Genomic DNA, 72089 nt, shown 5'->3' with positions numbered 1-72089 from the left:
AAAATAAATAAATTTGACACCGAGCCACATAATAAGAAATTACGGCAGATGACCAAAAGCTTGCTCAAAGAGGTAGGTTTAAGGAGTGTCTTAAAAGTAAGACTTGCATTTATATAGCGCCTTTCACGACCACCGGACATCTCAAAGTGCTTTACAGCCAACGAAGTACTTTTGGAGTGTAGTCACTGTTGTAATGTGAGATACACAGCAGCCAACCTGCTAGCTCCCAGAAACAGCAATATGACAATGACAGATAATCTGTTTTTTTGATTGAGGGATAAATACTGGTCAGGACATTAGGGATAATTCTTTGCTCTTCATTGAAATAGCACCATGGAATCTTTTGCATCCACCTGAGGGGGCAGAGGGGACCTCGGTTTAACATCTCATCTGAAAGACAGCACGTTTAACAGTGCAGCACTCCACTGGGAGCATCAGCCTAGACTTATGTGCTCAAGTTCCTGGGGTGGGATTTGAACCCACAGCCTTCTGACTCAGAGGCGAGTGTGCTACCTGTAAGTATGCACTCCCATGTTCCGCCACCAGGCAGCTCATCCCCTGAAGTCCCAAGGGATCCCAGCATGCCTTGGGAGCACTGTATATAAGCCGGCCCCTAAGGCCTGTTCCTCACTATGGAGTGTCTTATTAAAGACAGGTCACTGTTACTTTAACCTCCCTGTGTGCAGCCTCATCTGTGTTGGGAACACAATAACTGGCGACGAGAATACGAATCCAACGCAAAGATGCAGCAAACTGTGGGCATCCTGGAGAAGTTCTCGGAGGGTGAGGACTGGGAAGCCTATGTCGAACAGCTAGACCAGTACTTTGTAGCCATCGAGTTGGACGGAGAAGGAAGCGCTGCAAAAAGAAGAGCAGTCCTCCTCACAGTCTGCGGGGCACTGACCTATAGTCTCATGAAAAATCTTCTGGCTCCGGTGAAACCCACAGATAAGTCATATGAGGAGCTGTGTACACTGGTTCGGGAGCATCTTAACCCAAGGGAGAGCATGCTGATGGCGAGGTATCGGTTCTACATGTGCCAGCGATCTGAAGGTCAGGAAGTGGCGAGCTACGTCGCCGAGCTAAGGCGACTTGCAGGACAATGTGAGTTTGATGGCTACCTGGAGCAAATGCTCAGAGACTTTTTTTGTACTGGGCCTTGGCCACGAGACCATCCTACGAAAACTTTTGACTATAGAGACACCGACCTTCAGTAAGGCCATTGAGATAGCACAGGCGTTTATGTCCACCAGTGATAACACCAAACAAATCTCTCAGCACACAAGTGCTAGCAATGTTCATAAATTAACTGGAACTATGTTTGCGAGCAGAAATGTACAGGGCAGAACCCACGAGTCTGCAACTGCCAGCAGGCCTCAGGTGACCCAGATGACTCAGAGTCCCCAGAAAAGGAACAATGCAAGGCAATTCACACCTTGTTGGCGTTGTGAAGGATTCCATTCAGCCTATTCATGCCGGTTCAAAGGGTATGTTTGCAAGAGCTGTGGAACAATGGGGCACTTCCAACGAGCTTGCAAATGAGCTGCAAGTTCTGCAAAACCTGCTAACCACCACTTGGCAGAGGAAGATCGGTCCATGGTGGATTAAAGCAATTTCAAGCCTCAGAGAGAGGTGGCCGATGCTGAAGTACACTCGGTGCACACATTTTCGATGAAATGTCCACCTATAATGCTAAACGTAAAATTGAATGGCTTACCCGTAGCCATGGAACTGGACACTGGCGCTAGCCAATCCAGCATGAGTAAAAAGATGTTTGAGAGACTGTGGTGCAACAAGACGTTCAGACCAGCCCTGAACCCCATCCACACGAAACTGAGAATGTACATCAAAGAGCTTATCACTGTCCTGGGCAGCGTTATGGTCAAGGTCACCTATGAAGGCACCGTGTATGAACCACCACTCTGGATTGTCCCGGGTGGTGGCCCCAAACTGTGTGGAAGGAGCTAGCTGGGCAAAATCCGCTGGAACTGGGATGACATCTGAGAGCTATCACATGTCGATGAGGCCTCATGTACTCAGGTTCTCAACAAATGTCCTTCCCTTTTTGAGCCAGACATTGGAAACTTTTCCGGGGCGAAGGTGCAGATCCACTTGGTCCCAGAGGCATGACCCATTCACCACAAGGCGCGAGCGGTACCTCACATGATGAGGGAGAGAGTGGAAATCGAGCTGGACAGGCTGCAACGCGAGGGCATCATCTCCCCAGTGGAATTCAGCGACTGGGCCAGCCCACTCAAAAGTGATGGCACGGTCAGGATTTGCTGCGATTATAGAAACATAGAAACATAGAAAATAGGTGCAGGAGTAGGCCATTCGGCCCTTCTAGCCTGCACCGCCATTCAATGAGTTCATGGCTGAACATTCAACTTCAGTACCCCATTCCTGCTTTCTCGCCATACCCCTTGATCCTCCTAGTAGTAAGGACCTCATCTAACTCCTTTTTGAATATATTTAGTGAATTGGCCTCAACAACTTTCTGTGGTAGAGAATTCCACAGGTTCACCACTCTCTGGGTGAAGAAGTTCCTCCGCATCTCGGTCCTAAATGGCTTACCCCTTATCCTCAGACTGTGACCTCTGGTTCTGGACTTCCCCAACATTGGGAACATTCTTCCTGCATCTAACCTGTCTAACCCCGTCAGAATTTTAAATGTTTCTATGAGGTCCCCTCTCATTCTTCTGAACTCCAGTGAATACAAGCCCAGTTGATCCAGTCTTTCTTGATAGGTCAGTCCCGCCATCCCGGGAATCAGTCTGGTGAACCTTCGCTGCACTCCCTCAATAGCAAGAATGTCCTTCCTCAGGTTAGGAGACCAAAACTGTACACAATACTCCAGGTGTGGCCTCACCAATGCTCTGTACAACTGTAGCAACATCTCCCTGCCCCTGTACTCAAATCCCCTTGCTATGAAGGCCAACATGCCATTTGCTTTCTTAACCGCCTGCTGCACCTGCATGCCAACCTTCAATGACTGATGTACCATGACACCCAGGTCTCTTTGCACCTCCCCTTTTCCTAATCTGTCACCATTCAGATAATAGTCTGTCTCTCTGTTTTTACCACCAAAGTGGATAACCTCACATTTATCCACATTATACTTCATCTGCCATGCATTTGCCCACTCACCTAACCTATCCAAGTCGCTCTGCAGCCTCACAGCATCCTCCTCGCAGCTCACACTGCCACCCAACTTAGTGTCATCCGCAAATTTGGAGATACTACATTTAATCCCCTCATCTAAATCATTAATGTACAGTGTAAACAGCTGGGGCCCCAGCACAGAACCTTGCGGTACCCCACTAGTCACTGCCTGCCATTCTGAAAAGTACCCATTTACTCCTACTCTTTGCTTCCTGTCTGACAACCAGTTCTCAATCCATGTCAGTACACTACCCCCAATCCCATGTGCTCTAACTTTGTACATCAATCTCTTGTGTGGGACCTTGTCGAACGCCTTCTGAAAGTCCAAATATACCACATCAACTGGTTCTCCCTTATCCACTCTACTGGAAACATCCTCAAAAAATTCCAGAAGATTTGTCAAGCATGATTTCCCTTTCACAAATCCATGCTGACTTGGACCTATCATGTCACCTCTTTCTAATTATAAAGTAACTATTAATCGTTTCTCGCTACAGGACCAATACCCACTATCTAAGGCAGACGACCTATTTGCGACGCTGGCAGGAGGCAAGACGTTCACCAAGCTCGACCTGACTTCGGCCTACAATACGCAAGAGCTGGAGGAGTCTTCGAAGGGCCTCACCTGCATCAACACGAACAAGGGACTGTTCATTTACAACAGATGCCCGTTTGGAATTCGGTCGGCTGCAGCGATCTTCCAGAGAAACATGGAGAGCCTACTCAAGTCGGTACCACACACAGTGGTCATTCAGGATGACATATTGGTCACGGGTCAGGACAATGCTGAGCACCTATAAAACCTGGAGGAGGTCCTCCAGCGACTGGATCGCGTAGGCCTGCAGCTGAAGAGGTCAAATTGCATCTTCATGGCAACAGAAGTGGAGTTTTTGGGGAGAAAGATTGCGGCGGATGGCATTTGGCCCACAGACGCCAAGACAGAGGCTATCAGGAACGCACCCAGGCCACAGAACGTCACGGAGCTGCGGTCATTCCTGGGACTCCTCAACTATTTTGGTAACTTGCTACTGGGGTTAAGCACCCTTTTAGAGCCCCTACATGTATTATTGCCCAAAGGTGAGAACTGGGTATGGGGAAAAAACCAAGTAATTGCTTTTGAGAAAGCCAGAAACATTTTATGCTCCAACAAGCTGCTTGTATTGTATAACCTGTGTAAAAGACTTGTGCTAGCATGTGACGCGTCGTTGTACAGAGTCGGGTGTGTATCACAACAAGCTAACGTTGCGGGGAAGTCGCAACCTGTCGCCGATGCTTCCAGGAGCTTGTCTAAGGCCGAGAGAGCCTCCAGCATGATTGCGAAAGAGGCATTAGCGTGTGTGTTCGGGGTAAAGAAAATGCATCAGTACCTGTTTGGCCTCAAATTTCAGCTGGAAACCGATCACAGGCCCCTCACATCTCTGTTCGCTGAAAACAAGGGGATAAATACTAATGCCTCAGCTCGCATACAAAGATGGACACTCGTGCTATCAGCGTATAACTATACCATCCGCCACAGGCCAGGCACCGAGAACTGTGCAGATGCTCTCAGTCGGCTACCATTGCCCACCACGGGGGTGGAAATGGTGCAGTCTGCAAACTTGTTGATGGTGGCGCAGCCCGCAGATTTGTTGATAGTCATGAAGCATTTGAAAAGGTTAAATCACCTGTCACGGCCCGCCAGATTCGGACTTGGACCAGCCAAGATCCTCTGCTGTCCCTAGTAAAAAACTGTGTACTGCTTGGGAGCTGGGCCAGCATCCCCGTTGAAATGCAAGAGCCAACCAAGCTGTTCCAGCGGCGAAAGGGCGAGCTGTCCATTCAGGCAGACTGCCTATTGTTGGGTAACCGCGTAGTGCTACCAAAAAAGGGCAGGGAGATGTTCATCTCGGATCTCCACAGCACACACCCAGGTATAGTAATGATGAAAGCGATGGCCAGATCCCACGTGAGGTGGCCCGGTATCGACTGAGACTTCGAGTCCTGTGTACGGCAATGCAGCGTATGTGCTCAGTTGAGTAACGCGCCCAGAGAGGCACCACTAAGTTTGTGGTCCTGGCACTCCAGACCATGGTCGAGGATCCATGTCGACTATGCGGGCCCGTTTCTCGGTAAAATGTTCCTGGTGCTGGTGGTGGATGCTTTTTCAAAATGAATTGAATGTGAAATGATGTCGGGAAGCTCCACCACCGCCACCATTGAAAGCCTGAGGGCCATGTTTGCCACCCACGGCCTGCCTGACATACTGGTCAGTGACAACGGGCCATGTTTCACCAGTGCTGAATTTAAAGAATTCATGACCCGCAATGGGATCGAACATGTCACCTCGGCCCCGTTTAAACCAGCCTCCAATGGGCAGGCAGAGCGGGCAGTACAAACAATCAAACAGAGCCTTAAACGAGTCACAGAAGGCTCACTCCAAACCTACCTGTCTCGAGTACTGCTCAGCTACCGCACGACACCCCACTCACTCACAAGGGTGCCCCAGGCTGAGCTACTCATGAAAAGGACACTTAAAACCAGACTCTTGTTGGTTCACCCCAACCTGCATGATCAGGTAGAGAGCAGGCAGCAGCAACAAAATGTAAACGATGGTCGCACCACTCTGTCACAGGAAATTGATCTGAATGACCCTGTGTATGTGCTAAACTATGGACATGGTCCCAAGTGGATCGCGGGCATGGTGATAGCTAAAGAAGGGAATAGGGTGTTTGTAGTCAAATTAGACAATGGACAAATTTGCAGAAAGCACCTGGACCAAATGAGGCTGCGGTTCACAGACTGCCCTGAACAACCCACAGCAGACACCACCTTTTTCGAGCCCACAACACACACCCAAAGGATCAACGACACCACGTCGGACCAGGAAATTGAACCCATCACGCCCAACTGCCCAGCAAGGCCAGGCTCACCTAGCAGCCCTGCAGGGCCAACAACACGCCAGCCCAGCGAGGGCACAGCCAACACACCAGAACTGATATTTGTACCTAGGCGGTCCACCAGGGAAAGAAAGGCTCCCGACCGCCTCACCTTGTAAATAGTTTTCACTTTGACTTTGACGGGGACTGATGTTGTGTATCTGTAAAGCATGCACTTCCATGTTCCGCCACCAGGGAGCTCATCCCCTGAAGTCCCAAGGGATCCCAGCATCCCAAAAAGAGAGGTAGAGATATGGAGATGTTGAGGGAGGGAGTTTCAGAGCTTAGGGCACAGGCAGCTGAAGGCAAGGCCACCGATGGTTGAGTGATTATAATCAGGGATGTTCAAGGGGGCAGAATTTGAGAGCACAGACATCTCGGGGGTTTGTGAGGCTGAAGAAGATTACAGAGATTGGGAGGGGCAAGGCCATGGAGGGACTTGTAAACAAGAATGAGAATTTTGAAATCGAGGTGTTGCTTAACCGGGAGCTAATGTAGGCCAGCGAGCACAGACAACAATAAACAGGGGCCAGGAGGAAAAATCTGCAGCTCAATGTTTGCAAGCTTATATTTTAAAAGAAAAATATCAAGGTCTGAAGAACGTCCTTAGAAGGGTTGATTGGCTGAAGGCAAGGTTGGTTAGGGTTAGGTCCCAACATCTCAACACAGCTTTGCATATGACGTGGTCCCCAGAAGTTGGGAGAATGTTTCCGGCCTTGGACAGGGTTGGATGGGGTTTCTGCTCTGCTGCACTTACACTGGTGGAACTGATATATCTTTTATATCCACCTGAACCGGCAAACGGGATCCTGGTTGAACATCTCATCCAAAGCCAGGACCTCCAACAAGGCAGCACTCCATCAGCCTAGGTGATGAGATGCAGTCGGAGAGTGGGGCTTGAACCCACAACCTTTGACCCAGAGCCAAGAATGTTACCCCTGAACCAAGCCAATGCACAACCCTTTATAATTGTACATTGACAAAGATAAGACTATCAAAAACTATGAAGAGCTGGAAAAGAAACTTGCAAAATATTTGCTGAAATGAGCTGCAATTGCGATTTCTTGTCAAGCCTGTGGGACATTATCACTCACAATTTCCTGTCCCATTCGGCTGATTCGTAAAATTGAGTTCCTGATGCAGTGTCTCACCCAGCAGGTTGTCACGGGTGGAGGTGGTCATGGTAGCTGGGTGGGGCAAGGCCTTGCAGGGATTTGTAGATAAGGATGAGGGATTTGATTTTTAAAAATTCATTCTCGGGATATGGGCTAGCATTTATTGGCCACACCTAGTTGCCTTTGAGAAGCGGATTGTGAGCTGCCTTCTTGAGCTCCCAAAGGGAGGCAGTTCCATGATTTTGACCCAGCGACTGTCATGTATCTTACATTATTATATATAACTGTATCCTAACATGCTATACATGCTATACAGGTCATATCTTATTATACTGTAATAAGATATGACCTGTAACCACCAGCATACCTTACCACCAGGTGCACATGCAAGAGACAGGTATATAAGGACAGGTCTCAGGCAAGTGCAGCATTCCAGAGCTGTGAAATAAAGGTGCAGGTCCAGAGTGACCTTGACTTCACTACATGCCTCGTGTGAATCTGTACTGAGGGGACAGGACTTTACAGTGGCGACGAGTTACGGGATTACAGAATCCACAGAATGACGAACAACGGATCAGATGTAAAGTACAATGCGGGAGACAATTGGGAGGACTTTATAGAAAGGCTCCAGCAAAGCTTTGTAACCAAAGACTGGTTAGGCGACGATAAGGCAGACAAGAGAAGAGCCCATCTCTTGACCAGCTGTGGCTCGAAAACATACGCTTTAATGAAGGATCTGTTGGCACCCGAGAAACCAGCAAGCAAGTCATTTGAAGAATTGAGCACACTGGTAAGAGACCACCTGAAGCCAGCGAGCAGCCTACACATGGCCAGACACAGGTTCTACAACTACAGACGCTGTGTGGGCCAGAGCATACCCGACTTCGTGGCGGAACTTCGGAGGTTGGCTAGTTTATGTGAGTTCTCCACTGAACTGAGGAGAGAAATGCTGAGAGACTTTTTCATTGAAGTAATAGGCCACGCAGGCATATTCCGAAAGCTCATAGAGACCAAGAACCTGACTTTAGAGGCAGCAGTACTGGTTGCACAGACATTCTTGGTAGGGGAAGAAGAAATTAGGTTGATTTACAATGCAGGTACGACAACTAATGAAATATCGGAAGAAGAAGTTCACAGCACTAAAAAAGCTGCTACCCCGACACACAGACAAAACCGGGAGAACAGGCTCTCGACAGCAGGCAGAAGCCATCAAGGGCCACAGGAACGGCCGTTCACACCTCATCAACCCACAATGCGAGCAATCAACTACAAACTGAGAGAAGCTCAAGAGAGATCAGCCAGACGCAGTTCATTCTTTGGGAACACTTTGAACAATGGAACAGGTCTGTGCTGGAGGTGTGGGGGTGGGCACTCGTCAAGGGGATGTCGATTTCAGCAGGCTGTTTGCAGAAATTGTGAATATACAGGGCAGTTGGTCCGCATGTGCAAAGAAACGGCAGCTCGGCTGGTATACGAATCGGATGGGTCGGAAAACGGACCAGAAGACAGCGGGGACAGTACCCGGGACACCGATGTACAGCGGGTCAACACGATCAATGGCCGCTGCTCCTACAACAGAATGCCTCCTGTAATGATGAGGGTCCTACTCAACGGGATATCTGTCAACATGGAGCTGGATACGGGAGCGAGTCATCTCTCATGGGCGCTCAACAAGTTGAACAACTGTGGCCGTATAAAAGAGACAGACCAAAACTCACAAGGGTTGACACCAAACTAAGGACTTATACCAAAGAAATCGTACCAGTCCTCGGCAGCGCCATGCTCTCTGTCACACACAAAGGGACAGTGAACCGACTTCCCCTGTGGATTGTCCCCGGAGACCCCCCAGCACTGCTGGGGAGAAGCTGGCTGGCAAAACTAAACTGGAAATGGGATGATATCCATGCCATGTCATTAGAGGAACGGACCTCCTGCTCAACAGTTATAAAGCGATTTGAACATCTCTTTCAGCCAGATGTGGGCACTTTCAAAGGGGCCAAAGTCAAAATCTACATCACACAGGATGCTAGACCGGTCCATCACAAGGCCAGAGCTATACCCTATGTGATGAGGGAAAAGATTGAACACAAACTAGACAGGCTTCTGCGGGAAGGCATTATATCACCTGTGGAATTTAGCGACTGGGCAAGTCCCATCGTCCCAGTCATGAAGCCTGATGGATCCGTACGAATCTGTGGGGACTACAAATCTACCATAAACAGAGTCTCCCTACAGGACCAGTACCCGTTGCCCAGAACGGAGGACTTATTTGCCACATTGGCTGGAGGTAAACTTTTCTCAAAATTAGACCTCACATCTGCGTATATGACGCAAGAATTGACCAAGGAATCCAAGCTACTCACCACCATCAACACACATCGAGGCCTTTTCATGTACAATCGATGCCCATTCGGTATCAGGTCAGCAGCTGCCATATTCCAGCGCAACATGGAGAGTCTGCTCAAGTCCATCCCGGGGACGGTTGTGTTTCAAGACGACAAATTATCACGGGCAGGGACACCGACTCCCTTCTCCGTAATTTGGAGGAAGTACTAAAGCGGTTGGAATGGGTAGGCCTACGAGTCAAGAAATCCAAGTGCCTGTTTCTCGCACCCAAGTCGGGATGGTGTGTGACTTGGAGGGGAACTTAGAGGTGACGTTCCCGTGCACCTGCTGCCCTTGTCCTTCGAGAAGGCAGAGATCGCGGATTTGAGAGGTGCTGTCAATGAAGCCTTGCTAAGTTGTTGCAGTGCACCCTGTGGATAGTACACACTACAGCCATGGTGTGGTGGTGGTGGAGGGAATAATTGTTTAAGGTGGTGGATGAACTGTCGATCAACCAGACCGCTTTGTCCTGGATGGTGTTGTGCTTCTTGAGTGTTGTTGCGGCTGCACTCATGCAGGCAAGTGGGGAGTATTCCATCACACTCCAGACTTGTTCAAAGAAGTAGGTCAATAATAGATGTCTAAAAATATTTCGATTAAAAGTCTAAAATATAAGTTTTTAAAATTCTCCCAAGTTGTTTAAAAAGTTTTAAAGTTGATTAAAAGTTTAAAAATGTATTAAAAGTTGGTTAGGAGTTTGAGACATTGGATTGAACGCTGCCACCGCAGTCCCTTTGGCCGGTTGAACGCCGGCCCAGAGTCCCTTCGGCCGGTTCCATGTCCCCCCGAATCTGTCAACACAATGAACACCTGGTGTGCGACCATTGGGACAGGCGTGGGCAGGTGTGGAGACCTTTCGGCCCGGGATGGCCCGGGACCGGTGGTATGGAGTGGTTGGGATGGAGTGGTTTTCGGCAGTCAGGTGGTGAGGGGGTTGACTTATGAAGATAGGTTGAGTAAGTTGGGCCTACACACATTGGAGTTCAGAAGAATGAGAGGTGATCTTATCAAGACATATAAGATAATGAGGGGGCTCGACAAAGTGGATGCAGAGAGGATATTTCAACTCATCGGGGAAACTAGAACTAGGGGGCATAGTCTCAGAATAAGGGGCCGCCCATTTAGAACTGAGATGAGGAGGAATTTCTTAACTCAGAGGGTTGTAAATCTGTGGAATTCTCTGCCCCAGAGAGCTGCGGAGGCTTGGTCATTGAATAAATTTAAGGTGGAGATGGTCAGATTTTTGAGCGATAAAGAAATAAAGAGTTATGGGGAGCGGGCTGGACGTGGAGCTGAGTCCATGATCATATCAGCCATGATCTTATTAAATGGCGGAGCAGGCTCGAGTGGCCAAATGGCCGACTTCTGCTCCTATTTCTTATGTTCTTATGAGACACTCACCGCGGAATACCCAGCCTTTGACCTGCTGTCGTCGCCGTGGCATTCATGTGGCTGGTCCAGTTGAGTTTCTGGTTAATGGTGACCCCCAGGATTTTTATGATGGGGAATTTGGCGACGGTAATTTAAAAAAAAATTATTTTATTCATTCACGAGATGTGAGCATCGCTGGCAAGGCCAGCATTTATTGCCCATCCCTAATTGCCCTTGCGAAGGTGGCAGTGAGCCACCTTCTTGAACCGCTGCAGTATACTTCTTTGCAGCAGTTTGGTACAACTGAGTGTCTCGCTGGGCCATTTCACAGAGCAGTTAAGAGTCAACCACATTGCTGTGGGTATGGAGTCACATATAGGCCCAGACCGGGTATAGACGGCAGATTTAATTCCCTGAAGGACATGAGTGAGCCAGATAGGTTTTTATGACAATCCGGTAGTTTCATGGTCACCATGCTAGCTTTTTATTCCAGATTTATTTAATTAAATTCTCCTAGCTGCCGTGGTGGGATGTGAGCTCATGTCTGCAGATCATTAATCCAGGCCTCTGGATTACTTGTCCAATAACATAACAGTTATATATGTAAACTTGTACCTTGTACAGCCATCAGAGGGCTCATCCCCTGGAGTCCCAAGGGATCCCACAATCCCTTGGGAGCACAGGTACTTAAGGAGGTCTCACAGGCTTGAGAGGCACTCTGGAGACCTGCAATAAAAAACTAAGGTCACATTTTACTTTGAGCTCACAATATCCAGTCAGACTCTTTATTCATACATATCAACTGGCGACGAGATACAGATGATGAACCCAACGATGCAAAGAACAGTGGGCAAATTGGAGAAATTCTCGGAGGGAGATGATTGGGAAACCTTCATGGAGCGGCTCGATCAATACTTCATGGCCAACGAGCTTGAAGGAGAAGCGAACACTGCCAAATGAAGGGCGATTCTCCTCACCGTCTGCGGGGCATCAATGTATGGCCTCATGAAAAATCTGCTTGCGCCAGCGAAACCCACAGAGAAATCGTACGATGATTTGTGCACATGGTCTGGGAGCATTTGAACCCGAAGGAAAGCGTTCTAATGGCAAGGTACCGGTTCTACACCTACAAAAGGTCTGAAGGCCAGGAAGTGGAGAGTTATGTCGCCGAGCTAAGACGCCTTGCAGGACATTGCGAATTTGAAGGACATTTGGAGCACATGCTCAGAGACTTTTTCGTACTTGGCATTGGCCATGAAATGATACTTCGCAAACGTTTGACTGTAGAGACGCCAACCTTGAGTTAGGCCATAGTGATAGCCCAGGCGTTCATTGCCACCAGTGACAATATGAAGCAAATCTCTCAGCACACGAGCGCTGCTACAAGTACTGTGAACAAAGTGATGTTGTTTTCAAATCGCAATGTACAAAGCAGGCCCCACATGCCTGCAGCTGCACGTCCGCAGATGCTTAAAGTGTCCACCATCAAGGGTGATGAATGCTAGGCCATTAACACCTTGTTGGTGCTGCGTGGGTGATCATTGTTTCCATTCATGATGCTTCAAAGGGTACGTTTGCAAGGGCTGTGGAACAATGGGACACCTCCAACATATGTGCAGGCGAGCTGCAAATCCTGTTAATCCTGCAAACCACCATGTTGCAGAGGAGGACAGATCCACGGCGGATCACGACGAACCAGAGCCTCAGACTGAGGAGGCAGAGGTATATGGGGTGCACACATTTACCACAAAGTGTCCCCCGATAATGCTGAAGGTTGAATTAAATGGACTCCCGGTGTTAATGGAGCTGGACACGGGCACGAGTCAGTTCATTATGAGCAAAAAGACTTTCGAAAAATTGTGGTGCAGCAAGGCTTCAAGGCCAGTCTTGACTCCCATTCACACAACACTGAGAACTTACACAAAAGAACTGATTCCCGTAATCGGCAGTGCTGCTGTAAAGGTCTCCTATGGTGGAGCAATGCACAAGCTACCACTCTGGGTGGTACCGGGTGATGGTCCCATGCTGCTCGGCAGGAGCTGGCTGGGAAAGATACGCTGGAACTGGGACAACGTCCGAGCGCTCTCGTCCGCTGACAACACTTCATGTGCCCAGATCTTAAACAAGTTCCCTTCGCTGTTTGAGCCAGGCATCGGGAAGTTCCAAGGAACAAAAGTGCAGATCCACCTAATTCCGGGGGAGCGACCCATCCATCACAAGGCGAGAGCAGTCCTGTACATGATGAGAGAAAGGGTAGAGATTGAACTAGACCGGCTGCAAAGAGAGGGCATCATTTCGCCGATCGAATTCAACGAGTGGGCCAGTCCAATCGTTCCAGTCCTCAAGGGAGACGGCACCATCAGAATCTGTGGTGATTACAAAGTAACTATCAATCGTTTCTCCCTGCAGGATCAATACCCACTACCAAAGGCCGACGACTTTTTTGCTACGCTGGCGGGAGAAAAGACGTTCACGAAGCTGGACTTAACCTCAGCCTACATGACGCAGGAGCTGGAGGAATCATCGAAGGGCCTCACCTGCATCAACACGCACAAAGGTCTCTTCATTTATAACAGATGCCCATTTGGAATTCGATCAGCCACGGTGATATTCCAGAGAAACATGGAAAGCTTAATGAAGTCAGTCCCATGCACGGTGGTCTTCCAGGATGACATCTTGGTTACAGGTCGGGACACAGTCGAGCATCTGCAGAACCTGGAGGAGGTTCTTAGTCAACTCAACCGCGTGGGGCTCAGGTTAAAATGCTCGAAGTGCGTTTCCTGGCGCCTGAAGTAGCATTCCTGGGGAGAAGAATCGCGGAGGATGACATCAGGCCCAATGATTCGAAGACGGAGGCAATCAAGAACACACCGAGACCACAGAATGCGATGGAGCTGCGGTCGTTTCTAGGACTCCTGAACTACTTTGGTAACTTCTTACCGGGTCTCAGTTAGAACCACTGCAAGCCTTACTGCGTAAAGGAGACGAATGGGTATGGGGCAAAAGCCAAGAAAATGTCTTTGTAAAAGCTAGAAAATTGTTATGCTGAAACAAATTGCTTGTGTTGTATGATCCATGTAAGCGTTTGGTACTAGCATTGATGCATCATCGAATGGTGTCGGGTGTGTATTGCAACAAGCTAATGATATTGGGAAATTGCAACCGGTTGCTTATGCATCCAGGAGTCTGTCTAAGATGGAGAGAGCCTACAGCATGATTGAAAAAGGAGCATTAGCGTGTGTTTATGGGGTAAAGAAAATGCATCAATATCTGTTTGGGCTAAAATTTGAATTGGAAACTGACCATAAGCCACTAATATCCCTGTTTTCCGAGAGTAAGGGGATAAGTACTAATGCATCGGCCCGCATCCAGAGATGGGAGCTCACGTTGTCCGCATACCACTATGCCATCCACCACAGGCCAGGCACAGAAAACTGTGCTGATGCTCTCAGTAGGCTGCCACTGCCCACCACGGGGATGGAAATGACGCAGCCCGCAGATTTAGTCATGGTTATGGAAGCATTCGAGAGTAAGCAATCACCCGTCACAGCCCGACAGATTAGAACCTGGACGAGCCAGGACCCCTTCCTGTCCCTAGTAAAAAACTGTGTGCCTCACGGGAGCTGGTTCAGTGTCCCAGTGGAAATGCAGGAAGAGATAAAGCCGTACCAGCGGCGCAAAGATGAAATGTCTATACAGGCAGACTGCTTTCTGTGGGGCAATCGGGTAGTGGTCCCCAAGAAGGACACAGACACCTTCATCAGTGACCTCCATAGTACCCACCCAGGCATCGTAATGATGAAAGCGATAGCCAGATCCCACATGTGGTGGCCCGGTATTGATGTGGACTTAGAGTCCAGCGTGCACAGATGTAACACATGCTCGCAGTTAAGCAATGCACCCAGGGAGGTGCCACTAAGTTTGTGGTCTTGGCCCTCCAAACCATGGTCTAGGGTCCATGTCGACTATGCAGGCCCGGTCTTGGATAAAATGTTCCTTGTGGTTGTAGATGCGTACTCCAAATGGACTGAGTGTGAGATAATGTCGGTAAGCACGTCCGCTGCCACCACTGAAAGCCTGTGGGCCATGTTTGTCATGCATGGACTATCTGATGTCCTTGTGAGTGACAATGGGCCATGTTTTACCAGTGCCGAGTTCAAAGAATTTATGTCCCATAACGGGATCACACATGTCACACCTGCCCCGTTCAAACCAGCATCCAATGGTCAGGCATTGCAGTGCAAGCTAACAAGCAGGGCTTGAAGAGGGTAACTGAAGGCTAACTGCAGACTCGCCTATCCCGGGTCCTGCTTAGCTACTGCACGAGACCCCACTCACTCACTGGGATTCCATCGGCTGAACTGCTCATGAAAAGGACACTTAAGACAAGGCTCTCGTCAGTTCACCCTGATCTACATGAACAGGTAGAGAGCAGGCGGCTTCAACAAAGTACATACCATGATAGCACAAATGTGTCACGTGAGATTGAAATCAATGATCCTGTCTTTGTATTGAATTATGGACAAGGTCCCAAGTGGCTTCCCGGCACTATTGTGGACAAAGAGGGGAGTAGGGTGTTTCGGGTCAAATTTTCAAATTGACTCCTTTGCTGGAAACACTTGGACCAAATCAAATTCAGATTCATGGACTATCCTGAGCAACCCACTTTGGACCCCACCTTCTTTGACCCCCCAAATTACAGGCAACTGACACCGCGGTTGGCCACGAAGCGGAACCCATCATCCGCAGCAGCCCAGCAAGGCCAGCTGCACAGCAGCCCAGCAAGGGCCCAACAAATGATTCACCAAAACCAACATTTGCACCGAGACAATCAACCAGGGAAAAAAAAATCCCAGATTCACCTTGTAATTAGTTACACTGTTGAATTTGGGGGGAGTGTTGTTATATATGTAAACTTGTATATACCTTGTACAGCTACCAGAGGGCTCATCCCCTGGAGTCCCAAGGGATCCCACAATCCCTTGGGAGCACAGGTACTTAAGGAGGCCTCACAGGCTGGAGAGGTACTCTGGAGACCTGCAATAAAAGACTAAGGTCATACTTTACTTTGAGCTCACAGTATCCAGTCAGACTCTTTATTCATACATAACAATAACCACTATGTTACCGTACCTGTAATGCCATTGTATGTCAAGGAGAGATGGTTAACATTTCTCTTGTTAGAAGTGGTCATTGCCTGGCACTGGTGTAGTGGTGCGAATGTTACTTGCTACTTATTAACCCCAGCTTAAAGTTGTCCAGGTCGTGTTGCAAGGGCTGATTTATTCTCTGAGGAACTGCGAATGGAACTGAACACTGTTGATGCAATTGGGGGATGATGAGTCAGGGAGAATCAGAGTGATGGATAAGAAAGGTTTAGTTTGGGCCTTGGCCCTTCATCTAGGTTCTTTAATATTAGCAGATAGTGGAATGGCCAAAATACACATTGAGGAACATTTTACTGAAAGAAAGACTTGCATTTAGATAGCACCTTATCACAGCTCAGAAATGTGTCAAACAGCTTCATGTTACATTAATAACTTTAAAGTGCAGTGACTGTTATATAGGCAAATGTGAAAACCATTTTACAAACAGCCTTTATTAGCCAAGGCATAGAATACAAGAGCAGGGAGGTTATGCTTGACCTGTATACAACACTAGTTAGGACACAGCTGGAGTACTGCGTGCAGTTCTGGTCACCACATTACAGGTCCGATGTGATTGCACCAGAGAGGTTACAGAGGAAATTTACGAGGATGTTGCCAGGACTGGAAAATCTTAGTTATGAGGAAAAATTGGATAGGCTGGAGTTGTTTTCCTTGGAACAGAGAAGGCTGAGGGGAGCTTTAATTGAGGTGCATACAGTTATGAGGTGCCTAGATAGAGTGGATAGGAAGGACCTATTTCTCTCAGCAGAGGAGTCAATATCCAGGGGCATAGATATAAAGTAATTGGTAGGAGGTTTAGAGGGGAGATGAGGAAAGCATTTTTCACCCAGAGTGTGGGGATCTGGAACTCACTACCTGAAAGGGTGGTAGAGGCAGAAACCCTCGCCACTTTTAGGGGTAGATTTTGGCCGAGCCCATTTTTCAGCATGCTTATCCGAGTTGCGGCGCTTAAGTAGGTCCGGAGATGCTCCGAAAAAAAATGTTGCAACTTTGGCCGCTGTGTGGCCTCTTCACTGCAGTCGCACAGCATGGCCAGTCGACTTGGGAGGTGGAGCCTGTGTTCTGCGCTGGAAAATGTGCCGGGACGTCTGCACATGCGCAGCGGAGATTAGTGATGTCCGCACATGCGCAGCGGAGATTAGTGATGTCCGCACATGCGCAGCGGAGATTAGTGATGTCCGCACATGCGCAGTAGCGCTGCATGTTGGCAATCGGCCATTACAGATCGGGCACTGTTCTGAAAACAATAGCCAGCTCCTCCCATGAGGAAGGTTACTGAGGCACAGCACTGAACAGAGACAGATAAAGACTTTTAATAAGGGGAGGTTGGATGAAATGAGTTTTGTCTTTATCCAGCAATTCTTCTGCTGCCAAAAGACATCAAGGTAAGATACAAGCTTTTTATATTCCATTTAATGTTGCTATTCCTCATCTGGCAGAGCTTTTTTCTGACATTGGATGCCCAAAAATGTAGTTTTGTTGCCTTTCCCGGCACCAAGCAGTAAATAAGATGGATTTTAATGATAACATTTTGAAGGTTTGATACTGCTCCGATGTCGGCCAGTTCAATCGCTCCCGCCCCTAGCCCAGGCCGAGTGGCCTCCCGGTGAGTTCTCCCGCCCCTAGCCCAGGCCGAGAGGCCTCCCTGTTCGTTCTCCCGCCCCTAGCCCAGGCCGAGAGGCCTCCCGGTGAGTTCTGTGAGTTCTCCTGTGTACGTTCTGAGAGTCCCGGGCCGAGTGCTGAAGGTAGGACTTTAATTTTTTATTTCTTCTTATTTTAATTGTGCAAAGGAAGGATGGTTTTGCCAGTTGTTCCCTAAGGCTTGATTGGTCCAGGTCCTCTCCGCTTCCCGCCCCTATCCCAGGCTGAATGGCCTCCGATGTACCGACCTGCACCGATTTCTTTAACTCTCCGCAAGGGTTTTCTCAAGTGGCCACATCCACTGGCCTAAGTAGAAATGGAATAACTATTAGCTGGCCAAAGTTGCCTAAATGGGCAGAACTGGCGTAGGTAGCTGGTAACGCCGCCTTTTGAGAAAAAAAAAACTATCCAAAAAAAACGTAACTAAGTGCAAATTGATTGGGGAAACTGGGGATTTTTAACTTAGGCCAGAAAAAGCAGCCTGCTCCAAAAAAAACAGAGCAACTCCTGGCTAAAATTGAGCCCTTAAAAAGTACTTGGATGTGCACTTAAAGAGCCGTAACCTACAAAGCTACGGACCTAGTGCTGGAAGATGGGATTAGGCTGGACAGCTCTTTTTTGACCAGCGCGGACATGATGGGCCGTATGGCCTCCTTCTGTGTTGTGATTTTTCTATGATTCGAATCTACATGGTGTCCTGCAACAGTAATGAGATGGAGGACACATTAATCTGTTTTAGGTTGTATTGGCTGAAGGAAGAATGCTATTCCGGACATCATGAAAACTCCCGACTCTTCATGCCTTGGAACGTGAACTTCCACTGAACTGTTGGAAGAGCAGGTGGGGCCTCAGTTTGAAATATTTCATCCGAAAAATAGCATCTCACACAATGCAGGGCCTTCCTCAGTCGTGCACTGAAGACTCAGCCGGGATTACGTGCTCAGGTTCTGGGCATGAACCTACAACCTTCTGCCTCAGAGGTGAAAGCGCTGCACTTATACAGGTGCTAGTAACTAAGATAGCTGAACACAATAAGGACAATCGTGGTCACTCAGATGCCACCACTCAGCTTTCAGGTCCTGGATTATGGATCTCGGACTCGAAAACGAAATGTAACCTCATGAATTATTTCATGGAGTGCTGTGATTAAATGTGTGCTTGTTGCCAGTGTATCATTTAAAAAAATCTACTTCAGTATGACGGCCAAGTGTCTGGAAATGAACAATGGACTTTCTGTTATGCTTCCTCAGTTGATGAATATAAGTTTGAAGAGCAAGAGGATTTACTTTCCATTGTGGAACTGGCTGACCTCAATGCCCACATGGTCAATGAAGCCCTTTTGTAAACGGCTGGGTCTTATGAATCAAGACTGCAGCAAAACAAGAGGATAACACAACAAAGGGACATCTGTTCCAAAGGGAGAATATAATAGCATTCAAGAATACAGGGGAGGTAGACTTCTTCAATCTTGGCACATTGCTGCTGTCACTGACTCAAGCTTCGGAAACAGAACGGGCACAGTACCGTAGGGAGAAGCACCAAGTTGTTAAGTGCCTCCTCAAAGTACAGCTTGCTATTCTGGCCGAAAACTGACCCAAAAATGAAAAGGAGTTTGAAGCTGAATGCTTCAATGACATCATGGCCATTTGAATGTTATCAGAAGAACTCCATGGATTTCACCATGTGGAAAAGGAAGACCATTACTGGGGGTGATCCAAGTGTGTCGGCTGTCACTAGTTTGAAGATTGCCTGATGTTCATGTAAACTTTGAATTGTCCACATTTTGCAAACGGAGCCCTCACCTAATGGTAGCGGGGAAGGAACAATGGAAAGTATAGAATTACAGCACAGAAACAGGCCATTTGGTCCAACTGGTCCATGCCGGAAGCCTCCTCCTACCTTACTTTATCTAACTATAACCTCTATTCCTTTCTCCCTCATGTGTTTAGCTAGCTCCCTGTTACACACAGCTATGCTATTTACCTCAACCACTCCTTGTGGTCATCTTCCTTGAGCATAGTGGTTTCACGACATGTGCTTTGTATACCTGGCCTTACTCCCAGGCATTCGAAAGAGTATTAGGCTATAGTTTGAAGCAAATGTTGGCAACAGGAAATCTGTCCTGATGATCACTTGCCGTATCAGTGTGAGCCAAACATGCCTTGGGTAATTGAAAAACAAATTAAGAAAATAATGTTCGCTTAAAGTTTGTAAAAGACAAACACAGGCTCAATCATTTCTAACTTTAGCCTTTTGGACCATCTGTTTCTACGCTCAAGCCAGACATTTTCTTTTGAAGCTAGCTCTGAAATGGGGTAAGTTTTTTGATTTTGAACAGGTTTGGCTTGATGACAGATAATCCCTTTAATTTAATTCAGGAATCTCATCTGATCTTCCACCTCTAGGAATTTTTACTGCAAATGCAGCAGAAAACATTTTCTGAGGAAATCACAACATCTAAAAAAAATTCTCCTCAACTAATTAAACTCGCTACATCTAAATGCACTTCCAGTGCTCAGTTGGTGCCGACATTGGTCCGAGATTCTGCTGCTCTTGATTGGCTACCCTCAGTACTGTATCAGTTGAAGACTGGGTTGGGATCCTTCAGTTGCAGTGCTCATATCCAGTCATTGGCCCATTGATTCAATTAGTGATTTTAATCTAAGACACAAGTTGGCAGCGAAAGCTTCCCATGACCTTTCATTGGAGCACTTTTTGTTATTGCAATCCCGAAATATGAAGGAAAATCTGGGGGTGTGCACTTTTGTATTGAAAGAAAAAATCTGCCAGAAACACAAACAACATCAACTACCTCACCTTCACAAAAAGCTCAAATCTCTGGTAATGTCAGCGACAGGGGAGAAGTTCCTTGGTTTTTCAAGCAGCTTCCTTGATTGTACTGACCTGGCAGATCACAGAATCATAGAATGGCTACTGCATAGAAGGAGGCCATTCAGCCTATCGAGCCTGGGCAATGATCTTGGAACACCCAACTGTGGAAAGGCATTCTACTGGCTGGGCCTGCAGATATTTAGTGTGGAAGCAAGTCATCCTCGACTCCGGGGGACTGTCTCAGAGAGAGATGCAGATCCACCCCTCACTATTCCATGGCCTTGTGTCATTGGTGCTGCAACTCACAATGGCGCCATCCTGCGGGCTTTACTGAAAAGTCAACGCTAGTCTTCCTGTTCTGCAGACGTGGCCTCATGCCAGGGGGCAGTTATATGGGCAGGGCTGGGCTGCCTTCTGGCACAAGTCAAGTGATCATTCTACATGCTGGAGCCCAGACAATGGGTGCCAGCAGGCTATTCAACCACAGGGAAAGATGGCATCACAACCAAGTCTGATGATGTGCACACAAAGGTACTTTCCAGAAGGGGGCACTTCATAGTGAGCAGAAATGGGTACCACGGTTAATTTTCCCTTCCCTTTCATCCAGGGATACAACTAGGAACATACTCATCACATTTTGCCATTCCAGCGGAGTTCAGCTAACTCAGCACAGACTGGAGACCCACTCTATCGTTTTTCTGGTCCAAGAGGTTCAGATCGACACTGGTTAATACACTTACCAACTGAACCTTCCGGGGGTTCCAGTATTGAATTATTCAACAGTAATTTGCATTGCTCTGCTGGATTCTGTGATAATAAACAACAACAACTTGCATTTATATAGCGCCTTTAACATAGTGAAATGTACCAAGGTGCTTCACAGGAGTATTATGGGATTAAAAATTTGACACCGAGTCACATAAGTAGAAATTAGCGCAGGTGACCAAAAGCTTGGTCAAATAAGTAGGTTTTAAGGAGCATCTTGAAGGAGGAAAGTGAGGTAGAGAGGCGGAGAGATTTAAGCAAGGAATTCCAGAGCTTGGGGCCTGGGCAACATAAGGCATGGCCACTGATGGTTGAGCGATTATAATCAGGGATACTCAAGAGGGCAGAATTAGAGGAGCGCAGATGAAAGAGATAATGGATGACTGAGTTTCAGATAGTATCCTTTCTCCTGTGAAAACTGGATACAAACTAGGCTCAGGTGGATGGGGCAAAACTCTTCTTGGCCTGTTGGCTGTCAGAATCCTATATGCAATGTGTTGGGCACTGCCTCAACCCAGTTCCTAGAGAATTGGGCCTACCACAAAAAAAAGCGACCTTTAATTCGACATCAATTGCCAATATCAGTCAGGAGGTTGGGATTGCTGGTGTGGCCAGTCAAAGTGTGAAATATGCACTAGGGTAGTAGGAGTTGTGTGGATGTTGTTGGAGTTAAGGCATGTTGTTGGGACAAGGCACAGGGAGCACCTAATCCATTCAATACCCGACTTTGATGTGCCTGATAAAAATATTAGTGTCAAAAATGGCAAAAGCATTCCATTCCCCAGTGCTGACATCGGTCACCTTGATAGCCACAAATAGAAACTAATTGAAAATATCCAACGCGCAAATTGATTTGTGGAAATTGCAATCGCAAAGCTCACATCAAAAACGCTGTGGGTTGAAGAAGCTTGAGGAAAATGCTACAAAAGGACTAAACTTGTCTTTCTACAGTATCGCAGGACATCCCGATGACCTACTATTGAAGGGCAATTAGCAAACATGGCAGCAACTCTGCTTTTGGTAAGGTTGGTTGAGGGAGGAATGTTGGCCAGGACACTGGGAGATCATGCTGCTCTTCTTCAAAGCATGTCAGGGGATCTTTAGTATTCTGCATAGGCAGACATTGTCAAGGTTTAACATCTTATTCAAAGCATGGCACTTGCTCAGTACTGCACTGGAGTGTCAGCACAAATTGTGTGCTCAAATTCTTGAATCCACAACCTTCTGATTTAGAGGGCAGAGTGCTACCAGTTATAGCATTCACTTCATCTGTTGTCCTTGGCTGAACTGCTGCTCCACATTTCTCTGTGGCTTCTTGCAAGGAATACCTGGCTATTGGGTGTTCACCCAGCTTGGGTTTGATGTCGTCTCCTTTCCTTGCCCTCCAGAAATTAGTAGGCACAGCAATTCCAGCTTCCCTTCCTGAGAGAAGGTGGAATAATTTTAGTTATATTAAATCGGCCCGTGTTCCAGCTCCTGATTGCTATCTAACAGGCTCTTGAAATATGGGGGAGTCAAGGGTTATGGGGAACGGCGGGAAAGTGGAGTTGAGGTCAAGATCAGATCAGCCATGATCTTATTGAATGGTGGAGCAAGCTTGAGGGGGTGTATGGCCTACTCTTGCTCCTATTTCTTATGTTCTTATGTTCTCTTACTGGAATTGCTTGCGTGCAGATTGTCAAGTGAGTGCAAGATAGTTTTGCACTGTGACTCAGCTCAACTGCTGCTGAAACCCTCATCCATGCCTTTGTTACCTCTAGACTTGACTATTCCAAAGTTCCCCTGGCTGGCCTCGCACCCAAAGGACTGCTGCACGTGACCTAACTTGCACCAAGTTCCGTTCACCCATCATCTCTATGCTCGCTGACCTACATTGGCTCCCGGTTCGGTAATTCCTCAATTTTAAAATTCTCATTCATGTCCTCCATGGCCTCACCCCCTCCCTATCCCTGTAAGCTCCTCCAGCCCTACAACCCTCCGAGACCTCTGCACTCCTCAAATTCTGGTCTCCTGCACATCCCCTATTTCAATCGCTCCCCCATTGGCGACTGTGCCTCCAGTTGCCTCGGTCCTAAGCTCTGGAATTACCTCCTAAAGCTCTCTGCCTCTCTATCCTCCTTTAAAAAGCTCCTTAAATCCTACCTTATCTGTACTAATATCTCCTTATGTGGCTTGGTGTAAAATTCTGTTTGATAACGCTCCCATGAAGTGCCATAGGGTGTTTTACAAGGTCAAAGGTGCTATATAAATGCAAGTTGTTGATGTAATGTCTTCCAGAGGCGAATAACTGATGACACATCCGGTTAAGACTTGATGGAAGAACTCTGGTGTGACCACTGCTGTACCTTGACATCCTCAGGAAAGAATGAAGGAAAAATTGAAGAAAAGGAAAGAAATCTCCCTCATGTAATATGCTCGTTTGGCGATTGGCTCTTGACAAAAACGTGAGCGAGTGACACCGTGAGGTTCTATGGAGCGGCCTCCTCTGTTTCGGATGCTCCCAAAAGTTTGTCACCATCCTCCGCCTGCTCCACGACGACATGCAGGCCGTGATCCTTACCAATGGATCCATTACAGACCCAATCCATGTCTGGACCGGGGTCAACCAGGGCTGCATCATCACCCAACCCTCTACTCAATCTTCCTCGCTCTCAAGCTCCACCTCACAATCAACAAGCTCCCCGCTGGAGTGGAACTAAACTACAGAACCAGTGGGAATCTGTTCAACCTTCGCTGTCTTCAGGCCAGGTCTAAGACCACCCTATTCTCTGTCGTTGAGCTACAGTACGCGGACGATGCCTGCATTTGCGCACATACAGAGGCTGAACTCCAAGTCATAGTCAACATACTTAATGAGGCTTACGAAAGCATGGGCCTTACGCTAAACATTGCTAAGACAAAAGTCCTCCACCAGCCTGTCCTCACCACACAGCACTGCTCCCCCAGTCATCAAGATCCACGGCGCAGCCCTGGACAACGTGGACCATTTCCCATACCTCGGGAGCCTCTTATCAACAAGAGTAGACAATGACGACGAGATTCAACACCGCCTCCAGTGTGCCAGTGCAGCCTTTGGCCGTCTGAGGGAAAGAGTATTTGAAGACCAGGCCCTCAAATCTGCCACCAAGCTCATGGTCTACAGGGCTGTAGTAATACCTGCCCTCCTGTACGGCTCAGAGACATGGACCATGTACAGTAGACACCTCAAGTCACTGGAGAAATACCACCAACGATGTCTCCGCAAGATCCTGCAAATCCCCTGGGAGGACAGACATACCAACATTAGCGTCCTCGACCAGGCCAACATCCCCAGCATTGAAGCACTGACCACACTTGACCAGCTCCGCTGGGCAGGCCACATTGTTCGCATGCCAGATAAGGGACTCCCAAAGCAAACGCTCTACTCGGAACTCCTTCACGACAAATGAACCAAAGGTGGGCAGAGGAACCGCTACAAGGACACACTCAAAGCCTCCCTGATAAAGTGCAACATCCCCACTGACACCTGGGAGTCCCTGGCCAAAGACTGTCCTAAGTGGAGGAAGTGCATCCGGGAGGGCGCTGAGCACCTCGAGTCTCATCGCTGAGTATATGCAGAAACCAAGCGCAGACAGCGGAAAGAGCGTGCAGCAAACCAGTCCCACCCACCCCTTCCCTTATCTGTCCAGGGGCTGTGGTTCTTGTATTGGACTGTTCAGCCACCTAAGGAGTGGAAGCAAGTCTTCCTCGATTCTGAGCGACTGCCTATGATGATGATTTGCGATTTGCTGAGACAGCGGCCTCTCTGTTTTTCTGGTAAGTCTGGATGTTGTAATTCCTGGCACTGATGGACTTTTCCTTTAGTACCAGATCGGCGGCACCCTCAATGACAGATTGCCACCTGCGTAATGATGTGAAGATATTTCTGCAATTGTTTCTGTCATCAAGCTTATCAATCCATCTTTAAACCTGACGGACCATCAGTCTCTCGAAGCTTTCGAGCCTGCAGGAAAAACATTCAGAATCTTCCTTTTATTTCCATTTTAACCCCATGTGGGTCAGTCCTAGGGAAGGATATGAATTTATATCTGCCAGATTTAGAGGATATACTCCCCGGAAGGTCACAGGTTCAGAATCATTAAAGTGAGCTGTTTAACAGAGGAAAGCTTACATTGGGTGTAAGGGTATTAAGGGACATGAGGACGGGCCAAATGAATGGACAAAAAAAATCAGGAGTGGCAGGACTGTAAATTCCTGAAATGTGCTCCCCATGGGCACCTCTCCCCACTGGGAGCTCCAGATCATGGAATCACCTCCATGGAAAATAGGCGGGGATTAAAAAGATAGCCTGGCCATGGCTAGCAAAATGGTAGAACAGGGCAAATGGCCGACTCATAGTCCTGTAACAGATATAAAACCACAACATTCCAAGCCAAAATATTCTTCCAATTGCCTTTTAGTACTCCCCTGACGTCTCGGTTACCTAGTGTGACACTGGACTAAGGAAGGTTCCAGGGTTGTTCTGTGCTAAATTAGCAGATCTTAGTGTGGTGGTAGAGATACTAAAATAGGCCCCAGTGACCTCGAACTCGGGGTCGGTGTAATCGATCATGCTTCCCACTTCCGATTGCTGTCCGTTACCCCTAATGGAATACGTATGCCCTAGAACTCACTGCCTGAACGGGTGGTAGAGGCAGAAACCCTCACCACATTTAAAAAGTACTTGGATGTGCTCTTGAAGTGCCGTAACCTACAAGGTTACGGACCAAGAGCTGGAAAGTGGGATTAGGCTGGGTAGCTCTTTGTCGACCGGTGCAGACACGATGGGCCGAATGGCCTCCTTCTGTGCTGTAAATCTCTAGGATTCTATGCATATGTTGAGCGAAGGTAGGATCAGGTTTGGCTGTGATGCACTCCCTTGTCAAATAGCCAGGTAATACTCACTGTCTCTGCTCGTACATGAAGAGTAGCCATTTGGACACGGCACTAAAGGGCGCCCAATTGACATGCGTCCAAACCCCAACAAGAGTCAACACCTTCAGGAGAGAAGGGATGGAAACTGAGGGGGGTGAATATGGGCAGTATCTTCCCATTCGCTCATGATAGAATGACATAGATGGTGGGCCCCGCAATCAACTTTCAATACAAGTTTAACAAAACCCTGAACATTTCAATGAAGCATCGAACAATCCAGGATCCAGGATAATCGAAAATCCACTTGGCCTTTTACACCTTGCTCCAGAAAGGATTCTATATGCAAATCATCATCAGCATCAATAAGCATCATAATTACTGTCACGATAATTGAAAATCAATTAAATAAAACTGGATGGGCCACTATGTAAATAATGCATCAATCAGCTAAAATAAAATTACACAGGACTATGTAAATGATGGCTTACCAACAGGATGTAGACATTTAGAATTATATCTTTAATTGTTTGAGAAATGCTACACTTCATTAAATCGAATGGATTTGCACAATGAACGCAGTATTTAAGTTTGATGTCGAAATTGTAAGGCAGCGTATTAATAAGTTAATCAGAGGAAGAACTCGTCTGATCTCAACAAGGGGGCTGAGTCGGGGATCAATATGTTTGATTACTTGCCCATTCTTGCAAGCTGTGGAAAGACCCTGCCAACCAAAACAACAGGTGGCATCTGTCGCTGAGACAAGGAAGAAAGAAAAGAAAGACTTGCATTTATATAGCGCCTTTCACGATCACCAGACGTCTCAAAGCGCTTTACAGCCAATGAATTACTTTTGGAGTGTAGTCACTGTTGTAATGTGGGAAACGTGACAGCCAACTTGCGCACAGCAAGCTCCCACAAGCAGCAATGTGATAATGACCAGATCATTACTTTTTGTTATGTTGATTGAGGGATAAATATAGGCCAGGGAGACCGGGGATAACTCCCCTGCTCTTCTTCGAAATAGTGTCATGGGATCTTTTACAACCACCTGAGAGGGCAGACGGGGCCTCGGTTTAACATCTCATTCAAAAGACGGCACCTCTGACACTCCCTCAGCACTGCACTGGGAGTGTCAGCCTAGATTTATGTCCTCAAGTTCCCAGAGTGGGACTTGAACCCACAACCTTCTGACCCAGAAGTGAGTGTGCTATCCACTGAGCCACAGCTGACACACTGAAGAGTTAAAATCAGGCCCCCGTTTCCCAGTTGTAGAGGTGAACCTAGTGTCAACACTTGTTTCAACTGAAGGGTATAGCTAGCTCCTCGGAAGGTGTAACGGGTAAATGTACCAGCTGGAGTGTACTGAGCCAGTGAAACCAGGAAAGTCCCAGGTTTGATCTCTAGCCTGTGCTCAGCTAACTGATCTCAGTTGGGATACCAATGTGGGCCGTACGATTAGCATCAGCGCTGTTGGGCTAGAAAGATTAGAAGGGTTGGTGGAAGGAGAGAGTGGCGATTAATCATGGTTCCCTCCTCAATTGGAAAGCGGAGAGGTCAAGGAACATTTCTAATCCGTATGGCTCAGCAGCAAACCAGATAGAGTCTTAGATCATTACGGCCCAGAAGGAGGCCATTCGGCCCATCGAGTCCATGCCGGCTCTCTACAGAGCAATCCAGCCAGTCCCATTCCCCCACTCTATCCCCATAGCCCTGCGTTTATTTCCCTCAAGTGCCTATCCAATTTCCTTTTGAAATCATCGATTGTCTCCGCTTCCAACACCCTTGTCGGCAGTGAGTTCCAGGTCATTACCGCTCACGCGTAAAGAAGTTCTTCCTGTATCTCTTGCCCAAAACCTTAAATCTGTGTCCCCTAGTCTTTGTACTATCAGCTAATGGGGAACAGCTTTTCTTTGTCTACCTTATCCAAACCTGTCATAATCTTGTCATCATCATCATCATCATAGGCAGTCCCTCGGAATCAAGGAAGACTTGCTTCCACTCTTAACATAGGTTCTTAGGTGGCTGTACAGTCCAATACGAGAGCCACAGTCTCTGTCGCAGTCGTTGAGGGAAAGGGTGGGTGGTATTGGTTTGCCGCACGCTCTTTCCGCTGCCTGCGCTTGATTTCTGCACGCTCGAGACTTGAGGTGCATAATCCTGTTATATGTAACAGTACATAATCTTGTACCCCTCTATCAAATGTTACGCCTATTGTAGCTATAAAGCTATTGGAGCTACCTCATGGTGTTGGAGAAAAATATCAGCACATCTTAATGTTGTACATCGTAATTGGCTGGCTCGTAAAGCCACTTGAGTAAAGCGAAGTTGGTTCAAGAGACACCCAGTCAACGACACCTCCCATAACCAAGCAAAGGTTTACAGGAGCTCCGGGTCTTTGGCTCGCTGGACAAAACACAAGAGCTCCTTTTCTTGCTGTTTATCAAGAAGCTGGTGATGTAATTCAGATGACATCGAGTAGGAATGAGGCAAATGTAACACTTAGCTGGAGCCCAATGAGGCTCACAATTAATAAAGTCGTTTCATATGGCATTGTTGCCATAGAGCTGCGCTAATTGTGACCAGGACTTTAGTTTAAAGAAGAAAATACGCTGGCAATAAGCGACAGCGAAACAGTCGGATGGTTTTCTGCCCTTCCTCTCTCGTTAGGACGTTTTACTATTTTTAAGGCACTATTTAAATCTAAGTTGTTGTTGTTGTTGATCATTAAAAAAAAGACTTACATTAATATAGCGCCTTTACCAACCACTGGACATCCCAAAGCACTTTACAGCCAATGAAGTCAATTTGGAGTGTAGTCACTGTTGTAATGTAAGAAACGCGCAGCCAATTTGCGCACAGCAAGCTCCCACAAACAGCAATGTCCAGATTATCTGTTTTTGTTATGTTGATTGAGGGATAAATATTGGCCAGAACACCGGTGATAACTTCCCTGCTCTTCTTCAAAATAGTGCCAGAGGATATTTTACGTCGAGCTGAGAGAGCAGACGGGGCGTCGGTTTAACGTCTCATCCGAAAGATGGCACCTCCGCCAGTGCAGCCCTCCCTCAGCACTGCACTGGCGTGTCAGCCTGGATTTAGATTGAAGAGTGTGGAAAGAATTGTGCTCTGGGCAGGGAAGGATATCTTTATTAGTCACTATTACAATCCTAAAAGAACCAAAGACTCATACTTTTTTATATAAATATATTTTATTTTAAATCAGCTGAACTTCAACTCCACAAAATGTGTAACAGTCGGTTGATGAAAGGAGTGGAGACAAACCTTGTAAAACTAATTTCTCCTTGCAAAGTCTAATTGAATATAAGTGTGAAGATTGGGCACCTGGGTGCAGTCCTGGAGCTCAGCCAGGACTAACTGAACCATACCCGAGTGAGGCAGCACCTTTAGACGTGACAAGGAACAAAGATTTACTGCTCCCCATAGCTGACTTCCTTTAGTTCGATGAGCGCAAACACTTCATAGGATCCAAGTGCAGAGAAACAAGGTCATTCGTATACAGGGATGTGTACACATCTACCTGTAGCTCATGTGTCAGCTGTGGCTCAGTGGGTAACACACTCACCTCTGAGTCAAAAGATTGTGGGTTCAAGTCCCACTCCAGAGACTTGAGTGCATAAATCTAGGCTGAGGGAGTGTTGCACTGTTGGAGGTGCCGTCTTTCAGATGAGATGTTTGCTCTCTCAGGTGGATGTAAAAGATCCCATGGCACTATTTCGAAGAAGAGCAGGGGAGTTCTCCCCTGAAGTCCTGACTTATATTTATCCCTCAATCAACATCACTACAAACAGATGATCTGGTCATTATCACATTGTTGTTTGTGGGAGCTTGCTGTGTGCAAATTGGGTGCCATGTTTCCCACATTACAACAGCGACTACACTCCAAAAGTACTTCATTGGCTGTAAAGTACTTTGAGACGTCCAGTGGTCGTGAAAGGTGCTATAAAAATCCAAGTCTCTCTCTCTCATGTCAAGTCAACTGGGGAGGCACTTTGGGTACAACAGTTGACCTCCTCAGCTTGTGTTCCTGTTCCTGATTGGTATTGAGTGACCCTCCACCCGCTGTAATATGCACATTTGGATATAGAATGACGACAGGATATACTTGGCTGTGATTCACTGACAAGACTTAAAAATTAAGAAAGGTTGTTTGGCGGGGAGAGGGATGGGGCACCTATGGAACTACACGCCAGCAAGAATTAGCACCTTTAAATTGAGGAAGTGAAAGGGCAAAATATGCCATGGGCCTCATAAAAAAAAAACAAATGGCTCAGAAAACAACAGCCATTTTGATTTACAGTCTTGGGAAAATAACATTGAATGTTTTCAATTGGAACTTCCTTTGGGAAATAAGAATATCGATGGTCTGAAGCATTTTTATTAACGCATGCTGTGTAAAGATTCGATTATGGACAGACTGGAACAAAGGCCCAGGCAGGTCAAGTAAGAAATCCCGCCGCTTTAAAAAATGTGTTTTCGTGCTCAGGTTGATTAGAAAGGAAATGCAGACATGTCCACCTGTCCTTCAGCTCCTGACAACCTGTCATTGGCTCAGGGCCAGCTCAATGATGGAACTTTTAAGCTTGTACAGAAGACAGAGGAGCTTTCGGGCCAGTTGCCAGCACATTCACCCAGTCATGAGGTTTGGGCTTTAAATAAAAGAGAACATGTCAGCCCCGTTGCGCCACTTTATTCCCCGCAGCTAAATCCATGTCCTGTGTCTGCTATTTCCTGTGTCGCCTGCTGCTGTAGACATTACATAAGCCAAAAAACGATAGAGACTGGTGAATCAAGGTGGGAGCTGGTATCAGTTCACTTCGAATCAGTGGCTTATTTCAGTTGTGTATTTCAGTTGTGTATTTCAGTTGTGTATTTCAGTTGTGTATTTCAGTTGTGTAGTGCCTGTGCATTTTAGTCGGGCACAATTCTGGTTTTCCACGATTTCCCTTCCCCCTTCTGAAGGCAATACTTCTGGATTTCACAGATTCTGCTTGATTTCAGATACTTCACCCTGGTGAAGGAAGAAAGAATGATTTGTATTTATATAGCGCCTTTCACGGCCACCGGACATCTCAAATCGCTTTACAGCCAGTACTTTGTAGTCACTGTTGTAATGTGGGAAACGCGGCAGCCAATTTGCGCACAGCAAGCTCCCACCAACAGCAATGCGATAATGACCAGATAACCTCTTTTTTTGTTATGTTGATTGAGGGATACATATTGGCCCCAGGACACCAGGGATAACTCCCCTGCTCTTCTTCGAAATAGTGCCATGGGATCTTTTATGGCCACCTGAGAGAGCAAACAGGGCCTCGGTTTAACGGCTCATCCAAAAGACGGCACCTCCGACAGTGCAGCACTCCCTCAGCACTGCAGTGTCAGCCTAGATTTTTTTTTGTGCTCAAGTCCCTGGAGTGAGGATTTGAACCCACAGCCTTCTGACCCAGAAGCAAGAGCGCTGCCCACTGAGCCACGCTCACGCTAGAGGCTTGGCTTTGCAACACAAAGACTGCACCAAACGTGGGCGAGTTGATCGATTCCGCAGCCGCGAGAGTCAATGGACGGTGAGAAGGAGCAGCAACTCCAGCTGGTTTTCATTTCCTAGTCCAGAGGCACTGACGCCAATTATAGCACCTCTGGCTGAGAAGCTGCTCGCTCAGCACAGACTAGGGATCGAATCTGGGCCTACCTCCAGAGACTTGAGCGCAGGATCTAAGCTGGCACATCAGTGCAGTATTGAATGAGTGCTACATTGTCGGAGCTGCCAACGTTGGATCACACATTAACATCGAGGCCCCATCTGCCCTCGCAGGTGGCCCTAAAAGATCCCATGGCCAATATTTCAAAGAAGAGCAGAGGAGTTCTCCTCGGTTTCCTGGCCAATAGTTATCCAACACCACAAAAACAGATTTTCTGGTCTTTATCTCATTGCTGTTTGTGGGACCTTGCTGTGCTCAAATTGACTGCCAGGTTTCTCTGCATTACAACACTTCAAAAGTACTTAAGTGGCTGTCAAGCGCTTGGAGACAACCTGTGGTTGTGAAAAGCACTATATAAATGCAAATTCGATCTTTCTTTACCTGGGTTTCATGGCTCAGTACCTCATTGGGCAATGCAGGCCAGACTAGCCAGCTTTCACAGAATCTGGACAGCCAGACATAAGAACAAAAGAAATAGGAGCAGGAGTCGACCATTCAGCCCCTCAAGCCTGCTCCGCCATTCAATAAGATCATGGCTGATCTGATCTAGGCCTCAACTGCACTTCCCTGCCCGCTCCTCATAGCCTTCGCCTCCCTTATTGTTCAAAAATCTGTCTATCTCCACCTTAAATATATTCAATGACCCAGCCTCCACAGCTCTCTGGGGCAGAGAATTCCAAATATTCATGACCCTCTAAGAGAAGAAATTCCTCCTCATCTCAGTCTTAAATGGACGACTCCTTATTCTGAAACTATGCCCCCTAGTTCTAGATTCCTCCATGAGGGGAAGCATCCTCTCTGCATTTACCTTGTCAATCCCTCTCATAATCTTATACGTTTCAATAAGATCACCTCTCATACTTCTAAACTTCAATGAGTATAGGCCCACCTTTTCTTCGTAAGACCTCTTGCTCGGGACTGTTATCAAGTCACCAGTGGGAAATGCAAGTGTAAACAGTGGGTGAGTTCATGACCGGGCTCCACTGCAAGGCTTCTTACAGTTAAATAGCCTGCCATTGCTCAATGTCTCGGCTCAGCCACGAGGATTGGTGACTCGGACAAGGTTATTAGAGGGCAACTGGAGGCCTGAGAACCACACATCAGCACAGGTCAACCCCAAGAGAAGAGGAAGTAAGATAATTAGATGGGGAGAGGACTGAACATTCTGGATTCACTGTGTGTCGTGGGTAGAAAGAGAACACAAGGTCATGTACAATATTCATATAGATTAGAGCCCTCGGGATACCAGCTGATCCACACTAATTGGTGGCAAGGTCCTTTCTCCACTGGTAGCACCAAAGCACCAGAGGAAAATTCTCATTAGTAGACAAGATTGTATTTCCCCAGCTGATTGCTCACCTTGGATGGGTATTTGCAATATTAGGTAGTGGGCCTGATGCCATTGTGCAGTTCTCTACACTGAAATAGGTTTTTTCTCAGAAAGAGTAACAGAATAAAAGAAAAGAAAGAAAGGCTTACATTTACATAGCGCCTTTCACGACCACCGGACGTCTCAAAGCGCTTTACAGCCAATGACGTACTTTTGGAGTGTAGTCACTGTTGTAATGTGGGAAACGCGGCAGCCAATTTGCGCACAGCAAGCTCCCACCAACAGCAATGTGATAATGACCAGATCATCGTTTTTGTTATGTTGATTGAGGGATATATATTGGCCAGGACACCGGGGAAAACTCCCCTGCTCGTTTTTGAAACAATGCCATGGAATCTTTTACGTCCACCAGAGAGAACAGACGGGGCCTCGGTTTAGCGTCTGATCCGAAGGACGGCACCTCCGACAGTGCAGCGCTCCCTCAGCACTGCACTGGAATGTCGGTCGAGATTTATGTGCTCAAGTTCCTGGAATGGGATATTTAGACTTAGCGTTACAATTATAGCATCTTGCTGTTTAGCTGGCAATACTGTGGCAACTTTAGACTCCAATTAAATAAGTTTTCTGTTTTTCCTGCAGATTCCCTTCTGACTTTCGCTGCTTACACGTTTTCCCCTGAAGGTGGTGAGTAACGCTGGGCAACGGTTCCACGGGTGACGTTGAAACTCTGGTCTTTTATTCTAATGGTTATATATAATGTGCAAGCCTGGGCAGCCTGTGCCTGACTGGATGGGGATTATCACAGCTGAACCTGACTTTCTCCACACACATCCACTTTATCCAGTAGTGGTTGCTGAACACTGTTCTGAGTGGCACTCTTAAATAGGAGTTAGGCCACAAGTTTACATATTCAAGGTGCCTCAGGACATAAGAACATAACAAATAGGAGCAGGAGTAGGCCACACGGACCCTCGAGCCTGCTCCGCCATTCAATATCATGGCTGATCTGATCTTGGCCTCAACTCCACTTTCCTGCCTATTCCCCATAACCCTTGACTCCTCTGTAGTTCAAAAATCTGCCTCCACCTTTAACATATTCAATGACCCAGCCTCCACAGCCCTCTGGGCTGGAGAATTCCAAAGATTCACGACCCTCCGAGAGAATGAATTCCTCCTCATCTCCGTCTTAAATGGGCGACCCATTATTCTGAAATTATGCCCCCTAGTTCTAGATTCCCTCACAAGGGGAAACATCCTCTCAGCATGTACCCCGTCAAGCCCCCACAGGGCACCTAAAAGAAAAGGCCCCACGAATTTGGCAATGGGACCAACACCTGCACAGATTGAGCGCAGGCCAACCCGCTGCTGAATTGATGCACTTTGCACCTGTTTTACACCCAGAAAGCGAATGCAACACACACCAATTTCTACCCCAGTTGTGTTGTAGGAGACGCACAGCAGCTGATGGACAAGCAAGGATTGCTGTGCAAGGCGCAATACCAATACAGATACTTAATTCAGGTTACCGCTGAATTGATTTCAAGGTCCAGCGAAGGGCCTGTCACATTATAAAGAGAAGATCGAAAAAAACACACAAAGCGCAGTCAACCTTTGACTTGCCTGGGACAGCAGAGCTGGTGAGATGGATGCCAATTCACAGAGGAACAATTACAGAGCGACAGAATTTTATTTATTCCCTGTTACTGGCTGCGAGAGGTATTACTCACTGTTTCCTCAAAGTGTCTCTGTGTGACATAAATATTGCAAGAGTTTATAAATAAGGTTACATGGTCAACCAGCAGACCTGAGCAATAACAGCCACAGCTGTCGGAGTTGGAGATCAGGTGAAGTCTGAAAGAAAAAAAGAGAAAGAAAAACAGCATGAATTAAATACTTATATATTGTATCTTATGACCCTCAGAAACCGCGCAAGGTACTCCATGAAGGACTATTTTGATGTAGAATAATGCTGTGGCTCAGTGGGTAGCACTCCTCCCTCTAAGCCAGACAGTTGTGGATTCAAATCCCACTACAGGGACTGTAATACAAAAATCTAAGCTGACACTCCCAGTGCAGTTCTGAGGGAGCGCTGCACTGCTGTAGGTGCCATTTTTCGGATGAGACGTTAAACCGAGGCCCTGTCTGCTCTCGCAGGTGGATGTGAAAAACCCCATGGCACTATTTTGAAGAAGAGCTGGGGAGTTCTCCCTGGTGTCCTGGCCAATATTTATCCCTCAATCAATGTAACAAATAACAGCTTATCACATTGCTCTTTGTGGGAGCTTGCTGCGTGCAAGTTGGCTGCTGTGTTTCCCACATTACAACAGTGACTCATCATCATAGGCAGTCCCTCGGAATCGAGGAAGACTTGCTTCCACTCTTAAAATGAGTCCTTAGGTGGCTGAACAGTCCAATAGGAGAGTCACAGGTGGGACAGATAGTCGTTGAGGGTAAGGGAGGGTGGGACAAATTTGCCACATGCTCTTTCCATTGCCTGCGCTTGATTTCTGCATGCTCTTGCCGTTGAGACTCGATGTGCTCAGCGCCCTCCCAGATGCATTTCCTCCACTTAGGGCGGCCTTTGGCCAGGGACTCCCAGGTGTCGGTGGGGATGTTGCACTTTTTCTGGGAGGCTTTGAGGATGTCCTCTGCCCACCTTTGTCTTGCTTGCCATGAAGGAGTTCCGAATAGAGCGCTTGCTTTGGGAGTCTCGTGTCTGGCATGCGGACAAAGTGGCCTGCCCAGCGGAGCTGATCAAGTGTGGTCAGTGCTTCAATGCTGGGGACGTTGGCCTGGTCGAAGACGGTGATGTTGGTGCCTCTGTCTCCCAGGGGGTTTGCAGGATCTTGCGGAGACATCGTTGGTGGTATTTCTCCAGTGACTTGTGGTATCTACTGTACATGGTCCATGTCTCTGAGCCATACAGGAGGGTGGGTATTACTACAGTCCTGCAGATCGTGAGCTTGATGGCAGATTTGAGAGCCTGGTCTTTGAACACTCTTTTTCTCAGGCAGCCGAAGGCTGCACTGGCGCACTGGGGGTGTTGAATCTCGTCATCAATGTGTGCTCTTGTTGATAAAAGGCTCCCGAGGTATGGGAAATGGTCCACGTTGTCCAGGGTCATGCCGTGGATCTTGATGACTGGGGGGCATTGTTGTGCGACGAGGGCAGGCTGGTGGAGGACCTTTGTCTTACGGATGTTTAGCGTAAGGCCCATGCTTTCGTATGGTTCAGTAAATACGTCGACTATGTCCTGGAGTTCAGTCTCTGTGTGTGCACAGATTCAGGCATTGTCCGCCTACTGTAGCTCGACGATAGAGGTTGGGGTGGTCTTGGACCTGGCCTGGAGATGGCGAAGGTTGAACAGTTTCCCACTGGTTCTTTAGTTTAGTTCCACTCCAGCGGGGAGCTTGTTGACTGTGAGGTGGAGCATGGCAGCAATGAAAATTGAGAAGAGGTTTGGGGCGATGACGCAGCTCTATTTGACCCCGGTCCGGATGTGGATTGGGTCTGTATTGGATCCATTGGTAAGGATCATGGCCTGCATGTCGTTGTGGAGCAGGCGGAGGATGTTGACAAACTTTTGGGGGCATCCTAAACGGAGAAGGACGCTCCATAGACCCTCGCGGTTGACAGTGTTAAAGACCTTTGTAAGATCGAAGAAGGCCATGTATAAGGGCTGGCGCTGCTCCCTGCATTTTTCCTGCAGCTGTTGCACTGCAAAAATCATGTCCGTTGTGCCCCATAGGGGACGAAATCCCCACTGTGACTCCGGGAGGAGCTCCTCGGCCACAGGGAGAAGACGGTTGAGGAGGACTCTAGCGACAACTTTCCCAGTGGCTGATAACAGGGAGATTCCTCTGTAGTTGCCACAGTCGGACTTCTCCCCTTTTTTAAAGATGCTCACGACCACTGCATCTCTGAAATCTCCTAACATGCTCTCCTCCTTCCAAATGAGAGATATGAAGTCATGTATTCGCGCCAACAGTGCCTCTCCGCCATACTTCAGTGCCTCAGCAGGGATTCCATCTGCTCCTGTAGCCTTGTTGTTCTTAAGCTGTCTTATGGTTTTTCTACCTCATGCAATGTTGGGGTTTTACTGAGGTGGTGGCGGGTAGCATACTACGGGATGGAGTTGAGTCAAGGACAGAGTCCCGATTGAGGAGATCTTTGAAGTGCCTACACTTCCAAAAAGTGCTTAATTGGCTGCAAAGTGCTTTGAGATGTCTGGTGGTTGTGAAAGGCGCTATAGAAATGCTTTCATGGGTGCACCTTTGGTCATGCTTGTTCTAATTATCTTCTCGAATTCCAAATGAGTGATCCCACATCTTTCCCTTTGCTAAAGTTGCTTCCAATAAGCTTAGCTGCCTCCTCTTTGTCAAATTGACACTACCCTAATTCTACTTCCATATCCGGACAGGCACATCGAATACATATCTTGCATTCCTCCACAGGATACACAAAAAGCTCGTTGTTTGATCGATGAACCTTCCTTCACCTCTTGCTTCTAACCAGTTCTACCATCACAAACATTCTTGTCTCTCTATTTTATTGATAGTTCAATGGGCACTGCTCCTGTTCCTCTGAGTGCTCTTGTTCCTTCAAAACTCCAAATACGCGGCTGTTATGTCTGTAATGTACTTATGAATGACTCCACGAGGCAATGTGTTGTACTCAAACTGTAGTGACCTTGGTCCTTTATTCGTAACTCCAGAGTGAGGCACAAGCATGGGGAGCAGCCTTTTATAATGGGCCCTGCACACCTATGCAGGTGACCCTCAGGTCTCCCACCGCAGTGCCCTCTGGTAGACAGCCTCTGCCACAGGGGCAGGAAACCCCGGTCTCCACCAGTTGCACCCTCTAGTGGTGCCAGCATAGTATATACACAGTGTAAACCTTATTGATAGTACATCAGGTAACAAGTTACTACACAGAGAGTATATCTATAGTCTGCATATATAACAACGGCAATATCTGCTCGTCCTCCTCTCTGCATCCTCGTGTACTGAACTCAATGCTTATCACCCTGTCTCCAACCTTAGTTCCTTTTTCCTCAGTACCTCAGAGCCGTAGAACGCCTTATTTCACTCAGCCTTCCCTTTCACTTATACCCAACAGATTTTTAAAACTCGGGCCTGTGGCATTTGACCCCTATTTGCTGATTTACCTCATCTCGAAGCTCCCTCACCCCCACCACTTATTTCAGTCTTGGTAGAGTTCTGCACCATGGGCTGTGGTCCTTAACTGGACGTCCTCAATTAAAAAAGAAACAATCTCAGTATGTATTTGTGCAGTAAACTATGTCCAGGTGTAGGACATGCTAGTATTGGCTTGTTGAAGGCCTCTGCCAAAGGGTTTGGCAGGGCTCCACATTACTTTAATAACAAAGATCTCTATATTCCTGCTCGGTAAACAAACCCCACTCGCTATTTGACGGCTCTTTCTCTCACATGCTGCACTGCGACGGACTGCACAGCCATTTTATCTCCAATGTCCTGTTCTCCAGCTCTGGGGCCGCCTCTTGTATAATTCCTCCTGGGTAACTTAATTATGTTCAAATGTTTATTGGCTCTACACTTAAAGGGGCAGGGCCTTCCTGAAAAGTAGCATTTGGCAATTTTTGGTTGTCTTTTTGTCATTAAATGATAAGGAGACACTGTGCTGCCCCAGTGTCATCAAACAAACAACAAATCTGGCAAAATCCCCCCCTTTTTAGAGGGGCACGACTGATAAAAAAAAATGTAAGCGAAAAAAACAAAGGAAACATATGAACTTAAATAATAATATGGTTTACGCAATCCACCGCAGCCTCAAGTGTAGCGTCGGACTCTGAGTGCTCTCTCTCCAGGGCCACCCAGGCGCGGAAAAGGCTGCGACAGAGAAGCAGGCAGCCAGAGCGACCACCCTCATCAGCCGTGTCCAACCTGGACCTGTTTGCGATTACTATTCGCAGATACGCAGCACACCGATGCTGAAGAGCTTCTTCGCACATTAAACAGTAAAGGGTTAGACGTGAAAACGCTCCTTAAAACTACCCTTTTTGACCAAGCTTTTGGTCACCTGCCCTAATTTTTCCTTATTTGGCATGGTGTCTATTTTTCTGTCTCATAATACTCCTGTGAAGCGCCTTGGGACGTTTCACTACGTTAAAGGCGCTATATATATATACAAGTTGTTGTTGTTGTTGATGAAGTTGCGCTCTATATATATATATATACACAAGTTGTTGTTGTTGTTGAAGTTGCGCTCTATATATATATATATATATATATACACAAGTTGTTGTTGTTGTTGAAGTTAAACTGTGCACAATTGGCAAATGTAAAAAAAGGTCTCAAAGCCGTGCATTTACCAAGGGTAATCGAATGCCAACTGTGCACTATGACACAGGTTGAGAAAGAAATAACTCCATAGCCTGAGAATTGTTGCAATTGAGTTGTCTGTACCTATCTGTGTTCTATCTAAATGTTTGCAGATGACACTAAGTTGGGTGGCAGTGTGAGCTGTGAGGAGGATGCTAAGAGACTGCAGGGTGACTTGGATAGGTTAGGTGAGTGGGCAAATGCATGGCAGATGCAGTATAATATGGATAAGTGTGAGGTTATCCAATTTGGTGACAAAAACAGGAAGGCAGATTATTATCTGAATGGTGAAGCATTAATAAAAGGGGAGGTACAACGAGACCTGGGTGTCATGGTACATCAGTCATTGAAAGTTGGCATGCAGGTACAGCAGGCAGTTAAGAAAGCAAATGGCATGTTGGCCTTCATAGAGGAACAGGGAGGTCTTGCTGCAGTTGTACAGGGTCTTGGTGAGACCACACCTTGAGTATTGTGTACAGTTTTGGTCCCCTAATCTGAGGAAGGACATTCTTGCTATTGAGGGAGTGCAGCGAAGGTTCACCAGACTGATTCCCGGGATGGCAGGACTGACATATGAAGAAAGACTGGATCAACTAGGCTTATATTCACTGGAATTTAGAAGGATGAGAGGGGATCTCATAGAAACATATAAAATTCTGACTGGATTGGACAGGTTAGATGCAGGAAGAATGTTCCCGATGTTGGGGAAGTCCAGAATCAGGGGTCACAGTCTAAGGATAAGGGATAAGCCATATAGGACCAAGATGAGGAGAAACTTTTTCACCCAGAGAATTGTGAACCTATGGAATTCTCTACCACAGAATGTTGTTGAGGCCAGTTCGTTGGATATATTCAAAAGAGAGTTAGATGTGGCCCTTACGGCTAAAGGGATCAGGGGGTATCGAGAGAAGGCAGGAGTAGGGAACTGAAGTTGCATGATCAGCCATGATCATATTGAATGGTGGTGCAGGCTCGAAGGGCCGAATGGCCTGCTCCTGCACCTATTTTTTATGTTTCTATGTTTCTATGTTTCTCTGCGATCGATTAGCTTTACCCGTCTCCATGATGTGTTCATTTTCCACAGGTCCAGGTTGGTCACGGCCTATGGGAGTGGTCGCTCTGGCTGCCTGCCTCTCTTTCGCGGCCTTGTCCATGCCCGGTTGGCCCCAGAGAGGGAGCACGTGGTGTCTGCCTGTGTTAGCCGTGGCTCAGTGGGTAGAAAACTCGCCTCTGAATCAAAAGGTTGTGGATTGAAGTCCCACTCCAGGGACTGGAGCACAAAAATCCAGGTCGACACTCCAATGCAGTGCTGAGGGAGCACACCACTATCAGAGGTGCCACCTTTCGGATGAGATGTTAAACCGAGGCCCCGTCAGCTCTCTCAGGTGGATGCAAAAGATCCCATGGCACTATTTCGAAGCAGAGCAGGGGAGTTATACCCAGTGTCCTGGCCAATATTTATCCCTCAATCAACATAATAAAAACAGATGATCTGATCATTATGACATTGCTGTTTGTGGAAGCTTGCTGTGCGCAAATCGGTTACCGCGTTTCCCACATTACAACAGTGACTACACTCCAAAAGTACTTCGTTGCCTGTGTCATGTATTCAACTATCATTGTAACCCATGTATAAGCTGACCTAAGTTGTACACCTTGAGAACATTGACCACAAGGGATGCACTTGTGGGAGACACTTCTAACCTGGACTTTCAGGTACAAAAGGGGAAGCTCCACCCACCTTCATCACTTGAGGTCTTGGTAATAAAGATAACTGGTCACAGAGTGACCTTCTCTCAAGTATGGGCCTTGTGTGCATTTATACTGTATAGTAAGGACATATCATTGGCGACGAGAAACTGGGATTTAAACAACGCGAGCATGGCCACTAGCAGCACAGAAGAGAGGTACTGTGTTGATGATGATTAGGGCGACTTTATTGAGAGACTACAGCAAAGTTTTGTCACTAAGGAATGGTTGGGACAGGATTCGGCCGACAAACGCAGGGCTCATCTCCTGACGGTTTGTGGATCCAGAACGTATTCCCTGATGAAGGACCTTCTAGCGCCAGAGAAGCCGGCGGACAAGACGTTCGAAGAACTCAGTAAGTTGATCAGGGAACACCTTAAACCGGAAAGCAGCATGCACATGGCGAGAAACCGGTTTTACACGCACCGGCGGCGAGAAGGGCAAAGCGTTCCAGACTTCGTGGCAGATCTCAGGCGACTGGAGAGACTATGTAAGTTCACAGCTGCATGCAGAGCAGAGATGCTGCGAGACTTTTTTATTGAGGGCATCGGGCACCCTGGGGTTTTCAGGAAACTGATTGAGACCAAAGACTTGACCTTGGAAGCGGCGGCTCTGATAGCCCAGACATTTATCTCAGGGGAGGAAGAGACCAGAATGATGTATGACAAAAATCTTGGCTCAAGTGCGGCAAACGACCAGGGAGTCAACATTGTTAACGCGGCACACAGTTCTCTAGGCAGACAAGGGCAATCGGACATGCCCCAGCATGTAGTCGAACCCAGAGGGGGAATTCAACAGAGACAATGGCTAGCTGAACGGCGATTTATGCCATCACAATGGACATTGCGGCCAGTAATGGGGCCATCACCACCTGTTAATGGTGCTCTTAAGGACAGTTACAGAGACAGTCAGAGACGATCGACTGGTAATGGACCTTTTGTTTCCAACAACGGGGCCTCCAGCTCATGCTGGAGGTGTGGAGGCAAACACTCAGCCAGAGCTTGCAGGTATCAGCAATATACCTGCAGAAACTGCAACGTCAGCGGTCACTTGGCGAGTATGTGCAGGAAGCCTGCAGCCAGGTTGATGTACGAGGAGGACGGGCCCGATGTAAACCCTACGAGACCAAATTAATATTGGGGGAAATCGCTGGAAGCTGAAGTTCAGCGAGTTCATGTGGAGCACATATACAGTTCATACACCAGCCACCGATAATGATGAAAGTGCTCCTCAATGGCATCCCAGTATTAATGGAGCTAGACACGGGGGCCAGCCAGTCCCTGATGAGTATCAAACAGTTCGAAAGGTTGTGGGTGTCCAAGGCCAGGAGGCCAAAATTATCGCTGATTGACGCACAGCTATGGACATATACAAAGGAGATCATTCCGGTGCTAGGCAGCACCACGGTAGTCGTGACCCACAAAGATTCGGAGAATAGGTTGCCACTCTGGATTGTCCCGGGGGACGGTCCCACACTACTGGGGAGGAGTTGGCTTGCTGTCATGAACTGGAAATGGGGCGATGTCAATGCAATTTCTTCTGTGGAGCGAGTATCATGCTCACAGGTCCTGGACAAATTTGACTCATTATTTCAACCCGGCATCGACACTTTCATGGGGGCAAAGGTAGTGATTCACATAAACCCGGATGCCAGACCAGTACACCACAAGGCCAGAGCGGTGCCGTACGTGATGCGGGAAAAGATAGAATGCGAATTGGACCGCCTGCTGAGGGAAGGCATCATCTCGCCAGTCGAATTCAGTGACTGGGCGAGCCCGATCATGCCGGTGCTCAAGGCGGATGGGTCGGTCAGGATATGTGGCGGTTACAAGGCCACCATCAATCGGGTGTCACTCCAAGACCAGTACCCGCTACCGCGAGCGGAGCACCTCTTTGCGATGCTATCCGGTGGCAAACTTTTTTCAAAATTGGACCTAACCTCAGCTTACATGACCCAGGAGCTGGCGAGTGAGTCGAAGAAGCTGACCACCATCACGACACACAAGGGGTTGTTTGAGTATAACAGATGTCTGTTCGGGATTCGTTCGGCCGCCGCGATCTTTCAGCGAAATATGGAAAGCCTCCTCAAGTCGATTTCAAGACGACATCCTCATCACGGATCGCGATACTGAAGAACACCTCCACAACTTGGAGGAGGTGCTACGCAGACTGGACCGGGTAGGGCTGCGACTGAAAAAGGCGAAGTGCGTCGTCTTAGCTCCAGAGGTACAATTCCTGGGGAGGTGGGTAGCAGCAGACGGGATCAGACCCACTGCGTCCAAAACGGAAGTGATCCAGAGCGCACCCAGACCCCGTAACACAACGGAGCTGCGTTCGTTCCTGGGGCTCCTGAACTATTTTGGTAACTTTCTTCCCAAATTGAGCACACTATTAGAGTCGCTACACGTGCTCCTATGCAAAGGTCGCGATTGGGTCTGGGGGGACAGCCAGGAAAGGGCTTTTGATAGAGCATGCAACTTGTCATGCTCCAACAAACTGTTAACATTATATGACCCGTGTAAGAAACTAGTTTTAACATGCGATGCATTGTCCTATTGTGTTGGGTGTGTGTTGCAGCATGTGAATGCTGATGGTCAGTTACAGCCGGTAGCTTATGCCTCCAGAAGTCTGTTCCAGGCAGAAAGGGGCTACGGGATGGTAGAAAAGGAAGCGCTAGTATGTGTATATGCAGTAAAAAAAATGCACCAGTACCTGTTTGGCAGGAAATTTGAGCTGGAGACAGATCACAAACCCCTAACGTCCCTTTTGGCCGACAACAAGGCCGTAAATGCGAATGCATCGGCCCACATACAGAGGTGGGCACTTACGTTAGCTGCCTATGACTACACAATTCGGCACAGACCGGGCACTGAAAACTGCGCCGATGCACTCAGCAGGCTCCCACTAGCCATCACTGAGGGGGTAACTGAGCATGATGCTGAGATGGTCATGGCTGTTGAAGCGTTCGAAAGCAAAAGCTCACCTGTGGCAGCCCGTCAGATTAAAGTCTGGACAAATAAAGACCCGCTACTGTCTTTAGTTAAGAAATGTGTCCTGATTGGGGACTGGGCAGCCACGTACGGGGCATGCCCTGAGGAATTTAAACCGTTTCATAGACACAAGGATGAACTCTTGATTCAGGTCGATTGCCTACTGTGGGGAAACTGAGTAATCATGCCCCAGAGGGGCAGAGAGGTGTTTATCAGAGAACTTCACAATGAGCACCTGAGCATTGTCATGATGAAAGCAATTGCCAGGTCACACGTTTGGTGGCCAGGGATAGATGCAGACCTGGAACTTTGCGTTCGCAGGTGCAACATGTGTGCTCAGCTGGGCAAAGCACCCAGCGAAGCCCCCCTGAGCCCCTGGTTCTGGCCCGCCAAGCCATGGTCACGCATCCATGTGGACTACGCAGGTCCTTTCGTGGGAAAAATGTTTTTGGTTATCGTAGACGCCTACTCCAAATGAATTGAGTGTGACATTTTAAATTCAAGCACATCCTCTGCCACAGTAGAAAGTCTATGGGCAATGTTCGCCGCCCATGGTCTACCGGATGTCTTGGTCAGCGACAATGGCCCATGCTTCACAAGCACTGAATTCCAGGACTTCATGGCAGGCAATGGAATCAACCATGTCAGAACGGCACCATTCAAGCCGGCCTCAAACAGCCAGGCGGAATGGGCAGTGCAGATCATCAAACAGGGGATGCTCAGAATCCAAGGAGGTTCCCTACAAAGCTGCTTATCACGCCTCCTGTTGGCCAATAGATCCCGACCACATTCGCTCACAGGGGTTCCACCCGCAGAGCTGCTAATGAAAAGGACGCTCAAAACCAGGTTATCCCTTCTACACCCTACTATGAAAGAAAGAAATTGTTGAGAGCAGGCGTCAGTCACAATGTGACTACCATGACAGGAATGCGAGGGCGCGATGTATTGATGTCAATGACCCTGTTTTTGTCCTTAATTACGCTCAGGGCCCAAATGGCTCGCAGGCACTGTGATTGCCAAAGAAGGGAATAGGGTTCTGGTAGTTAAACTTACCAATGGACAAATCTGCCGCAAACATGTGGATCAAACTAAAAGGAGGTTCAGAAACCCCATAGAAGAAGCAGAGGAAGAACACGACGTAGAGTTTACTCCACCACAGGTGACCGAACACCGGAACCAAGTGGAGGAGAGCCCAGTCACTGTGGGCAGTCTGGACAGGCCTGAGGCACTGCAAACAGCAGACACTCAGGCCAGCGCCCAACAACCGGAGCCCCAACTCAGGCGCTCTACAAGGGAGTGTAAACCACCAGAGAGACTTAACCTGTGATCCCAATAAGACTTTGGGGGGAGGTGATGTCATGTATTCAACTATCATTGTAACCCATATGTAAGCTGACCTAAGTTGTGTACCTTGAGAACATTGACCACAAGGGGTGAACTTGTGGGAGACACTCCTAACCATCAGCCTGTAAAGCGCTTTGAGACGTCTGGTGGTCGTGAAAGGTGCTATATAAATGCAATTCTTTCTTTCTTTCAAAATAAATTGATGAAAGTGTGAGCTGTTACTCAACACACAGTAAATTGATGGAATCATAACCTTGTTGTGCAGTTTGGCTCAGTCCAGAGACATTTTGCACTATTTCCCTCAGGCAATTAATGGGTGGGATCGAGTCCATGATCAAATCATAGACAGATACAGCACAGAAGGAGGCCATTCATCCCATTGTACCTGTGCCAGCTCTTTGAAAGAGCTGTCCAATTAGTGCTCCTACTCGTTCCCTTAGCTCGATAAATTTTCCCCCAAATGTTTATCCAGTTCCCTTTTGAAAGTTACTATTGAATCTGCTTCCACCGCCCTTTCAGGCAGCGCAATCGTCGGCTGTAAAGCACTTTGAGACGTCCGGTGGTTGTGAAAGGTGCTATATAAACCCAAGTCTTTCTTTCTGTTTTTAGAATGGAAAAACTGCACATGCGTGGACATTTGAATGGGCCTCACAGCTTATTGAAGAGGCCGTATACCCAACAAAACACTCGAGGGAACATTGGGCACAACTTTGCTTTGAAGCTACGCACCTCCCCACCCCCCCCCACCCCACGCGCCCCGCACCCCACCCCACTAGTTTAGTGAGCTAGATTTGACATTTCAAGGCGCAGTATGTTAACGGCCGTTTCTGAGAATGGCTATGGAGCAGACGCGCCCCTCACCCCGATCCTCTTTTGGCATTTGGCCCTCAACAAACATCAGTTCTGTAAAGTCCTGTCCCCTCAGTACAGATTCACACGAGGCATGTAGTGAAGTCAAGGTCACTCTGGACCTGCACCTTTATTTCACAGCTCTGGAATGCTGCACTTGCCTGAGACCTGTCCTTATATACCTGTCTCTTGCAAGTGCACCCCTGGTGGTAAGGTATGCTGCTGGTTACAGGTCATATCTTATTACAGTCATGTATAGCATGTTAGGATACAGTTATATATAATAATGTAAGATACATGACAAGTTCGAAAAGCTCCGTCTCGCTCGCTGGGATTTGCTGCGCACGTATTTCACGTTGTGAAAATGCTAACTGTTGGGGCCTGAAAGGATGAGTTTCTAAAACCCGATCACAAGGTGCTCAAAAATGATAATCCCTGTCTTTACAGCATGTATGAACAAAAAGCCTTGCCTGAAGATCAGAGTTAGGAGGATTATATTGGATTTACTCTGTCCTAATACAGACGCTTTACCTTCCTTTCTTTTCTGGCTTTTTGTACTAAATTACTCATATAATGGCACACAAATTTCTCACCACTCCGACCTGTAGGCTCTGCCAGCAAGAGATTAGATCTATCGTGAAATGAAAATGGATAGGCCTGTCATTTTGATGGATGAGACAGAATTGAAGGAGTTTTTCCACTCATATACGTGTATATATATATATATATATATCGCTTTAAAAAAAGCTCTTCCAAATAGCCTGGGGATAGCATCTACTGGGTTTTTAAACTCAAGAAGAGCAAAAAAAAGGCAAGTACAGCAACTTCATTGTTCCATTTGTGGTTATTGGAAGCTCTAATTCCGTGATCACTCATTTTTAGCTCGAGTACAGTGAGTGGCTGTTAATAAGTCCCCTAGCTGCAAGGTTGGTTTTTATTATAATTACAATGATAATTAAGTGATCTACCAGGAGCACTGTTCCAGTTCCGTTGTGGCTACAGAGAAGGCGGGTGGGGGGGTGGGGAATGTGAAGGAGGCAGAATGGAGGAGTTTGAAATCTGTTGATGCTGAAAGCATACATCCCCCTGATGGTTTAGTGGGTCGATGCTCCGTGTAGTATGATACTGAGCCCCACAAACTGGAAGGGCTTGAGCGCCTTGAAAGCCCTGATCTGCCCAGTTGGCCTCCCACATTCTACCCTTCATCAACTTGAGGTGATCCAAAACTCAGCAGCCCGTGTCCTAACTCGCACCAAGTCCCGCTCACCGATCACCCATGTGCTCGCTGACCTGCATTGGTTCCCGGTTAAGCAACCGCCTCGATTTCGACATTCTCATCCCTGTTTACGAATCCCCTCCCTATCTCTGTAATCTCCTTCTCCCACAACCTCCCGAGATGTCTGCACTCCTCTAATTCTGCCCTCTTGAGCATCCCTGATTATAATCACTCAACTATTGGTGGCCTTGCCTCTGTTGCCTGGACCCCAAGCTCTGGAACTCCCTGCCTAGACTCCACCTCTCTTTCCTCCATTAAGACGCTCCTTAAAATCTACTTCTCCTTATGTGGCTCGGTGTCAATTTATTTGTCTCATAACACTCCTGTGAAGCGCCTTGGGATGTTTTACTACGTTAAAGGCGCTGTATAAATACAAGTTGTTGTTGTTGTTGTCGAAGTTCACTAATCACAGCTATGGTGTCGATTGGGCCGCAAGAAATGGCTTCAGCATCTTAGGCAGAGAGTCTTCCTGTTCATGAATGCTGGTTTATGATCCTGTCCAGGTTGTGTGTGTGTGTGAATATTGGCTCAACCGCAACAACTTTTATATATATATATATATTTCTATATTTAACATAGTAAAACGTCCCAAGGTAATTCACAGGAGCGTTATAAGACAAAACAGATAAATTTGACACCAAGCCACACAAGGAGAAATTACAGCAGATGACCAAAAGCTTGGTCAAAGAGGTACAAATGGGGTTGGCTTCGCATCGTGCTTGGTCAAACAGTCTGTTGACACCCAGTGTTGAAAGCTCACACTCGAAGAAGGACTACTTGAGTAAAGTGTCAGCAGAGCAGTGGGGACCTGGTGAATCATAACCCAGTATGCGCCAGAGCCTAGAGCGGGTCAAGACACCAAGCAATTCCTATCACATTCTTTGTAATAACTGGCTAATTAATTGACCATTTGCGCATTTATGGGTGTGTGTCACTTTCCTCGTAGCTGAACATTTGTATTTCAACTTGCATGAGAGAGTTGAGCAAAGGGAGATAATAGACTATCAAATGCTAATTGGAAAATGGGTGAATTAGCTTTCTGTCTCACAATCCTGAATTTCCTTATCTTATGTATGAGCTACAAGCCTCTACGGAAATATTTAAATCACAAAAATGCACTTTTCATCACTGAAATATCACAGTAGGACACGCACAGTAAAGCATGCGCGAAATGTCAATTTATCAAACAACCTTTAGCTCCTCCGTCGTCTGACTGCCTTAACCCTTTCTCTTACCATTGGTTCAGGGGCAGTGCTCAGCTCACTGCACAGTGTCCGCCTGGGCCTCACAAAGCAGGAAAGGTCCAGGCTTGGCGGCCTGCTCGTGCTGATTCCACTGGCCTCATTTAAAATGATGACCTCATTGACTCTTGGGTTCCCATCCAGCTCCTTGTAACATGCATCGGTGTGGATATTGGATGATACAGTAAAATAACCTGTCAACATGCACTGTCTGGACTCACCCCTGGGAGGACAGACACACCAACATCAGCATCCACAATCAGGCCAACATTCCCAGCATCGAAGCACTGACCACACTCGACCAACTCCATTCGCATGCCCGACACAAGACTCCCAAAGCAAGAGCTCTACTCGGAACTCCTTCATTGCAAGCGAGCCCCAGATGGGCAGAGAAAACGTTTCAAGCACACCTCCTTGATAAAATGCAACATTCCCACCGACACCTGGGAGTTCCTGGCCAAAGACCGCCCTAAGTGGAGGAAGAGCATCTGGGAGGGCGCTGAGCACCTCGAGTCTCGTCGTCGAGAACATGCAGAAACTAAGCGCAGGCAGCGGAAGGAGCCACCCTTTCCTTCAACCACTGTCTGTCCCACCTGTGACAGAGACTATAATTCCTGTATTGGACGGTTCAGTCACCTAAGAACTCACTTTTAGAGTGGAAGAAAGTCTTTCTCGATTTCGAGGGACTGCCTCTGGATGATGATGATGTGATGGATGATCACATAGAGAAGGTCCTGAACGTAATCAGCGCCAAAGGAATGTACTTGGGCCCTCCTCAACTTGGAACGAATGCAAATTAATAGGACCATTGATTTAAACTTTATACTGGCCCTTGAGGTTCAAAGGGGCTCCACTCCAGAGACTTGAACACATAAATCCAGGCTGACACTCCAGTGCAGTGCTGAGGGAGTGCTGCACTGTCAGAGGTGCCGTCTTTCGGATGAGACGTTAAACCGAGGCCCCGTTTGCCCTCTCAGGTGGACGTAAAAGATCCCGTGGCACTATTTCGAAGAAGAGCAGGGGAGTTATCCCCGGTGACCTGAGGCCAATATTTATCCCTCAATCAACATAACAAAAACAGATTATCTGGTCATTATCACATTGCTATTTGTGGGAGCTTGCTGTGCGCAAATTGGCTGCCGCTTTTCCTGCATTACAACAGTGACTACACTCCAAAAGTACTCCTTTGGCTGTAAAACACTTTGAGACATCCGGTAGTTGTGAAAGACGATATATAAATGCAAGTCTTTCTTTCTTTCCAGAGAAACAGTTGGGACACTTCTGCATTATGTTGTTGTTAACTTATAATTGACAAACAATACACATAAGAAATATAATCCTGAATCTGGCATTTATTCGAAATATATTCCACTATTGGTTATCTGTGTGTGATATGTGTGTGTGAGTGTGTATGTGTGTCGTGTGGTCAGGTACTGTCCCCTTCTCCTTCAAATCTACCGACAGCACGCATCTCCTCAAAAAAACTACCCTTTGACCCCAGTGTCATTGCAAAATACTGCCCCATCTCTAACCTCCCTTTCCTCTGCAAAGTCCTTGAATGTGTTGTCGCCTCCCAAATCCGTGCCAATCTTTCCCGGAATTCCATGTATGAATCCCTCCAATCAGATTTCACCCTGCCACAGTACCAAAACGGTGTGGCTGTGACAACGGTAAACTATCCCTCCTTGTCCTTCTTGACCGGTCTGCAACCTTTGACACGGCTGACCATACCATCCTCCTCCAACTCCTCTTCACCTTTGTCCAGCTGGGTGGGGCTGCACTCGCCTGGTTCCATTCTTATCTATCCAGTCATAGCGAAAGAATCACCTGCAAATGGCTTCTCTTCCCGCTCTCGCGCCGTTACCTCTGGTGTCCCCCAAGGATCTCTCCTTGGCCCCCTCCTATTTCTCATCTACATGTTGCCCCTTGGCGACATCACCTATAAAACACAGTGTCAGTTTCCACATGTACGCTGATCTACCTCACCACCACTTCTCTTGACCCCTCCACTGTCTCTAAATTGTCACATTGCTTATCCGACATTCAGTACGGGATGAGCAGAAATTTCCTCCAACGAAATAATGGGAAGAATGAAGCCATTGTCTTCGGTCCCCGCTACAAACTCCGTTCCCTAAACACATAGAAATATAGAAACATAGAAAATAGGTGCAGGAGTAGGCCATTCGGCCCTTCTAGCCTGCACCGCCATTCAATGAGTTCATCGCTGAACATGCAACTTCAGTACCCCATTCCTGCTTTCTCGCCATACCCCTTGATCCCCCTAGTAGTAAGGACTTCATCTAACTCCTTTTTGAATATATTTAGTGAATTGGCCTCAATAACTTTCTGTGGTAGAGAATTCCACAGGTTCACCACTCTCTGGGTGAAGAAGTTTCTCCTCATCTCGGTCCTAAATGGCTTACCCCTTATCCTTAAACTGTGACCCCTGGTTCTGGACTTCCCCAACATTGGGAACATTCTTCCTGCATCTAACCTGTCTGAACCCATCAGAATTTTAAACGTTTCTATGAGGTCCCCTCTCATTCTTCTGAACTCCAGTGAATACAAGCCCAGTTGATCCAGTCTTTCTTGATAGGTCAGTCCCGCCATCCCGGGAATCAGTCTGGTGAACCTTCGCTGCACTCCCTCAATAGCAAGAATGTCCTTTCTCAAGTTAGGAGACCAAAACTGTACACAATACTCCAGGTGTGACCTCACCAAGGCCCTGTACAACTGTAGCAACACCTCCCTGCCCCTGTACTCAAATCACCGACTCCATCCCTCTCCCTGGCAACTACCTGAGATTGAACCACACCGTTCACAACCTTGGTGTCCTATTGACCCCGAGATGAGCGTCCGACATATCTGCACCATCACAAAAACATTCTACTTCCACCACCATAACATTGCCTGACTCCGGCCCTGCCTCAACTAATACGCTGCTGAAACCCTCATCCATGCCTTTTTTTACCTCTAGACTTGACTATTCCAACGCACTCCAGGCTGGCTTCTCACATTTTACCCTCTGTAAACTGGAGGTGATCCAAAACTCGGCAGCCCGTGATCTAACTTGCACCAAGTCCCGATCACCATCACCCCTGTGCTCACTGACCTGAATTGACTCCCGGTCTGGCAATTGTTGTGTATCTGTAAAGCATGCGCTCCCATGTTCCGCCACCAGGGAACTCATCCCCTGAAGTCCCAAGGGATCCCAGCAGCCCTTGGGAGCACTGTATATAAGCCGGCCCCTAAGGCCTGTTCCTCACTCTGGAGTGTCTTACTAAAGACTGAGGTCACTGTTACTTTAACCTCCCTGTGTGCAGCCTCATCTGTGTTAGGAACACAATAACTGGCGACGAGAATACGAATCCAACGCAAAGATGCAGCAAACTGTGGGCATCCTGGAGAAGTTCTTGGAAGGTGAGGACTGGGAAGCCTATGTCGAACAGCTAGACCAGTACTTTGTAGCCAATGAACTGGACGGAGAAGGAAGCGCTGCAAAAAGGAGAGCGATCCTCCTCACAGTCTGCGGGGCACCGACCTACAGACTCATGAAGAATCTTCTGGTTCCAGTGAAACCTACAGATAAGTCATATGAGGAGCTGTGTACACTGGTTCGGGAGCATCTTAAACCGAGGGAGAGCGTGCTAATGGCAAGGTATCAGTTCTACACGTGCCAGCAATCTGAAGGTCAGGAAGTGGCGAAGCTATGTCACCGAGCTAAGGCGACTTGCAGGACAATGTGAGTTTGATGGCTACCTGGAGCAAATGCTCAGAGATTTTTTGGTACTGGGAATTGGTCACGAGATTGATGGCTACCTGGAGCAAATGCTCAGAGACTTTTTTGTACTGGGCATTGGTCACGAGACCATCCTACGAAAACTTTTGACTGTAGAGACACCAACCCTCAGTAAGGCCGTTGCGATAGCACAGGCGTTTATGTCCACCAGTGATAACGCCAAACAAATCTCTCAGCACACAAGTGCTAGCAATGTTCATAAATTAACTGGAACTGTGTTTGCAAGGAGAAATGTACAGGACAGAACCCATGAGTCTGCAACTGCCAGCAGGCCTCAGGTGACCCAGATGACTCAGAGTCCCCAACAAAGGATGAATGCAAGGCAATTCATACTTTGTTCGCATTGTGGAGGCTTCCATTCAGCCTATTCATGCCGGTTCAAAGGTATGTTTGCAAGAGCTGTGGAACAATGGGGCACCTCCAACGACCGTGCAGACGAGCTGCAAGTTCTGCAAAACCTGCTAACCACCACGTGGCAGAGGAAGATCAGTAACCATGGTGGATTAAAGCAATTTTGAGCCTCAGAGAGAGGAGGCAGATGCTGATGTACACAGGGTGCCCACATTTTCGACGAAATGTCCACCTATAATACTAAACATAAAATTGAATGGCTTACCCATAGCCATGGAACTGGACACTGGCGCTAGCCAATCCATCATGAGTAAAAAGATGTTTGAGAGACTGTGGTGCAACAAGGCATTCAGACCAGCCCTGAGCCACATCCACACAAAACTGAGAATGTACACCAAAGAGCTTATCACTGTCCTGGGCAGTGCCATGGTCAAGGTCACCTACGTGGGCACGGTGCACAAACTACCACTCTGGATTGTCCCGGGCGATGGCCCCACACTGCTTGGAAGGAGCTGGCTGGGCAAAATCCGCTGGAACTGGATGACATCCGTGCGCTATCACATGTCGATGAGGCCTCATGTACCCAGGGTCTTAACAAATTTCCTTCCCTTTTTGAGCCAGACATTGGAAACTTTTCCGGGGCGAAGGTGCGGATCTACTTGGTCCTAGAGGCACGACCCATTCACCACAAGGCGCGAGCGATACCTCACATGATGAGGGAGAGAGTGGAAGTCGAGCTGGACAGGCTGCAACGCGAGGGCATCATCTTCCCAGTGGAATTCAGTGAGTGGGCCAGACCGACTGTTCCAGTACTCAAAAGTGATGGCACGGTCAGGATTTGCGGCGATTATAAAGTAACTATTAATCGTTTCTCGCTACAGGAACAATACGCATTACCTAAGGCAGACGACCTATTTGCGATGCTGGCAGGAGGCAAGACATTCACTAAGCTCGACCTGACTTCGGCCTACATGATGCAGGAGTTGGAGGAGTCTTCGAAGGGCCTCACCTACATCAACATGCACAAGGGACTGTTCATCTACAACAGATGCCCGTTTGGAATTCGGTCGGCTGCAGCGATCTTCCAGAGAAACATGGAGAGCCTACTCAAGTCAGTACCACACACAGTGGTCTTTCAGGACGACATACTGGTCACGGGTCGGGACACCGTCGAGAACCTGCAAAACCTGGAGGAGGTCCTCCAGCGACTGGATCGCGTAGGGCTACGGCTGAAGAGGTCGAAATGCGTCTTCATGGCAACAGAAGTGGAGTTTTTGGGGAGAAAGATCACGGCGGATGGCATTTGGCCCACAGACGCCAAGACAGAGGCTATCAGGAATGTGCCCAGACCACAGAATGTCATGGAGCTGCGGTCGTTCCTGGGACTCCTCAACTATTTTGGTAATTTCCTCCCGGGGTTAAGCACCCTTTTAGAGCCCCTACATGTGTTATTGCGCAAAGATGAGAACTGGGTATGGGAAAAAAACCAAGTAATTGCTTTTGAGAAAGCCAGAAACATTTTATGCTCCGACAAGCTGCTTGTATTGTGTAACCCGTGTAAAAGACTTGTGTTAACATGTGACGCATCTTCGTACGGAGTCGGGTGTATATTACAACAAGCTAACGTTGCGGGGAAGTTGCAACCTGTCCCTTATGCTTCCAGGAGCTTGTCTAAGGCCGAGGGTCTACAGCATGATTGAGAAAGAGGCATTAGCGTGTGTATTCGGGGTAAAGAAAATGCATCAGTATCTGCTTGGCCTCAAATTTGAGCTGGAAACAGATCACAAGCCTCTCACATCCCTGTTCGCTGAAAACAAGGGAATAAATACTAATGCCTCAGCCCGCATACAAAGGTGGGCACTCGCGCTATCAGCATATAACTATACCATCCTCCACAGGCCAGGCACTGAGAACTATGCGGATGCTCTCAGTCGGCTACCATTGCCCACCACGGGGGTGGAAATGGTGCAGCCTGCAAAGTTGTGATGGTGGCACAGCCCGCAAACTTGCTGATGGTCATGGAAGCGTTTGAAAATGATAAATCTCCTGTCATGGCCCGCCAGATTCGGACTTGGACCAGCCAAGATCCTCTGCTGTCCCTAGTAAAAAACTGTTTACTGCATGGGAGCTGGGCCCGCATCCTGGTTGAAATGCAAGAGTCAATCAAGCCGTTCCAGTGGTGAAAGGATGAGCTGTCCATTCAGGCAGACTGCCTGTTGTGGGGTAACCGCGTAGTGTTACCAAAAAAGGGCAGGGAGATGTTCATCTCGGATCTCCACAGCACACACCCGCGTATAGTTTAGATGAAAGCGATAGCCAGATCCCACATGTGGTGGCCCGGTATCGACTCTGACTTAGAGTCCTGTGTATGGCAATGCAGCGTATGTGCTCAGTTGAGCAACACGCCCAGAGAGGTACCACTAAGTTTGTGGTTCTGGCCCTCCAGACCATGGTCGAGGATCCATGTCGACTATGCGAGCCCGTTTCTCGGTAAAATGTTCCTGGTGGTGGTGGATGCTTTTTCAAAATGGATTGAATGTGAAATAATGTCGGGAAGCACCGCCACCGCCACCATTGAAAGCCTGAGGGCCATGTTTGCAACCCATGGCCTGCCTGACACACTGGTCAGTGACAACGGGCCATGTTTCACCAGTGCCGAATTTAAAGAATTCATGACCTGCAATGGGATCAAACATGTCACATCGGCCCCGTTTAAACCAGCCTCCCATGGGCAGGCAGATGGACAATCAAACAGAGCCTTAACCGAGTCACAGAAGGCTCATTCCAAACCCGCCTGTCCCGAGTTCTGCTCAGCTACCGCACGAGACCCCACTCACTCACGGGGTGCCCCCGGCTGAGCTACTCATGAAAAGGACATTTAAAACCAGACTCTCGCTGGTTCACCCCAAGCTGCATGATCAGGTAGAGAGCAGGCGGCAGCATCAAAATGTAAACGATGGTCGCGCCACTGTGTCACGGGAAATTGATCTGAATGACCGTGTATGTGCTAAACTATGGACATGGTCCCAAGTGGATCACGGGCACGGTGATAGCTAAAGAAGGGAATAGGGTGTTTGTAGTCAAAATAGACAATGGACAAATTTGCAGAAAGCACCTGGACCAAACGAGGCTGCGGTTCACAGACTGCCCTGAACAACCCACAGCAGACACCACCTTTTTCGAGCCCACAACACACACTCAAACGATCAACGACACCACCCCGGTCCTGGAAATTGAACCCATCACGCCCAACAGCCCAGCAAGGCCAGGCTCACCCAGCAGCCCTGCAGGGCTAACAACACGCCAGCCCAGCGAGGGCACACCAGAACAGACATTTGTACCGAGGCGGTCCTCCAGGGAAAGAAAGGCTCCCAACCGCCTCACCTTGTAAATAGTTTTCACTTTGACTTTGTGGGGGTAGTGATGTTTTGTATCTGTAAAGCATGCACTCCCATGTTCAACCACCAGGGAGTTCATCCCCTGAAGTCCCAAGGGATCCCAGCATCCCTTGGGAGCACTGTATATAAGCCGGCCCCTAAGGCCTGTTCCTCACTCTGGAATGTCTTATTAAAGACTGAGGTCACTGTTACTTTAACCTCCCTGAGGTGCAGCCTCATCTGTGTTAGGAAGACAATAGCAATGACTCGATTTTAAAATTCTCATCCTGTTTTCAAATCCCACTGCCTATCTCTGGAATCTCCTCCAACCCTTCGAGATTTCTGCGCTCAAATTCTGACCTCCTGAGCATCCCCGATTTTAATCACTCCCCCATTGGTGGCCGTGCCTTAAAACCTACATTTCTCACCAAGCTTTTTGTCATCTGCCCTAATATCTTCTTATTTGGCTCAGTGTCAAATTTTGTTTTACAGCTCTCCTGTGAAGCAGCTTGGGACGTTTTACTATGTTAAAGGTAAGTTGTTGTTGTTGTGCATATCTGTTTATGTGTCTGTGTATGTGTGGTGTGTGTGTGTTGTGTGGGTGTGTGAGTGTGGTGTGTTTGTGCTGGGTGTGTGAGGGTGTGTGAGTGTGTGTGTGGTGTGTGTGTATATGTAGTGACGTGTGTGTGCGTGGTGTGGTGAGGTGTATATGTGTGCTGCGTGTGTGTGTGATGTATGTGTGTATGTGTGTAGTGTGTATGTGGTGTATGTGTGTGGTGTGTATGTGATGTGTGAGTGGCGAACTGTGTGTGTGGTGTGTATGTGGTGTGTGTGTGGAGTGTGTGTGGTGTGTATGGTGTGCATGTGTATGTGGTGTGTTTACCAGGCCTTGCCCAAACCTGTCAATGGTCTGAGCGAGTGATTCTATTTGCATTTTTTGTGAACGCTTAAGGGAACCTTCCTGCTGCCTGGACGGGAACTCTTTCCATGGCCAGGGGCAGGAACATCTGGCTTCGACAATCCCCACCCCTGCTTATATCCCCCACTCTCTCCGCGGCAGCATCATTTGCCTTGGTGTGGTCGGATGAAAGCTCGACCACACGCACGGCAAAGGATAAAATGGTAGAGATGGTGGGGACCCAGTGCAACCGGAGTTCCGTCAAATTGGAGATTGGTGGACCCCACAAGGAATTTCCAGATGCATAAAATCGGCAGTGAAAGAATGAGATTCGGAGAAACATGTTCACATAGAGAGTTGTTCAGGCATGGAATGTCCGACCAAAAACAGTGGTGGGAGCAGAATTTTTAATAGCTTTTGAAAGGGAAGTGGATAAAGGAAGTCTAAAAGTGCAGGGAGTGGAACTAAGTGGATAGCCCCTTTCAGAGAGCATACATGTGATGGGCAGAATGGCCTCCGTCTGCGTGGTAAAATTCTCCGTGATTCTACACTCCTTTCCACCTCTGTTGCTGTTCTAATTCATTCTCTGATTGGTTAAGTGCTCTGGGATGTCTGGCTATTGTGAGAAGCACGATATTTATATATATGATGTGATAGGGCACTTTGTGTGAAAGGGATTAACAATTTACCATGTTTCACAGCTCGATCTCTAACAGCTTGTTTTCAATTAACAAGCAATCATCATTATCATCTGGGAATGCAAGGAGTAAATTCAATGAACCACACCAGGCTGTGCATCATTAGCAACATTCCCAAATAAATAAATGAGATTTCTTGATGGCGTGGCATTTAAAAGCTGAGAACAGCAATTTGTGCATTGGTCTCAGATGGCAAATAAACATATCTTATTTATCATCTCACCAGCAAAATTCTCTATGAATATAACAATGGACTATGGTTACTTCTTCGTATCCATATATGGAGCAGGTTTTATCATCATCAACATCATAGGCAGTCCCTTGGAATTGAGGAAGACTTGCTTCCACTCTAAAAGTGAGTTCTCAGGTGGTTGAACAGTCCAATACGGGAATTACAGTCTCTGTCACAGGTGGGACAGACAGTGGTTGAAGGAAAGGGTGGGTGGGACTGGTTTGCCGCACGCTCCTTCCGCTGCCTGCGCTTGATTTCTGCATGCTCTCGGTGGTGAGACTCGCGGTGCTCAGCTCTTCCTCCACTTAGGGCGGTCTTTGGCCAGGGACTTCCAGGTGTCAGTGGGGATGTTGCATTTTATCAAGGAGGCTTTGAGGGTTTCCTTGTAACGTTTCCTCTGCCCACCTGGGGATCGCTTGCCGTGTAGGAGTTCCGAGTAGAGAACTTGCTTTTGGGAATCTTGAGTCAGGCATGCGAACAATGTGGCCTGTCCAGCAGAGCAGATCAAGTGTGGTCAGTGCTTCAATGCTGGGGATGTTGGCCTGGTCGAGGACACTAATGTCTGTCCTCCCAGGGGATTTGTAGGATCTTGCGGAGACGTCGTTGGTGGTATTTCTACAGCGACTTGAGGTGTCTACTCTACATGGTCCATGTCTCTGAGCCATACACAAGGCCAGTGATATACATTTTAGCCACATTGGATAACCTCTTGTTGGCCGCGCAGATATAATAGTAAGTACTGCAGGGAATCGAATGCGGCCAGGGTGATCTCCTGGACTAGTTTCGATCGCCTGGATGGGTCAGAAAGGAATTTTCCAAGATTTTTTCCCCCTAAATTGGCCTGGGTTTTTATCTGGTTTTTGCCTCTCCCAGGAGATCACATGGCTCCGGTTGGGGTGGACTGTTGAATGTTTCAGTGTAAGGGGTGTCGCAGTTGTGTGGGGCGGAATGGTTGGGCTGGGTGCTCTTTGCCTTTCCGCCATTGTTCATTGGTTTATATGTAACCTTCAGGGCTGCCGACCGAGGGCCGTGCGGCTCTTTATCGGCCGACACGGACACGATGGGCCGAAATGGCCTCCTTCTGCGCTGTAGATTTCTATGTTTCTATTAAGAAATAAGATTGAATCATTTCATTCCTTCCCTTCCTTGGTCCACTCCTGCATGGTGAGATGGTGGGGCAACAGGATTAGTCACAGGCCATGATGACTATGGTAGTGCCCCTTTCAGTAGCTGAGTGGACAATCTCTTGACATTTGCTGGTTCTTCTAGATGGAGTTCCAGGTTCCCAGAGCACACGTTAAGCTGAGCTGAGCTCTGTGTCATTCTCAGTGCAAATGTCTCATGCTAATAACAGTTCTGTTTTTTTTATTGCAAAGTAGAGTTCGAGAGGCTTTATAAATGTTTATTAAAAAATGAAAGATAAAATAAGTGAGGCTGTGGTGATCTATTTACAGCCTTCTTGGGAACAGCGTGATGTCTCCTTTGAGTCAATCTGAGTTGGAGAGTTCATTTATTCTGTGTTTCGTGCCCATTTAGGACATTATTTGCTGTATGTGGAGCACCTGTAGTCAAGATCCAGCGCATCCAGTGTTGCTGAAACTTGTTTATTACACACAGGGGTAAGCGAGACACCAGATGCCTCCATCCTCTGGGTTCTATATAGCGTACATTCCAAGCAAAAGGTTGCAGATTATTGTTTAGCAGCTGTTAGCCATCAGAAAAGCTAACAGTTTATTGTAGTATTCCTGTAGAATCATGAAGACAAGAGATATCTCAACCTCCAAAATGGAGGTCTCACCATTTTTTCCCTCTTTTTTTTATTTTAACTCTTTTAATCTTCCAGTTTTCTCCCCTAACTCTCTTGAAGGCAGTGATGCCAGGCTGCCACCTGGAGTTAGCTGTGGCTCAGTGGGTAGCACACTCGCCTCTGAGTCAGAAGGTTGTGGGTTCAAGTCTCACTCCACAGACTTGAGCACATGAATCTTGGCTGACACTCCAGTGCAGTGTTGAGGGAGCGCAGCACTGTCGGAGGTGTCGTCTTTCGGATGAGATGTTAAACCGAGGATCGGCTGTCCGCTCAGGTGGATGTAAAAGATCCCACGGCACTATTTCAAAGATGAGCAGGGCAGTTATCCCTGGTGTCCTGGACAATATTTATCCCTCAATCAATATAACAAAAACAGTTTATCTGGTCATTATCGCATTGCTGTTTGTGGGAGCTTGCTGTGCACACATTGGCTGTTGCGTGTCCCACATTGCAACAGTGTCTACAGTGCAAAAGTACTTCATTGGCTGTAAAGTGCTTAGAGACGTCCGGTGGTCGTGAAATGCGCTGTATAATTGTAAGTCTTTCTTTCTCACACAAGTGACTCTTCTTCACGTGTCAACCTAGACAGTGAGTGTTAGCAGAATATTTCACCATGGACTGCAACAGAGCCTCACTTGATGATCAAATACTGATAATCTTCAAGAGTGAAAAGCCTGGTTTATTGATCCACTTCCAGAGAACTGAAGTCAAGTGTATTGCCCAAACTCAGTATAAATCAAACATGATCCAGAGACCTTCCTGATCTCTATGGTTCAGTACCATACCGGGAGATGCATGTGCTCACTAAATCATCAGCAGAAGCTTAGACCTGAATTCCAAATACTTTCTTCTTAACTAATTGTAATGTATGCATCTGTGAGCATGCTCACAGGTTTGTTGAGTTGTGATCCCCCAAAAAAACACAAAAAAACCAAAAAAGACAAAAAAACATTAAAAAAAATAAAGGGGCAGTTAAAAGTGTCTGGAGTGTCTCCCAGATTGGGGGGGGGGGCACTCAATCTAATGTTTATTTTGTACTCCCTAAAAGAGTTGTTGAGTTGTGATCACAAAAAAACCCACAAAAAACCCCCAAAAAATAAAAAAACATTAAAAAAAATAAAGGGGCAGTTAAAAGTGTTTGGAGTGTCCCCCAGATCGGGGGCCGCTTGATCTAATGTTTATTTTGTTCCCCCCCCCAAAAGAGTTGTTGAGTTGTCAGTGGCTTAGCCAGTCACGTGATGTTCACAAGACTCAATAAAACCCCAGTCAGTTGGGTTCAGGGAATCCACGATGTAGAAGGTGGTTGTGAGCCTGGTGGATGAACTAGTAATGTGTAGTGTGATTGTTAAACCATTTGCTAATAAACCAACTGGTTCTTAATAGCAATGTGTTGCTATGAATTCTTAAGCAAAGAACCCATGAAGCAAATACATTACACAAATGACCACACAGAGCATCCCTAATTCAGGAATGTGAAATATCTGGGCAGTGACTTTCAACTAAGTCCTATTGGACATGGTCCCAAATCGAAGGCTTTCTGATCTCATAGAACCATAGAATCATAGAATGGTTACAGCACAGAAGAAGGCCATTTGGCCCATCGAGCCCGTGCTGGCTCTCTGCAAGAGCACCTCAGCTCGTCCCACTCCCTTGCTCGTTCCCCATAGCCCTGCTAATTTTTTTTCCTTCAGGTAATATTCCAATTCAAATCCAATCCAATCTAAAACTATGCAGGACATTCTCGGAAAACCTCAAGAAGTGAAGAACTTGCATTCCAAGCAGGGTGTTGCAGTTTGAGGGCTCAGTTTGCTTGGCATTCAGACCTCCTGCCTCAGCTGGATGCATTTGTAATTTCTTGGCCATTTGAATCGTTCCATCTCGGGAGGATGATAAAACGAACACTGTCCGACTTGTAAATCACACATCAGACGGGACACCCACATAACCGCGTTGATGGCAGTCGTCAGGAATTCTCCTGCCGAGAGTGAGCTGGTGCCGGAGACAGACTTGTTGTGAGAAAACTTCCCGCGATGATCTGAATATTGGGCAACAAAAAAAAATATATAACGCATAAATAAAGCATTAAAAGCAACTCTGCAGATGGCGCGGCATTGCCTCTGACAGACCCAAGGATCCCATTTGCAATTCCCGAGTTATTTGTTGGATGATGCTACAATTGGCTCAGCACCTGAAGTTGGCAAGGGAAAATAAAATCAATCAGGGTACCCATTCATTGTTACAATTCAGTGACTCCTACTTCTATTAAATGGCAGAGCAGGCTCGAGGGGCCGTACGGCCTACTCCTGCTCCTATTTCTTACGTTCTTATGTTCCCTATGGTAGTAGCAAAACAAATCAAACGTCATTATCCAAGTCGGATACCCAGACCAAAGCTTCCGGTGTAACAGCATGGATATCTTGTAGGCTGCCTGCGAATTCCCTCTGAGGGCAGTGTTCAATGATGTGCTTCAGGGTCTACAGTCGCATGATGGCGATGCTTCAAGCTTCCACCTATGGAGAAGGTGGCGGCATCGACCGTGACCGGTTCTGAGGCGGTTGATGGTTGTCCTCTGTTTGCGAGGAAGCTTTGATCTTCATGTTGTACCGTGGCGTGCTCTATCATTCCGTATGCCGTAGTTCTTCCAAGCATTTTGCACCAAGGCTGAGGGGAGATCACTGAAGGGCTTCAGCGATGATCCAAAATGGCCTTCTAGATTTGAGACAGGTTGATGGTAGGCTTCCATCAAGTCAGCCTGGATCACTAAATCTTTGCTGGTGTAGTGGCTGTATTCTCTGGAGACTGCATATTCGTGGTGTCGGTGTGGTGGTGCGATGTTTGCAAGCACGGGGAGCCAGGGTGTTGGTGTCGCTAAAAGTGACTCCTCCTCGAAAGACTGGTGACGGCAGAATCAGACATAACTCCGATACCTCCTATGATCAAATAGCCTGATAACACCAGCTAAGGTTCACACTTTAAAAAATGGCCACATGGGGGAGGTACCGAAGAGCCCATAGAGCTGTGCCTCAGCAAGGCATTAGCTCCTTCTGGGGAGAAAGGAAGAGCATTTGTGGAAATAGATAAAAATGTTCAGTCTAACAAATGAATGTGTCACAAAAGCTTGATTCTTAGGGCCTCGTATGTTCTACGCAATAATGAGGGCCCAGCATTGGATCATTAAAGTCTTATCATCAGGGCCACTATTTTATGGTGACCTATTAAATCAAAATAAATTTTTATTACAGGTATATTTATTGGTGTTTTGGGGATTGTATTCGGGAATTCCATTTATGTTTCCATGGAAACTAATGATGCCCCCAAGTGCTTCACAAACATTGATTACATCTGAAGTGCAGTCATTGTTGTTATGTTGGCAATCGTGACATCTAATTTACACACAGCAAGCAAGTGAGATAAATGAGCAATACATCTGTTCTTCGATGATCTTGCTTGAGGGAAGAACATTGGCCAGGCCACCAGATCCCTGCTCTTCTTGGGATCTTTAACATTTGCCTGAAGAGGCAATGGGCCCCCATCTTTAAAGCAACCCACTGGAAAGATGGCACCTTTGATAATGAAGCACTTCCTGCCCAGGATATGTACTCAAGACCTTCGAACCTTCTAACTCGGAGGAATAAGTGCGACCAATTAAGTCACGGTTGCACTTACATAAAGTCTTTTGATATTGCACTTTAAGGAGCAAGTTTATAAAGTTGACAATGGACATAAGATTATAAATAGGAACCTTTTAAAAAAAAATTGAGAAATAGGAACATGTTAAAACAAAAGCAAAATACTGCGGATGCTGGAAATTGAAATAAAAACAGAAAATTCTGAAAATCTCAGCGGGTCAGGCAGCATCTGTGGAGAGAAACAGAGTTAATGTTTCGGGTCGATGACCCTTCATTAGAACTGGCGAAAGTTTGACATTAACAGGTTCTGAAGGAAAGGGGGAAGGGAGGAAAGAACAAAAGGGAACGTCTGTGATAGGGTGGAAGGCAGGAGAGATTAGAGAGACAAAAAGGATGATGGGCCAACTTGAGATGGTAATGGCACAAGTTAGGAAACAAAAGATGAGTCTAGATAGGCTGTGAATGGCGGGATAATTACCAGCTGCCCTGGGAGACAGGGAGAGAGAAAACAAATTAAGATGGGCAGAGATTATGGTCTGACAATCTAGATGAAGCAGCCAAATCTGTAGTGCTCAATATCAGCAAAGTGGAAAAGAGGAGGAGAGCAAGGAAGTAAAACATTAAGTAATGGTTAGGTAACGTCAAGCTTTTGTTTGAAAGACTTGTTCATTGGAAGACAAAAGGTTGAGTGCGGGAGGTAAGGCGTTCCACAGTTTGAAGTCCTGGGACAGAATGAGTTATAGTACAAGGCAAGCGATGAGTCTCGATTTCAACACAGTGAAGAAGCAGCGATGGGAAAGGACATGAGGAGAGATTGAGCAGACTAGGCCTATATTCTCGAGAGTTTAGACGAATGAGAGGTGATCTAATTGAAACATATAACATTCTTACAGGGCTTGACAGGGTAGATGCAGGGAGGATGTTTCCTCTGGCTGGGGAGTTTAGAACTAGGGTTCACATCTCAGAATAAGGGGTCGGCCATTTAGGACTGAGATGAGCAAAAATTTCTTCAGGGTGGTGAAATTTTGGAATTCTCTACCCCAGAGGGCTGTGAAGGCTCAGTCTTTGAGTATATTCAAGATGGAGATCGATAGATTTTTGAATATTAAGGGAATCAAGGGATATGGGGACAATGCAGGAAAGTGGAGTTGAGGTAGAAGATCAGCCATGATCTTATTGAATGGCCGAATGGCCTACTCCTGTTCCTAATTCTTATGTTCTTATGATGGACATCTTATTTGGAGCTCAGGAAGATGCTTCTTTCGGGTAAGTCGCACCAGGAAATGATTGAATGTTTCAGTGTCTCCTCCTCTCGCGGCATTTTGCAGTTATCTGTGCAACAAGAGTCAATCTTTGCGGATTTTTCTCAAAATTGCTTGTGATACCCGGTGGGAGGGGAGGGATCACCTGGAGCAAGAAAGATGCCAGATACAGTCGTCACTTGAACTCTGAAGACATGGGTTTGCATATAAGGAAAAAAGGAAACGATTATTCCTCGACATCTGCCAAGGGTTACACATGTTCTGAGTTATTGCTTAACCTGGTCCAGGAAGACAACAACAACAACTGGTATTTATTTGGCACCTTTAACGTAGTAAAATGTCCCAAGGTGCTCCTCAGGAATGTTAAAAGACAAAACAAATAAATTTGACACCGAGCCACATTTGAAGAAATTCCGGCAGATGACCAAAAGCTTGGCCAAAGAGGTAGGTTTTAAGGAGCGTCTTAAAGGAGAGAAGAGAGGTAGAGAGACGGAGAGGTTTAGGGAGGGAGTTCCAGAGCTTAGGGCTTAGGCAGCTGAAGGCACGTCCACCAATGGTTGAGTGATTATAATTAGGGAGGCTCAAGAGGGCAGAATTTGAGGAGCGCAAACATCTCGGGGGGTTGTGAAGCTGGAGGAGATTACAGAGATAGGAAGGGGCGAGTCCATGGAGGAATTTGTAAACAAGGATAAGAATTTTGAAATTGAGGCATTGCTTAACCGGGAGCCAACATAGGTTAACGAGCACAGGGGTGATGGGTGAGCGGGACTTGATATTAGTTAGGACATGGGCTGCCGAGTTTTGGATGACCTCAAGTTTACGTAGTGTAGAATGTGGGAGGCCAGACAAGAGTGCATTGGAATAGTCAAGTCTAGAGGTAACAAAGACATGGATGAGGGTTTCAGCAGTGGATGAGCTGAGGCAGTGGCAGAGAAGGGCGATGTTAGGGAGGTGGAAATAGATGGCCTTAGTTATGCTGCAGATATGGGGTCGGAAGCTCATTTCAGGGCCAAACAAGAGAACATTTCCTAAATCTACTCAAGATTTCATTTTGTTAGCTTCTCATTTCAATTTTCCCATCATTTACTTACCAGTTGGCATCGTTTTGTGGCTCAGAAAAGTTGCAGAATTAGTTTGGGGTGCAGATAAGTACAAGTGTGACAAAAGGCATTTTGCACTTGAAATTTGCAATACCTCGTTTATTCTGCAACATGTTCTGAGTTGTTGGGAAGGTTGAATCTCTTATTTATGTGCAGCTGTTTGTATCTGAGAGAACACAAAATCAAGAACGGCAGAAAATCAGGAGGATAATATAAAATATAATGAAATTAGCTCAGATGGTTCAGCGGGAAACTCTCTGAGCTCTCCAGTGGAATGCTACTAAACAGCATCAATATAGGATACAGCTGTCAGACACATTGATTTTTATTAAGTCATGTAGGAGTGAAAATATCCTCCAACTGATCACTGGGAAGAACCAAAGATATATTTTGCTATATGACAATAACTTGCTTTAGGGGACACAATCTCAGAATAACTTGCATTGGGAAAATAGTCTCAGAATAAGGGGCCGCCCATTTAAAACTGAGATGAAGAGGAATTTCTTCTCTGAGGGTATTGTAAATCTGTGGAATTCTCTGCCCCAGAGAGCTGTGGAGGCTGGGTCTTTGAATATACTTAAGGCGGAGATCGACAGATTTTTGACCGATAAGGGAGTAAGGGGTTATGGGGAGCAGGCAGGGAAGTGGAGCTGAGTCCATGATCAGATCAGCCATGATCTTACTAAATGGCAGAGCAGGCTCGAGGGGCCAAATGGCCTAATCCTGCTCCTATTTCTTATGTTCTTATGTATATAGCGCCTTTAACGTAGTAATGCATTATCAAACAAAATTTGACACCGAGCTACATAAGGAAATATTAGGATAGGTGACCAAAAGTTTGGTGAAAGAGGTAGGTTTTAAGAAGCATCTTAAAGGAGGAGCGAGAGGTAGAGAGGTGATAGATATAAGGAGGGAATTCCAGAGTTTAGAGCCTAGGCAGCTGAAGGCACAGCCACCAATGGCGGAGCGGTGAAAATTGGGGATGCGCAAGTGGCCAGAATTGGAGGAGCACAGAGATCTCGGAGGGTTGTAGGACTGGAGGAGATTAGAGATGGGGAGGGATGAGACCATGGAGGGATTTGAAAACAAGCATGAGATTATTAAAATTGAAGCGTTGCTGGACCAGGTGCCAATGCAGGTCAGCGAGCACAGGGGTGATGGATGAACAAGAATGAATTCAAGTTTATGGAGGGTGAAAGATAGTCTGGTTCAGCCTCAGATAGTGACCAGGAAGAGAGATGGAGTTTCCGACTGGGGAACGGAGTTTGTGGCGGTGACCAAAGGCTGTAGTCTTCCCAATATTGAGTCGGACGAAATTTCTGCTCATCCAGCACTGGATGGTGAGGTGGAACTGGGTGTCATTGGCGTACATGTGGAAACTGACGTTGTGTATTTGGATGATGTTGCCGAGAGGCAGCATGTAGATGAGAAATAGGAGGAGGCCAAGGATAGATCCTTGGGGACTCCAGAGGTAACGGTGCGGGAGCGGGAGCGGGAAGAGAAGTCATTGCAGATGATAAAGTGATAAATTAAAGGAGCGAAACCTTACAGTGACTAAACCATTATTTTATTGATGAGGTGAGTTGAAATTCCAACCGTTGGGCATTGAAAGAATTTCCCACATTACAACAGTGACCACACTCCAAAAGTACTTCATTGGCTGTAAAGCGCTTTGAAACGTCCAGTGGTGGTGAAAGGCGCTATATTATTGGAAGTCTTTCTTTAAGACAGTTTATTTAATATCTCTGACATTTAGTTCATTGAGAAAATGTTTATTTTTCATCATCATAGGCAGTCCCCCAGAATCGAGGAAGACTTGCTTCCACTCTAAAAATGAGTCCTTAGGTGGCTGAATAGTCCAATACGAGAACCACAGTCCCCGTCACAGGTGGGACAGATAGTCATTGAGGGAAAGGGAGGGTGGGACTGGTTTGCCGCGTGCTCTTTCTGCTGCCTGCGTTTGATTTCTGCAGGCTCTCGGCGATGAGACTCGAGGTGCTCAGCGCCCTCCCGAATGCACTTCCTCCACTTAGGGCGGTCTTTGGCCAGGGACTCCCAGATGTCAGTGAGGATGTTGCACTTTATCAAGGAGGCTTTGAGGGTGTCCTTGTAACGTTTCCTCTGTCCACCTTTGGCTCACTTGCCGTAAAGGAGTTCTGAGTAGAGCGCTTGCTTTGGGAGCCTCGTGTCTGGCATGCGAACGATGTGGCCTGCCCAGCGGAGCTGATCGAGTGTGGTCAGTGCTTCAATGCTGGGGATGTTGCCCTGGTCGAGGACGCTAACGTTGATGCGTCTTTCCTCCCAGGGGATTTGTAGGATCTTGCGGAGACATCGTTGGTGGCGGAGCGGGCTCGAGGGGCTAGATGGCCTGCTCCTGTTCCTAGTTCTTATGTTCTTATGTTCTTATGTTCTCCAGCGCCTTGAGGTGTCTACTGCACATGGTCATGATTTTAAAGACTCTCAGTGGATCTTTTAAAAATGAAAAAGACATTGGTTGGGAATTCCCTTGGAGCTGCTCCCAATCCACCTCCACAGCTGTGGTAAAAGGCGCTATATAAATAAAAGCTGTAGTTGCTGCTGTCGGCCCCGGACCAGGATGTGTATGACTTTGACACAGCAACGTTGCACTTGCCTGTATGCAGCAATGAAGCTTCATGTAGTTTCCACAAGGGAGAGATGATATGAGCAACCGACACTTTACACGGGACAGGTCAACATTTCAATCCTTTAGCAGCATTGTGCGATGGTCAGAGAGGAAAAATAAATTCCACCAGAGTTGGCGTGGACACTTAATACCCAGCTGAATACAGTATCAGACACTGATGTCATGTTATGTTTGTAGTTTTCCTGTGTAACGCCTCCGTGTAGCAGATTTGTTTTTATGTGTAATTTTTATTCAGCGGGCCTTGTTTAACAGGTAATTTTAATGGCAAAAAAGCCACATCTGGATGGGGATTTGAGGATATCAAGAAACATAAGCAGCCTGATAGCTATTGGAGCTTTAAACATTTATTGAGGTCCCACAAGCAGCTTCCATCCTGCAATTAATACTCAGTGGTTTGGCTGCCAAGTATCCATCTGCCCGACTCCCTTAACTCTCTGAGGACCACACTGGTAATTTTTGCACCGTGTCTAAAAATACGATTTTTTTCCACTTGGCTCATAGTATACTAGCATCAGAGATATGTTCCATGTGTTCTGTATCTTCCGCCCGCCTCCCCTAAAGGGGCCCAATCATCAGGAGTTTCCAGCTTTGCAAGTCAGGAAGAATAAGACCATAAGGAAGCATGGAGGAAGAAAAGGACCATCACGCCCATCAAACCTCCTCATTACAGACTGCCCGGTGGTGGGGTCCAACACCATACATTGTGCTCAGTTGCCTGATCGCGGCCCGGGGCGGGTTCTGCTGCTACAATTGGCCTTAGTGGACCCATGGTCTAAGGAGAGCAAGATCATTTCGAGTTCCAACTCATTATTCAGTGCAAATAATAACAACGACAACTTGTATTTATATCGCGAACTTCATGTAGTAAAACATTCCAAGGCGCTTCACAGGAGTGTTATCAAACAAAATATTACACCACGTCACGTAAGGAGATACAAATGACCAAAAGCTTGGTCAAAGAGGCAGGTTTTAAGGAGCTTCTTAAAGGAGGAAAGAGAGGTGGAGAGGTTTAGGGAGGAAATTCCGGAGCTTAGGGCCCAATCAGCCGATGGTGGAGTGATTAAAATCAGGGATGCTCAAGAGGCCAGAATTGGAGGAGCGCAGACATCTTGGAGGGTTGTAGGGCAGAAGGAGATTACAAAGATAGGGAGAGGAGAGGCCATGGAGGGAGGGATTTGAAAACGAGGATGAGAATTTTATAATCAAGGCGTTGCTTGACTGCATGGATTGGATGCTAGGTGAGAACAGGATTGGGCTGGCTCTGACACTCTCTATGGTTAAATAGGCTACCGATATGCACCGGCTCGGCTCATGACCAGACTCAAAATGTGGCCAGGGCTAATGATGAGGAATGATCAGGGGGTGAGGCATGGGTTAGCAGCAGGCAAGATCCCCAGTACTGCTTTAGCATCAGTTCGATAGTCTCAACAGCACTTGCTGCTCAACTATAAATGTTCAAAATATTTATCAAACTGGTCAGAATAAACCAAATGCCAGAGTTAATCATAAATCTTAATAACTATCTGACTTTATGATGTCTGCCTGAGAGAGCTCCTCTTTAAATGGGTTCCATCACACCCCTATCGTTCATTTGGTACATACACAGCAGTAAGCCTGTAATGTGGTACTGTTGGGGTGTAGCCGTGGCTCAGTGGGCAGGAGGTTGTGGGTTCAAGTCACACTCTAGAGATTTGAACACAATATCTGTGCTGATGCTCCCAGTGCAGTACTGAGGGAGCTCTGCACTGCACTGGGAGCATCAGCACAGATATTGTGTTCAAATCTCTAGTGTATGACTTGAACCCACAACCTCCTGCCCACTGAGCCACGGCTGCTGAGGGAGCTCTGCACTGTTGGAGGTGCTGTCTTTCAGATGAGTTGTTAAACCGAGACCCCGCCTGCTCTCTCAGGTGGATGCGAAAGATCCCATGGCCCTATTTTGAAGAAGAGCAGGGGATTTCTCCCCGGAGTCCTGGCCAATATTTATCCTTCAACCAACATCATTAAAACAGATTATCTGGTCATTATCATATTGCTGTTTGTGAGAGCTTGCACAAATTGGCTGCCACGTTTTCTATATTACAATAGCGACTACACTTCAAAAAGTACTTCATTGGCTGTAAAGCGCTTTGGGACATCCTGAGGTTAAGAAATCCAAATTGTTTCTTTCTTTACTGGTCCATACAGACCAGGTGAGTCTCGGGTTTGATCCCTAGTCCATACTGATCTTAGCTCCAGTGGCCACTACAATTGACCTTGACCATTGGAACATTAGGAACAGGATTAGGCCATTCAACCCGTCTAACCTGCTCTGTCACTCAATTAGATCACGGCTGATGCAGTGGACCACTACAACTGACCTTGGCCATCCTGGTTATGAAGGTGAATAAAACAATCCTCAGTGACCCTGGCTGCAAAGTGCGGACATCAGCTGAAAACAGCTGTGGTGCCCCTCCAGAGTTGAATAGCCTGCAAACACTCACAGTCTAGACTCACGCATTAAGACTGCCCTCGTGCAACTGTCGTCCAGCAGGGGTCAATAGCTTCAAGAGACGAGGCAAGAAAATGGGGGCTGGCGGGTGGAAATTAAAAAAAACGAAGAGGGGTCCTGATAGCGAGATTGATTTGTCAAAGGGGTTCGCTTAATCTACTCAGGCAGTGGCTGACTTCCCCTTCCCCAGCTTCAAGTGGTCTAAGCACCACAGAGTTAAGTTAACCTCGATAAACCTATTTCATTTCATCTCAGTTCAGTCGCATGTTGACAGAATATCATTTCACACAAATTATGTAACATAAGCCCTCTCCCCTAGCCCAAGACATGAAAGCGATTCTTTTAACCGTAGACAATAAAACAGATAAAGGTATCCCTGCGTGCCACCAGTCCTGTGATTGCTTCTTTCCCCACCCAAGCAGACAAGTGGGTCACATACTTCCAGGCACCTTTGTCAGTGCTGAGCCAGTAATTTAGCTGGCCCCAGTTGATTCATACATTTAGTTTTATTTTACAAATTCTTAAGTAAAGCATGCTAGAAAAGTTAAGAGACGCAGCTCAGAGCAATGTTTGAAAAGATAGAAAGTTTGCAATAACAGAAGAGAATTCTAAAAATGTGAAACTAATGAAATGAAGAGGTTTTAAATTGGAACTTTTAGGGAAAAACAAAATCAC

The sequence above is a fragment of the Pristiophorus japonicus genome, chromosome 17, assembly GCF_044704955.1.
Source record: "Pristiophorus japonicus isolate sPriJap1 chromosome 17, sPriJap1.hap1, whole genome shotgun sequence".
NCBI classification, from domain to species: Eukaryota; Metazoa; Chordata; class Chondrichthyes; family Pristiophoridae; genus Pristiophorus; species Pristiophorus japonicus.
The sequence above is the reverse complement of the archived record's forward strand: the minus strand, read 5'-3'. Positions refer to the sequence as shown.